We start from the raw sequence: 72089 nt of genomic DNA, 5'->3' as shown, positions 1-72089 counted from the left end.
CCTGTCTCCTTATCTATCTTGGTGGAGAAGAACCTCTGCCTGGACTCCACTGCCTCTCCAGAGCTGATGAGGATCAACAACAGGAGTGGGAAGAGTTGGGGTCAGAGCTGTGGGACAAGGCTGAGTAACAGCACTGCAGGGGTCAGGGCTGTGTCAAGGTGCTTCTGATTGGTGCTGATGGCCAATTACTAAGGTGCAAATCCACCCATCATGGCAGTGTCATGGTGGCAACACATGTACAGGACAATGGCAGTGCTCACCAGGCTGTGCAGAGTTCAGAGCTTGTGTTGCTTCACTTTTATTAGTGCCATGATTCACACTGTAGCCTCGAGCATTACTCAGGTGTCTGTCTCACCCTAAGTTGGGATTGGAAAGAGCAGCCCCTGCTGGTTTCTTGATGCCCTTTTTATAGGAGAGATAAGGTGTTCACAGGGGTGAGAGAGACGGCTGTTATACCTTGTTAGAAAAATACAATGAAAGGCAAGAACAAGGGTAAGGATATACATCGTGTGAATGTCGTTGCAAGTTTAGTGCAGGTTGAAAACCATGTTTTGTAATTTACGTCAGATCTAAGAAACAGGAACTTATTCTTTAACTGCAAACAGAAACCCTGGAAACTTTAACTTGCAGGGACTTAACATGGGACAAACAGGAACCTACTGTTTAACTTCAAATAGAAACCTTAACCTGGAAAAGGACAAATAGGAAGATATTCATAACTGTCTTAACTGTGAACAGAACCCTTAACCTGTAAGATATATTATTCCTGTTTTGGTCTCACATTCCCCATCGCAGTGGAACGAGAAAACTCTCCAAATTCTTGTTCGGGTCCAAATATATCAAGGTCTGGAGCATGTTCTCTTGAATTTGCTGTTATTCTGACTTGGTTGCCTTTCTGTAGAATTCCAATAGTAACCTCTTGCCCACAGGATCTAACAGAAGGGAGGGAACGTTTTGTCTGTTTCATGTGTCTAGAGAGGCCTGCATTTTCTGATGCGACAGTAAGTTTTGTTGCAAACATGGAGCCGAGGCAGCAATGGGTCAGGCTGAGCCGAATGTGTGATGACAGCATACTCTGGTTCAGACAGGTCTCCTTGGAGTGCGCGAACTTTCACTGCTACCGCGGCTGCTTTGACATCTGGGGCTCAGAGTTTATCTTTGAGTTTTCTAGCCACCGGGTCCAATTTCATAAAGATTCAAATGTCTTTTGGGTGTGGATAATAAAGTTGTTTTGTGCTGTTCTACTTTATTGAAAAGCTGGCTCTAGAATTGGGTTATGGCTCTCCCCCTTTCAGACCCAGGCATGCTTTTAAAGTCTTCATGTCTTGGGTCTGGAGAACCATCTGATGCTGTGACTGGGAGAGGAGAGAGTAAAGCAGAACAGCTAAAAAAAAAAAAAAAAAAGATTGGTTCCATTCAATTGCCTAAAGCTTTTGCTAAGATATAAACCTTATCTCAAGATTTTTAAGTTTATTGGGTATGGTTAAAAATCTACAATATCCATAACAAAAAATTAACTTAAAACTCATAAGACAAGGCTGATAGTTAAAAATCCATGCATAGGTAATCTTGAAGGAACTATGTGGTGTGACACCATCTTGGAATATAAGCAACATGTGACTTCACCACCATCTTTAGGCAGCCATGGGGCTGGCAACCATCTTTGCTAGGGTTGGAGAAGATGTCATGTGACTTCACCACAATATTGGTTAAAGGTTACTACGAAGTGTGGGCCAACTAAGGAGGCAGCAACAGGTTTCCAAGATATTTTGGATTAGGATGGATTTTTGTATGCTAATTCCTGTCCTGAAAACTAGGTTTATGACAGACAGGGTTTAAAAAACAATGTTTGTTTAATAAGATACTTAAAGCTGTACCTCCATGAGTTCATATACAAGAATGTGCCTTGCACTGGCCCCCAAGCTTTATAGCATGAGAGTCACCCGGGTGGTATTTGTTTTGAAGGCGTAAAGAGGTCATGGAGAGCAGCTGAGGCTTGCCAATGTGTGGCAGATCTGGGGTTCCTGAAGAGAGCCCAGGTGCGGTGGGGAACCCCAGCAGTTTCGGCAATGCCAGTGATATGAGAGTTACCAGAAACATCAGCCACAGTGAAATGGAGCTGGCTGGGACCTCGAAGGCAGGCTGTGTATGTTGCTGAGGGTGGTGCCAGAGAGGTGATCTGAGCCCCTTGGGAAAGCCCAGAGATTATGAATGAATCCCAGATATTGAGTATTGAATTGTTTGCAATGTCAGAGCATGGTTTTGCCCTGTGCACTGTATCTTCCCTCTTGAAGTAAAAGAGGTACTTACTTTTTTTGTTTGTTTGTGCTTTTGTTTTTTGAGACAGAGTTTCTCTGTGCAACAGTCTTGGCTGTCCTGGAACTCGCTGTGTAGATCAGGCTGGCCTCAAAATCAGAGAGATCCACTTGCCTCTGCCTCCCAAGTGTTGGGATTAAAGGCATGGGCCACCACCGCCCAGTTTTTTTTTTTTTTTCTGGCACTCTACTTTGTTTGATGTTTTGATATTGCAGGAACACAGAGAGATTTTAAATTATTTTAAGAGGAAATTTTGGAGTTCTACAGAAAATTTAAATAAAAAACTCTGATATATTTTGCCTTTAAAATATTTAAATTTATAAGGCCATGAGATATTTTAAGTTTATAGAAATGTTTTGTATTATTAAATATATAATCTTAAAAAATAACTAAAAGGTTAAAGAGTTGGGGGCCACAGCCCTGAGCAGCAAACATTAAACACCAGAAACTGGAATATTCTTATCTTATGATGCAGCAAGACAATGACCTAAGCAATCTGGCGAAGAGCACCTCCTTACCTAAGGTCTGTTCTAGCTAATGGAGACTGACTGAAGAGTGTATGTTTAGGCTCCTTGTCTTTGCTAACTTTGTTAAGCTTTAGGAATTTTGATAAGCTTTAAGGACCAGGAAAACATAAAGTTGACAGTCTCCCTATGGACTATATTCATGATTTGAAATTTTATTTTGATACTAAAAGGAGCTTTGATTCAGTAATTGGAGGCTCAAATTTAACAGAGATAAAAGTGTAAAACCCTAATCTTATAAAAGCTAATAACTTACTGTAAACTGTTAAAGATAATTAAGACATTCAAGTTAGTGGTCAGTCGCCTCACAAAGGATCAAACTCTTTAATGTGTTCAGAACTATATTTGTAGTCATACTAAGTACTAGGGTAATTAATCATAGAAATAAGCCTTATTTAGCCTCCTGTATGTGTTTTTAAGGTTAAGCCTAAAGCAAATAAAAACAAGCAAAGTTTGTTTAGCTCAGATATACTTAATAGACAATGGTCATCAAACTTGTCAGAGATCTGCTAAGTAGGGCATTTAAAATGTTTAATGGAAAAAGCTTGCTATGACAGAGAGACTCTAGCTCCTAGTGGTGATAAGTCACAGTAACTCCACCTGGATTGTGGCAATACTAACCACTGGGAAAAACTTCCCCAATGCCTCGCCTGCTGCCAGGGCCCAGCACAAACTGTGGACAAGCAGGGCACTGGAGAGTTGATTGCCTTACTTTGACTAGTCAAAGTAAAGTCAGTCTCCCAAGTTCCTCCTCTACACAAAAATTTCAGAAAAATCTCTCAGACTCGGGTCTGGGGGCTGATGATTAATTCTGCCCTGGGACCTCTGTCCCTAAGGAAGTCATTGAGACCACAGAAACCTGGGGTGACCATCTAGATAATGGGTAAGTTTCTGTCATTTTAATGGATACATAGGTCATTTGGATTATACTTCCTGCTATAATTTATCTTTCTCAGATCTCTGATGGCATTGATGGCATTGATGGCTAGGCCAACAGTATCTTTGTCAGCTTAACAGCAGCAGGTAACCAGCTCCTTCCCCCAAGGTTGTAGCTGCCTTGCTAGCTCATTTCATATGTAAAAATCAGATATGGTTTTTATGGAGCTGCTAGATCTCCTACTGAGAAAGGCAGACAGGTTTGCTTCACTAACAGGCTTCATATTAAAGGATATACAGGTTTCAGATGTAACTTTTTACTATTTCTTTATTTAAAGAACTTGCTTTACAATGACTGTTCTCAGTAGTAACTACTCATGTCTCTGATAAATGATTAGATGGAAAGAGGTTTAAAGTCTATACAACTTCTGAAAGTCTAAGAAAATGGTCTATGTCTCAAAAAACCAGAAAAAAAATGGTCTAAGGTGTATAAAGGCATGAGGATATAAAAGCTTACATAAGTTCTGAGGATATAAGAAAGTGATTAAGATATGTGAAAAAAGGGAGACGTTTCTGATTTCTTTCCTCCTTCTATGCTATTGTTTTACAGAGATTTCTTACGGACAATTGTTAGCTGCTTTGTCTACAATGTGGATTTTGTACAGACTACAAACAGTAGTAATATATCCAAAACTTCCTTCTCTTTTTGTAAACTAAAAAATTCATGAAAGCTTCAGGGAATTAAGGATCCATCTCTCACAGGTCAAATGAGCTCCAGATAAGTACAGCCTAAGTTTCCCTACCTTCCTATTCCTGAGGATGTGATCTCTCTCTCTCCCCCCCCACTGGTCTGGGGACTCCTCTCCTCCCCCAACTACTATGTCAGGACCATGGGCCTGAAACTTCTAAATAGAAGATTTTCCTTTAAGTTTCTAAACTTTAACTTCTGTTTCTAGTCCATATCTGTCTCAGTAGATTTCAGCTTGGGTGACAGACACCATCTCGGAGTCAGCTGTGGACTACAAACTGCTCTAAACTGTTGTGAGCCCTGGACTTGCAGAAAGTTGATGTGAACCAGTCCACCCTATGTTATTGCTCCCTGTCTCTTTAGCTGGGTCAGCTAACCAGATGCTTCTGAAGAATGCCCCACTGCCTGAATCCCCTTCAAGTCTTTGAATAGCATTCCAGCTTTCCTGGGCCCTGACAATGAAGTCCTAGTTAGAGCAGGAGGTAGTCACAGAAGAGAGTCCATCACCCCTTGTCATCAACAGGCTGGAATATTGGGTCAAAAGGAAACTCCCTGGTGTGTAAAATGAATGAAAATATTTTCTTAATTTAAAAAAAAAGCAAACTCCCTGGCTTAGAGGACAAAATGGCTACCTATGGTGCCTATTGCCATAATAAAAAAAGTACCTGTTAAAACCAAATAGGCCCAGATCTATTAATAGGTAGATTCATTAGCTGAAGCAGTTCTATGGTATGATGGGGTACTCAACCTGCTCTGTGTAGAACAAGGAGGTATTATATGGCTTTAAGAGGAAATCATTGTCTCTATACAAACCACTCAGGAATCATTAGAGATAATCAGGCTGTACTCAAACATTGCAAAATGGAGACCCGAGATGAAATAAATGACGTGCCCATTCTCACATTTGGGCTCCTCCTAGATAGTAGTTGATGTTAGCCATCACAGGGTCTTTGACCTTTCTGTTTCTTCTAATAACAGTTGGCCCTTGCATCTTTAACGCCTTAATTAGACAGATAAATTCCCATCTTGGTGCCATTAAGTTGATGATGGTTATTAGATCTCAGTATAACCAGATACCCACTACAGAGTCAAGGATTGGACTCAGGCTACAGCTCAAGGGGGGGAAAGTGAGACGAAAATAGGAACAATATGCTTTGCAGGTTAAGGTTTCTGTTTGCAGTTAAGACGGTTAAGAATAAGTTCCTGTTTGTACTGTGTTAAGTCCTTGCAAGTTAAGGTTTCTAAGGGTTCTATTTGTAATTAAAGAATAAATTCCTGTTTCTTAAATCTGATATAAACTGCAAAACATGTTTTTCAACCTACACTAAAATTTCGACACTATTCACATGTTGTATATCTTTACCCTTTTCCTTCCCTTTTGTTGTGTTTTTCTAACAGTGTACAGCGGCCAATTTTCTTACCCCTGTGAACACTTTATCTCTCCTATAAAAGGCCTTCAAGAGGCCAGCAGGGGCTTCCCTCTCCAACCAACTTAGGGTGAGACAGTCAGCTGGCGAGTCCAGGGTGCACCTCAATATACATCTTGCTTTAACTGGATAATTGTGGATTTGGTCTTTAATCCTCACAATTCTCAGGTTTAAAAGGATGTCACTGTTGACTTCCATGTTGGAATGTCATGGTTGACTCTTTTTCATTTGTTTTTGTTTATGTGCATGGGTATTTTGCCTGCATGTATGTATGTGTACAACATGCATGCCTGGTCTTAGCGGGAGTCAGAAGAGAGTGCTGGCAATCAAATTGGGTCTTCTGCAAGGACAGCAAATCTTGTGTTTCCCAGAGCTAACCCTCCTGCCCCCATTACTGACGACCATCACATCAAAGGTTCTGGCTGACTTGCTCAGGCATTACATAGTAAAGAAGGGAGGACTGTGATTGCCCCAAGGTGGTTGAGGAAGGAAGAGGAGTGTGACTCAAGCATGGTCTCATGAGTGTCAGGGCTCAGGGTTTGGGCAGTAAAAGAGGAATCAGCATGAGAACTCAAGTCCCTGACCTGTGTCTCAGGTGACCAGGTCCCACCTCCTCTTCTCTGAGCTGCTCTTATTCCCCAATTAGTCTAGAGAAGGGAACAGATCACCATTCCTCCTCCTGTGGGTTGTTTCCTCCTGCTCTGCCCTCAAGGGTCTCACTGAAGTGCTCTTGTTGACATTATCCAGGGATCATCTTAGCATCCCTACTGGGAACAGAAATGGTCCTTTCCCAGCTCTCTGGGGAGGCTCAGAGAGGAGGCAGGGTCATAAAACCTCAGCATCTGATCCCACTGGGAAGAGGTGAAGATGTCTGAGCTGGCCTTTGTTAAGCAGGGTTTAATAGGTGCCATCTTCAGGAGTCAGGGCTGGCCTTCTTGCAGAGGAAGCAAGAGATTCAGTCCTCAAACTCTACAGCACCTTGGAATTTTTTTGGAGCAGCCTAGAATCCTGAGTCTTTTGACTCAGTTGCTTTAGGGGGGCTTCCCCTTTAGTCTCTTTCCCATGAGAGGAAGAAGTAGCCACTCAGTTAAACATTTCTTGGATATACTAGTGGTGAGATGGTCATTGGTGTTTGGTTTTTGGGTGGGGTTCAGGCATCTATGGGACTGGAGATAAGAAATAGCCAAGTCCCCCAACTTCTGGTACTTGGTGCATACATTTCAAACTCCTCAGATCTCTTCCCTCATTATCTGTTCCATGGAACTACACCTCAAATCCTCTCTCCTTCGATCCCTTTATTTTCAGTACACCCCAGGGCCTCCCACATTCAGACAGGAGGGGAAATCTCATCAGGAGAGCTGATGGCTAGCTATCCAGCTCTGTCCCAGGAGGGCTCTGGCCTGTGCTCTCAACTAAATGGACAATGTGAAGACTTTGCCTTCTTCTCCTCCCCACTTCAGAGCCTGTGTGCCAGAAGCAGAGAAGGTGACTGAGAGCCAGGCTCTGAGGGCACACCACCTAAACCTCCACTTCTCCCATGCCCTGCAATCTGGAACAAACCACCCTCTCCAGGGCCTCAATGTTCACCCATAACACACAGGTAAAAATACTCCCTTCAGTGAATCATTGTTATTTCAAACTAAAGTTAGTGGAACAATTGTTAGAATATACAATTAACCCAATAAATATCAGTTGGTTTTATTATTACAAAGGTTAGGAAATCACCCACACAGCCATGATGTCAGAGATATTTCTTTCTTAGTTGTGTGGGGTTAGTTAACAAGAGAGTAATAGAGAGTATGTCCAACTTGTTTGGTGTCAAAATTGGTATCAGACCCCTCTAGGATTCTTCAGATTGTAAGCAGCCAGTGAACAAAAAATGCAGTAATTATCCTGTCTGGGTTAGTACAAGTCAGGGAGGAGTTCCTGGCTGATCTGAGTCCTGATGTGGCCACATTGTGGGCACCAAGGTGCAGGTGGTGGTCCCCCCTCCATGACGAGAAACTAGGCAAATGCCTTAGGTTGTGAGAGAGCGGAGACAGGCAGAATAGTGGAAGTGCTTGCATGGAGATTTGTGCATGGAGAAAGAGGAGACAATTGTGTGCCAGGCTGAAGTCTCCAGTGAGCAGAACATTTGGATCTGTTGTCTTTCCTCTGGTAGGTGAGAGGGAGCCACAGGGATGAGAGGAGCAGGGTGTGGGTGTTTGAAAGGCTTTAAACAGGGGCCGATAGGACGAGTGTGAAATTTTTCAAAAACCACTGTAGCAGACACATGAAGTGTTGATGCAGACAACTGCCCAGAACTGAGAAGGGGAAGTGGACACGAAGTCGTGCCCTAAACAAGAACCTCTTTGCAATTGATCCCTATTTAGAAAAGGGAAATCAGTGTCTTCCAATGGAGTGTCACTGAGTATATTCAGTAACACTGCGTGGCAAGCCACATGCCCCGGGGTAGCTGACCAACAAAAAACTGACCCCATGTTTGTTTTTGTGGTTTTTTGTTTAAATTTTATTTCTTGTAGCTTATCTTTTTCATTTTTGTTGTTTGTTTTGTTTTGTCTCAAAAGTGAGAGAGGGAGGAGAAAGAACATGAGTGCAGGGAGGGGAAAGAATGTAATCAAACTATATTAATAAAATATTAAAAATTAAAATAAAAAGACTATATTGAAGGAGGAACATTTAGAGGCAAGGGGCACCTGAGGACGCTGATGCAGAACTGCTGGGAGAGATGATGGGCTCCTGACCTGGGTTGAAAGGAAGGTCAGCTGTGAGGGTCCTGAGCAGTAGACTGGTCAGGAGAGGGCACGGGGACAGGGGAAGAGAAGACAGGATGTCTAGAAGTTTTTTTTACATTTCTACCTCCATCAAAGCCAATTCCTGCTTTAACCATTGTTTTGCTGTTTAACGTGAGTGGTGCCTTAGTTCAGACTATTTTAAGTAGAGTTAGGAAATTTCCTTTACATGTCTTTCCCTGAGCATGTGTTTCTATGTGCCTTTGTGTTATACACATTGTTTCAGAACTGTAGTTGACATTTGTATTTCTGGGCAATGCATTAAGTGTGTTCAACGTTAGGGAACACAGCCAAGCACACACTAAGGGGATCGTTTTAATTTGCTCTCCCATCGGATCCAGTTACTCTCGTCAACACTAGATCTCTGTTACTGCGGTCATGCTGGTAGGTGTGTGGGGATGTGAGATGGAGAAGAGGAGGGTGGCGTTGGCACTGTGGTGTTCTCCTGCACTTTCCAGATGAGTAATGGTGCTGAGGACCTGAGCCTCATCCGTGCTCACTAGACAGCTGCCTGTGAAATGATCTTTAAATACTGTTCACTGTTCCATCGGAGCATCTGTTGTTATGTTTGTGCTTTTCTAATCCTTTGTACAAGTATTTTGAGCACTTCTTTTTTGCTTATTCTAGATTACCATTATTTTTCCTCTGTATGAAAATTACGTTTTTGTGCTCTTTTAGAAAAATTTTTCTTACCCCAAAAGGATAAAGATATTTATCTGGTTTGATTCTAAAAATCTGGTTGCTTTAGATTTGCCACTTAAAGCTATGGTACACCTGGAATTGATGTTTTGTGTGTCCATGGATGTAGGAGTGAAAAAGGAAGACTATTCCTTCGTTCATATCCACACATTCACCAGCGTTCCCTGGGAAGGCAATGTCTCCAGCGCACTGCACACGTGGACTTCTGTCCTTTTTCATTTGACTGGATGTGTGTGGGCATGCGTTCGGTTTGTCATCTTCATCTGTTTGTTTACTCTCTCACTCTCTTTTTCTGTCTGTCTGTGCTGCATGGTGTGTGTGTTCAGAGACTGACATGGGATCCTTTTCAATGTCAATCCTCTCTTACTGGGGGCAGGGCCTCTCAGTTGACACCAGTGCTAATCATTTCAGTTGGTGTAGCTAGAAGCCTTCTTACTGTGGGGATCTGGAATGGGAGTGTGAGACTGCATGTGATGTGTCATGTGTTAGATGGTGTTTCCAAGAGTTATATGAGATGCCTTAGATACTCATCATAGTCCTGAGACAGGAGTGTCATCAGCCTCATTTGATAGATGAAGAGACTGAGGCATTTGTATTCAAATGGTTCAGCAACTTGAGAAGCGTGCACGGAAACTGAACAGTGTGCTCGAACCCAGACCCCAGCCTTTCTTTTAAAAATTATAATGTATTTTTATGTATATGTTTTTATATACCTGAAAATATATATAGGTTTTTGCCTACATGCATATCTATGCACTATGTGTGTGTCTTGCCTGTGGAGGCCAGAAGAGGTAGTCAGATCTCCTTGAACTGGAGTCACAGACAGCTCTGAGCTATCTGATCCCATGGAATAGCTGTCAGTGTTCTTAACCTTTGAGGTGTCTCACCAGGCTCTATCTCCCCTTTCTGTCTCAATAGCTACCATGTGTCAGATGACACATATAAGAATGTGATTCTTTTACAGGCCCCACCATGTGGATGGTTCCAGGGCAGAACCAAAGCTGGGTTTCTGAGTTTATCCTGCTTGGCTTCTCCAGTGACCCCACGACCAACAGCATCCTCTTCATTGTGTTCCTTCTCATCTACTTATGCTCAGTCCTGGGCAATGGGCTCATCATCATGCTGATCTGCCTGGACACACAGCTGCACACTCCCATGTACTTCTTCCTCTGTATACTTGCCCTGTTGGATATGTGCTATGTCACCACCACCATGCCCCAGATGTTGGTGCATCTTCTTGCTCACTCTCAGACCATCTCCTTTGCTGGCTGCTGGCTGCAGATGTATGTATTTGGTGCCCTGGCTATGACTGAGTGTACCTTGTTTGTTGTTATGGCTTATGACAGATATGTGGCCATTTGCTACCCACTGCGTTATACTGTCATCCTCAACTGGGGACTGTGCGTATGGTTGGCTGCTGGGACATGGATCTGCGGTTTCTTCTTTTCTGTGCTGCATACTTTCTTCACCATGAGTCTGCCATATTGTGGGCCCAACAAGGTCAACCACTATTTCTGTGAAGGTCCTTCAGTGCGTAGCCTGGCTTGTATGGATACCCACATCATTGAGATGGTGGACCTGGTCTTGAGTGTTTTTGTGGTTGTTACTCCCATTTCCCTCATTGTGGCCTCCTACATTGGTATTGCTATGACAATTCTCAAGATCAAGTCCACCCGGGGCCGCTGCAAGGCTTTCTCTACCTGTGCCTCCCACCTGACTGTGGTCACATTCTTCTATGGTCCATGCACTTACATCTACATGAGACCCAATTCCAGCTACTCCCCTGAGCGAGACAAGCAGATCTCACTCTTTTACAATGTCTTTACAGCCTTGCTCAATCCCGTGGTCTACAGTCTTCGGAACAAAGACATCAAGAGGGCATTTCTCAAGGTGATGGGGCATGGTAGGGTGGACTAGAGAACCAGGATCTAGGAGAAGCTCGATTGAAGTATTTAGTATTTAAGGAAGGCAGAGTGTCTGTATTGAATGCAACTGACCTTTGCAAATGAACTAGTATTGTACTTGGGACAAACCACTGTGAAACCAATGTGGCTGTCTTGATTGACAGACTATAATAAGGTACAAGTCCAAGCACTTCAGTAATCTTACTGGATCATAGCTGCAAAGATTCATCTGTTGCTCATTTTGTAGCTGTAGGTTGGATGACCTTCTATTGTCTCATGTCCATCCTGAAGGAGGAACCTTATATCCAACATGTCATCTGTGGGGGACCAGCTTCCACACTTATTTATCCAGGGACTCTTGAGGATTGAGGGATAAGAGACTTAGTTAGAAATAGAGAGTGGAGAGAAACGAAGAGAAAACACAGGATAGACTCGAGTGGGCCTGGATCCTTATCCACCACCCCAGAACTTTATTCCAAAGGTCTATTTATAACATTGCCAAGGGTGGAGCAAAGGACCTCCCCCTTGCTAGTTACGGTCACCTGGTACCGAGGCCCGTGGTCCAATCAATCTTCCATGCAGTCCTGCTGGGTACAGCCACTAGGAAACCTAGTGGGCTCCAACAGGTCCCTCTTCTTTATATTTTAAAAGAAAAAACTCTTGATGCAACCACATCAACCTTAAAGACAAACAGGTTAACATAATTCTAATATAAATATTGCTATGCATATTTATAATTTTTCAATCTTACATCTTAAAGCAAATTCTTAGTATTTCTTGTTAACAAAATATAGGATAAACTTATGATGTATACATCTTAAACTTAAATACTTTCTTAACTTCACCAAACCATGGTGCATCAATATAAATAGGTTAACATAATAATTTCTACAAGCCTACTCTCAACCTGCAAACCTACTCTCAACCTACAAGCCTACTCTCAACCTACAATTTGGAACTATACAAAACATAACATTAATTCACTCAAGTACCACGAAAATATTTTTAAAATTAAATATACTGAGGAATATTACCTCTCCCCCTTTTCTTAAAAAAAAAAACTTCTCTATTTAACCAGTTCCATTTTTACAAAAACAGTTCTATAAGTAGTTCATAAGTCATCCCTGTTGATAGAGTCTATATGCATAAGCAAATTCAAACTGTTGCATTGTAATGAAATCATTATTGTCCATTTTATTTTTTAAGCTCAAAAGTTCAAAAAGAGTTTTGGTACCATTCCTGAATGTTCCTTTGAGCGCTTGTAGACAGGGCCTGGCCTGTCAGCTGCCCTTACATCTGTGTATAGCTGTCAGAGTCGTAATGACTCTGAAGCAAACAGTTCCAAATAGAAGTCCCACAACCAAAACTTCTCAGTTCAAAGCAAGAGTCTCTGAAACCTCCACGTTCAGCTACGGCTGCGCTTTACAGTCTGTAGCTTTCCGTAACCAGTCCCGGACCAGGCTAGACAGCTTCACCTCAATAGCCACGCGGGCTCAAGGCTCCTTCAGTTGCCAGGAGCTGAGAAACTGTGGCTTCCCACGGCAACCCAGGCTTTGGGAGGAAAACCCATTCATTACCTGTACCGTTGACGGTCCAAGTGCTCAGCAAACCTGGTCTCCAGAGTCCTCCATGTGCTGTCCTGCTGCATGGCTGCCTGGCTGCTGGGAGCTCAGGCTGCAGTCAGTCTTAGCAGTTCCCACAGAGTTTCAGGCTGGCTGTTCACCCTGGAGTACGGTTCTCACCTCCACAGCTTCCTGCTTTGCCCCGCGTCTCAGCTGCTTGTCCGGCACTGACGCCATTCTCCGGTCCTGAAGAAGTCTGATCTCTGCCATCTCCCTTGTTCACTGCTGCTCTGCTCGCTGTCCGTCTTTCCGATGCAATGCAAACCGCTGGGCTTTCTCCACCATTTGCCTTTCTCACTGTGTAGTGTCTCCAAGGTTGCAGAATCTTGCTGTTCACCTTTCCTGCAGCGCGGCATCTCTGCAGGGCTTTCCAAACTGCTGCTTGTCATTAGCCTCTCTCGTGGCTTAGCGTGTTCATTTTTCACCGTGGCTTTCTTTGGGTAGAAAGCTTGTAGACCCTCACACATCTGCCACCTGCACGGTGTTGATGCCTTGAAGGTTTCAGCTTCTGAGACCCTCTGGCTGTTATTTTCTGAAGCTGGCAGTCTTTGGAGCTGTTTCTTGTTATTGGTGGCTTTCTGGAACTGCCAAGTCCGCAATCCACCATGGACATTGCTCTCCGAGTCCAAGGTTGGGAAAACCTACACTGAATTACTTTTTTTCACCATATCCTTAAACCTAAAGCCTATATATTCTAAACTTACATTTCTCTGACTCACTTTATACTGAATATATGACCTATTTAAACCTACATTCTATTATTCAAGTCTACATAATAAACTTACACTCTATAGGACTACTCTAGTACTTTTTCTAACTTAGCAAACACCTAAAAGAGATATATTACTTCTTACTCTTAACTAACTTAAACTAGGAAGAATCTCTTAGCAAACTCTCTATAGGGCTACCGTAAACCTATATTTATAAACCTTACCTAAGTCTCACTTAAACCTAAACCTCACCTAAGTCTTAGTTACATTCAATAGGTCCTGCTCTATATTGCTACACTCTACCTTCCTTATTTTTTTAATAGATAGAACAAAGAGAGAGAAGAGAGAGAAAGAGAGATCCTAAAGCTGCAATCTCATGGCATTTCCTTCACTGCCTAGCCTATACACCCGAGAATAAAATACCGTTGCCTTCATTTTTCAATTCCTTATCGGCATGCTTACACTCACAACGCCCCCTGCAATCCTTTCGAAAGCCCTAGGGATTTTTTTAAAAAACTTTTTCTTTGTCTCTGTTCAGGCACCTTCTGTAAAGGACCAGTCCCCACACTTATTTACCCCAGGAACTCTTGAGGATTGAGGGATACGAAACTTAGTTGGAAATAAGGAGAGAGAAACAGAGAGAAAACACAGGATAGACTTGAAGGGGCCTAGATCCTTATCCACTAGCCCAGAACTTTATTCCAAATGTTTATTTATAACAATGCCAAGGGATGGAGCAAAAGACACCCCCTCCCCTTGCTAGTTAGACCCCTACAAACACCTAGACCTGGTACCCAGACCCGTAGGTCCAATCAATCTCCCGTGCAGTCCTGCTGGGTACAGCCACTAGGAAACTTAGTGGGCTCCACCAGTCATTCTAGAAGAGAAGGAAAGGAACTGTAGAGAAACTCACAGTGATTCAGCTTCTCAAGAGTGACCTGCTTCTCAAGAGTGACCTGCTTCTCTGTCCACTTTCTGTTGGCAAATAAGTAGTGTGGTCAAGCCTGAGAGCAGGAGGTGGGAAAGTGTTTTGTCTAGACAGAAATAATACAAGTTCTATGGCCATGGCGTGATATGTTGGTGCCTCTACCTAGAAGGCAGCATGTAATGTGTATTATGTAACCTGGTATAGCTCCCAGAACACAACAGCATACCTATAAACCAACACAAAACATGCTAACTATGGATAACATGATAGTAGAGAAAGCAGAAAGATGAGACCTATAAGCTCAGTAGCACAGCACATGTTGTTAGGACAGAAGTAAGCTGACCGATTGTGGAACAGAAACAGTACAGCTCAGAGAACTAACTTCACAGATAAACTCGGTGTGGTCTATGGGGAAACATGATGACCTCTTCTGTCAATGATGCAATGCTGGAGGTGAAGGGAGCTGGGGTCTCATCAGAAACTCTCAACTTCTGCTCCAATTTCAGGTACCATGCAAGGGCACTTCCCAGTGTTGACTTCTGACTTCTGTCTCCCTTGCATGGTGGTGGGCATGGATTGCCTCTCATCTTCAGAGGAGCTCTTACCTGACCAATCAGCAAGTTCCTCTCTGATTCAGCCCCCTGAACTATTATTTCCTAAAAAGGCTTCAGACTCCAATTTTATTCTGTGGCCAGGTATTTTTGGATAATAGGTTCACTCTATTCAAGTTAATACTCATTACAATTTTTTAAAATTAAATTTATTAATTATTTCCAGTCCAGTTACAGTTTCCCTTTTTCCCATCCTCTCCTCCAAGTCCCTCCCCTAAACCTCTCTTCTTCCCCCACCCCACAATCAACTTCTCCTCATTTCTCTTCAGAAAAGGGCAGGTCTCCCATATATATCAGGCAACCACTGTGTATCTAGTTGTAGTAAGACCAGAAATCTCCTTTCCTATTTGGGCTAGAGAAGACAACCCAGTAGGAGGAAAGGGTCCCCAAAACAGGTAACAGACTCAGAGACAGCCCCTCTCCCACTGTTAGGAGACCCACAAGAAGACCTAGCTACACCTGGAACATATATGCAGAGGGTCCAGGTCAGTTCCATTCAGGTTCCCTGGTAAGTGGTTTAGTCTCTGTGAGCTCCTATGAGCCCAGGATAGTTGATTTTGTGGTTTTCTTGTGGTGTCCTTGACCTCTTTAGCTCCCATAATCCTTTTTCTCCCTATTTCATTTTTCACACACACATACACACACACACACACACACACGAATTCTCTCACATTCTCTAGGCTAACCTGGAACTTACCGCATTCCTGAAGATAACCTTGAATTTTTGATCTTCCTGCCTCCCTCTCCCCAGTGCTGGGATGATAGGCTTGTGGCATCACAGTTCAGGACATTTTTGCTTCTTTGATGATGTTCATTGTATTATAAATGTTTTCAATTCGGTAAAATACAATTCATGTACTTTTTTTTTGTGGGGTGGGTGGGGATAGATTCTCCCTATGGTGACACTCATGTCACTGGAGCAGTAGCTGAGAGCTACATCCTGATCCACAGACAGAGAGACCCAGGACTTGGCATGAAACCTCAAAGCCCACATCCAGTGACATACTTCCTCCAGCAATGCCCTACCTCCTGTCTTTTCTTTCTTTCTTTCTTTCTTTCTTTCTTTCTTTCTTTCTTTCTTTCTTTCTTTCTTTCTTTCTTTCTTTCTTTTGCAATACAATTCAGTTCTACATATCAGCCACGGATTCCCTTGTTCTCCCCCCTCCTGCCCCCTCACCTTCCCCCCAGCCCACCCCCCATTCCCACCTCCTCCAGGGCAAAGCCTTCCCCTCGGACTGAGATCAACCTGGTAGACTCAGTCCAGGTACCTACCTCCTGTCTTAATTAGTGCTTCTATTGAAGTGAAGAGGCACCGTGACCACAGCAACTCTTACAAAGAAAAACATTTGGTTGAGGCTAGCTTACAGTTCAGAGGTTCAGTCCATTATCATCATGGCAAGTGGCATGCAGGCAGACATATTCCTGGAGAAGGATCTGAGAGTTCTACTACTTGATCCACAGGCAACAGGAAGTGAACCATAACACTGGGAGCAGCTTAAGCATAGGAGACCTCAAAGCCCACTCCCACAGTGACACACTTCCTCCAACAAGGACACACCTACTCCAACAAGGTCACACCTCCTAATAGTGCCAGTCCCTATGAGATTATGGAGACCAATTACATTCAAACTGCCATATTCCACTTCCTGGCCCCCATAAGCTTGTAATAAAGGCAAAAAGCATTTAGTCCAATTTCAAAAGTCCCCCATAGTCTATCACAATCTCAGCAATGTTTAAAAGTCCAAAGTTCAAAGTCTCCTCTGAGATTCATGCAATCTTTTAACTGTAAATCCCTATATAATCAGGATAAAAAAACAGATCACATACTTCCAACATATAATGGCACAGGTTATACATTATCATTCCTAAACCTAGGAAGGGAGCATAGTGAGGAAATACTGGACTAAAGCAAGACCAAAAACCAGCAGGGAAAAATTCAAACTCTGCATCTCCATATCTCATGCCAAAGCGCTCTTCAGATCTCCAACTCCTTTCAGCTTTGTTGACTGCAACACACTTCTTTTTCTTGGGCTGGTTCCACTCCCCGTTAGCAGTTTTCCTTGGAAGGTATCCCATGACTCTGGCATCTCTATTATCTGGGGATCTCCAAGGCAATCCACAGCTTCACACAATGTCCTCTCTAGGCCTCCATTCAGGCACACCCCGACACATGCTTTGCCTCAGCGATTTTCCTAAGATGTGAAGGCAAATTCCATAACCCATTTCTTCTATCCTTAACTCTAAAGCCAGAACCACATGGCCAAAGCTGCCAAGCTCTGTTCCTTGCTAGGGCTGTGACTTGGCCCCCATGTGCTTTTACATCCTCACCAGCTTTCTGTTTCTGATTGTTACCTTCACTGCCTAAGCTTGGCTGTCCTGGAACTTGCTCTGTAGACCAGGCTGGCCTCAAACTCAGAGATCTGCCAGCCTTTGCTTTCTCAGTGCTTGGATTAAAGGTGTGTACCAACACACTTGGCTCTAAGCTTTTCTTTAATTCATTTTCTTTTTTTTTTTTTAAGATTTATTTATTGTGTATACAGTATTTTGCCTACATATATGCCTGAACGCCAGAAGAGGGCACAAGATCGAATTACAGATGGTTGTAAGCCACCATGTGATTGCTGGGAATTGAACTCAGGACCTCTGGAAGAGCAACCAGTGCTTTTAACCTCTGAGCCATCTCTCCAGCCCTCTTGAACTCATTTTCACAAGTTGGAAACTTAGCTGCCTGAGATCTTGCCCTGAGGTCACCACTCCTATTTCTTGATCTGCTTATCTCCTTGAACACAGGATTTAGCTCCATTTCATTTTCTGGTGATCCTTTTCTCCTCAAATTGTCCTATATCTTGTATTTTTATTTGATCAGCTTGCTCTTTTTCACTATAAACCTTCATTAGAATTAACGTCAATAACCACATGACAGAGTCTACAGTAGACTGTTTTGCAATTTCCTCTGCCAACAGAATTAATCCAAAACTCTTCACTTTAGCCTCAGGCAGACTCTTTGGACAAGGACAAAAAGCAGCCACATTCTTCAACAAAATATCACAAGAACTATCTCTAGGCAACATACTAAAGTTCTTCTTCTCTGAAACCTCTTAAGCCAGGCACCCACAGTTCATGAAATCACACTCAGCATTGTAGCATGAATCTTAATTGGTCTTATTAATAAAAACCCAAAGTCAGATAGCAGGGTGAAAGCTGAAAGATCAGAGAAGCAGGGCAGAAAGCCATTAGTTCTTACCTCTATAAAATCATCAGCTGAAAGAGACTGAGCTCCTGTCTTATATTCCTCTCTCCACCCAGCCACATCACTTCCTGTCTCCACCTCCCTAGTGCTGGGATTAAAGGTCTGAGATCCCAAGCGATGGGATCAAAGATGTGTGCCACCACCGCCTGGCTCTGTTTCTCTTTTAGACTGGATCAATCTTGTGTAGCCCAGGGTGGTCTTGAACTCACAGAGATCCATCTGCCTCTGTCTCCTGAGTGCTGGGATTAAAGGTGTGTGCCATCACTTTCTGGCCTCTATGGCTAACTAGTGGTTTAGCTCTGAACTCTGATCTTCAGGCAAGCTTTATTTGTTAGATCACAAACAAAATATCACCACATTTCCCCTTTTTTGTCTAAAATGAAAAAGTAGGTTATAACTAATATAGAAAATTATATACAATAAGTACAATAACTATGTACAATATATACAGGCAATAAATACATCAACAATGCCTAGTGCTTTGCATTTGACAGATTTAGAGAAAATACTCCATTATCTATTGTATCTTGGTGAGTTCAAAGCCTTATACCTAATTCACTTTCTATCCTAACTTGCATTACCATCTAAAACTATCTTTTGATGTCTTTCAACCTTATACACTTTACATCGCTTTAGTGAGTTTCTTTTCTGAATCTGGACAAGAAAAACTATAACTATCTAGTCTTCAGCTGGGCAGTGGTGGTGCATGCCTTTAATCCCAGCACTTGGTAGGCAGAGGCAGGTGGATCTCTGTGAGTTCGAGGCCAGCCTGGTCTACAGAGTGAGTTCCAGGAAAGGCACAAAGCTACAAAGAGACACTCTGTCTTGAAAAACTAAAACAAAACAAAACAAAAAACAACAAAAAAGCAAAAACAAAACAAAAACCTATCTAGTTTTCAAGTCCCTCAGAGACCCAACAAGGAAATAATATTAACTGAGCAAGCAGGAAGTGCAAACAAGTGACTTCCAAAAAATGTGAGAAATGGCAGAAACAGCTGCCATTGTCCATTTGGACAGCATACTGTCAGCAGTTGAGGCAAGAGCACTTTTTTGCCCAGTGGCTAACTTTTGCCACAAAGAAAGTAAACTCCATATGGAGTTTCTTCGATGCCCATCATCTTCTCTACAGAAGATTGGTGCTGCCAGGAGCAGACATATCTCATTGTCATAAAAAAAGAATCTATGCTATTAAAACATCTTAAATGCCATAGTCTGTAGATCTCTGAAGTGTTTGAAGATGGCCTGTCTATCTAAAATATATCTCTGGCCTTGAAAACATACCTAATATAACTACAAGTTCGATTGTAATAAGTAACTAATTACTAACCTGCATTTCTTTATTATCCTAAGTAGTTTGTAATAATAACTTTCAAGGACTAGCAATCTGAATTACATTGTTAATGAGATGTATAGTAAAATATCTTGAATAAGATTAGAAATGTATGTACAGTATGTTCTAACAAAAATAATCTCAACTTTGTATCAATATACAAAGATCCATATCAATGTAAAAGATTTAAAACAAGTAGTTGCTTTTTAAAAGTAGATTCAATAATCTACCCTTTTATCCTATCATATCTATATCCCCCTTTTTCTTTTCAGAGTAGATTCAGTAATCTATCTTTTATCTTGTCATTTCTATATCCCTTTTTTTCTTTTTCAAAACAAGAACCCTGAGTCTAATCTCCTTCGTTCAGCTTTTTTCCTGACCATTACCAATAACAACTTGTCACCAACCACCCTAAATGATGACAAATATCCATAACCTACTGAAAGACCAAAAACTACCTACCCTACCTCTTGGGAATGTGGGTGTCATATTTTTAAGTTTACTTCCTGCTGTCTGGGGGTGATGGCATCTTTAGGGGATCTTGAAAAGAGAAATTTGGGATAATTGTCAAGTCCTGGGAGAGGTAGCTGTATCATTTGTTGTCCAGTCTCTGTGTAATGGGAAAGTACAGGGCTTGTCTCAAGTTCTGGTTAGAGTAGTCTGTGAGGCTGGGCCATCTCAGCTAGCCACCTCAAAACTGTTCTGAGCAGTTTGTAATTCAAAGCCGACCTTTAGGTGGTGTTTGTCAGCTTATCAACATTGTCATAGTCCATGTGGAATCACCATTGTGGGATCCCATCATCTTTTTGGAGACTTCAGAGATCAAATTAGGTCAGATTATTCCTTTTCTTGGTAATTTTTTCAGGGTAATTCCCCCCCTCCCCTTTTGGATGCTTTTTTTTTGTCCCAAAGGTATTTAAACTCCTCAAGATGGTTGTTGTTATTTTCCTGGAAAGACAAAAGCAAAACCATTCCCCAACCCTAACTTAGGGAGTTTCCCTTATGGCAAGTTATATCTGATCAAATGAAAAGTATTCGTTAGTCTTATAAGTCAGTTTAGATTGAATAATCATGCTGGTTAATGAACTATCACTCTTCTAATCAAGAAGTCTCTCTTGTTCAAATCTAATCTTTATAATATTGGCATTATGGTTTCGGCTGAAATTTTTGTTTTGTCTTTTAAAGCTCTTCTATCACTCAGAGCAGGTTGGTATTTTTTTGTTTTTTGTTTTTTTTTTTTTTACAATAGATTGAAACACGAATTGCTAAATGGTCTTTTAATAAAAATCCTGGAGCCAGATATTGGGGTACATGCTGAAAGATCAGAGAGACAAAGAAACAAGCTATTGCTGTGTCTCGCCTTGCCTACTCCACAAATCCTCTGACTGAATGCCTCTGGAATTGCCTTCCAGCTGAAAGCTCTCCAGCCAAAAAGCCTTTTGTTCCTGTCTCCTAACACTTTATATACCTTTCTCTGCCCAGCCTTCTTAGTGCTGGGATTAAAGGCATGTATGCTTCCCATAATACTGGTAGCAAAGGCATGAGATCTCAAGTGCTGGGATTAAAGTCATGTGACTCCCAAGTACTGGGATTAAAGGTGTGTGCCACCACTGCCTAGCTCTGTTTCTGTCCTAGACTGAATCAATCTCATGTAGTCCAAGGTGGCTTTGAACTCACAGAGATCCAGACAGATCTCTGCTTCCTGAGTGCTAAGATTAAAGGTGTGTGCCACCACTGCCTGGCCTCTTTGTTTAATCTAGTGGCTTGTTCTGTTCTCTGATCTTCAGGCAAATTCTATTAGGGTACATAATATATCACCACAATAGGCATTAAGTTCTTTAATTGCTCTGAGAAGGAGTTTCCTCCAATGATGACAGGAAACAACTGAACCAAACTTCACATGGAGGCCTGAGAGAGGCCCCTTAAGGTATTTCCCAATGACAAAGGGTTACCATGACTGCCCTTTGTTGATCTACATTCATTAGTCCAATGCCTGCCTTTGCCACACCTTCTACATAATCTAGAAAGGAGGGGTGTTCTGTTGGGATTATTCCTTGAAAATTCCTTGTTTCTAGGAATGCTCTGTTTACAATCCTTTTTTATGTACTTTTTTATTTTATAATTTAATTTAATTTTACATATCAGCCACGGATTCCCCTGTCCTCCCTCCTCCTGCCCCCCCTTGCTCCCCCCAACCCACCCCCCATTCCCATCTCCTCCAGGGCAAGGACTCCTCTGGGGATTCAGCTCAACCTGGTAGATTCAATCCATGCAGGTCCAGTCCACTCCTCCTAGGCTGAGCAAAGTGTCCCAGCATAGGCCCCCAGGTTCCAAACAGCCAGCTCATGCACTAAGGACAGGTCCCACTGCCTGGGTGCCTCCCAAACAATCCAAGCTAATCAACTGTCTCACTTATCCAGAGGGCCTGATCCAGTTGGGGGCTCCTCAGCTATTGGTTCATAGTTCATGGGTTTCCATTAGTTTGGCTATTTGTCCCTGTCCTTTTTCCAATCATGGTCTCAACAATTCTCAATCATACAATCCCTCCTCTTTCTGGCCGATTGGACTCCTGGAGCTCCACCTGGGGCCTGGCCATGGATCTCTGCATCTGCTTCCATCAGTCATTGGATGAGAGTTCTAGCATGACAGTTAGGGTGTTTGGCCATCCTATCACCAGAGTAGGTCAGTTCAGGCTGTCTCTCGACCATTCCCAGTAGGGCAAGGATTGAGGGAAAGAAAGTTTAGGGGAGTGGGAGATACCAGCTGGATCAAGAACAGAGAGGGAGAACAAGGAAAAAGAGACCATGGTAAATGAAGACCCCACAGGAATAAGAAGAAGGAAAGTGCTAGAGAGGTCCCCAGAAATCCACAAAGATACCTCTACAATCCTGTTTTAGATGACCTTGTTTACTGCAATTGAAACACTTAACATTTTGATTTTTTTTCAAACTTCTGGAAATCACCTCTCCTATCCAAGCCTCATCATGGTTATGAGATTCAATATTGATTGTATCTTGGATTCATTCCTCTAAGGGTGCTGATCCTGCTTTTAACAGACTAGTTTCCCTTTTGCATTGTGCTTTAGCATTTTCACAAGCCAGAGATTCAATTATTATTTCTCTAGCTTCTGAATTTCATATCATTCTATTTACTGCTGAAGTTAATCTTTGTAAGAAATCAGTGAAGATTTCTTTTGGACCCTGCATAACTTTAGTAAATGACTCAGTTTCCTTTCCTACTTCTTCAATTCCATCCCAAGCATTCAAGGCTGCAGTATGGCATAAAGCCAGGGTGTGATCATCATATAGAGATTGCCTTTCTACATTGACATAATCTCCAAGAAGTTAGTCTTGGGAGATTTCCATACCTCTAGCCCTACTTCATTTTTCAATGGTCTTAGCCTCATCTTTCCACCAGGTCCTCCATTGTAATTGAGGACCAGGCCCCAAGACACTTGTAGCCAAATCTCTCCAGTCTTGAGGGATAATTCAATTATAAGTTGAACACGAAGTTAACATCTGCTTCACCAAAGGTGAATGCATGGCATATGAGACTATTGCTTCCTTAAATCTCTTCAAATCTAACATTTGCACAAGAGTCCATTCAGCTCTTACACAGCCTTGAGGATACCTATCACTTGGAAGTTCCTGTAAGTTTACTGGATAAATTAAGGTTGGCTATTTGAAAACCTCGGCCTGTTCCTTTGTAACCTTAAATGCAATGCTGAGATTGGTTCTCTTCTAAATTCTTCTGTCTGGGTCTGAATATCTCTATGATCTGTTTTAATAAATTTTTCTAAAATTTTTATTTTGGCACTCACATTAACCAACTTTGTTAATGATAAAACAAAAATGATCAAACAGGTAATATTTATAATTGACATTATGTAAATTCCATCTAAATTAATTATCCTCTCATCTAATTGTTCCATTTTCAAACCATGCATCATGTAATCATACAGAGACCTAACTCTCTCCATCGTAATAGTGTTTCTCTCTCTCTCTTTTTTTTTTTTTTTTGGTTTTTTTGAGACAGGGTTTCTCTGTGTAGCTTTGCGCCTTTCCTGGAACTCGCTTTGTAGACCAGGCTGGCCTCAAACTCACAGAGATCCACCTGGCTCTGCCTCCCAAGTGCTGGGATTAAAGGCGTGTGCCACCACCGCCCGGCTGTGTTTCTCATTTTTTAACCTGGGAAAAAACTCTCTCTTTTAACTAATTCTTCCCTTTAAGAATTCCTAATTGTCTCATCAAGTCTGTGAACAATGACAATTCAGATATGAGCTGACTGCTTTTGTGTAGAACAGTAGAAGCCCAAGTGGGTTTCAAGGCAGGTACCTAGTATGGCAGCAGTCCGAGGATGGGGTCCAGGGAGAGCCCACAACCTACTAGGAGAGAAGAAGCCAAAGAGCCAGCTGTCTGTATGAGGGAACATGCAAAAGTGGATAACTCCTGTGTCATTTGGGCTCCACTCCTGTGGAGTTTGTTGCAGAGAGGTTGCAACAAAAAGTTGGCCAGTGGGATAGTGGCTCCAGCCATGTGCAGCTCTGGCCAATGCCAGTGACTGCAAAGCCACAGGCAAGCAGCTTTTTCATGAATTTGTGCCCCAAAAGTTGGGCACCAGATATAGCATGAAAATTGTAATTGGTCTTAATAATAAATAATAAATAAAAACCCAGAGTCAGAGCAGGGTGAAAGTGGAAAGATGAGAGAAGCAGAGCAGCCAGGCACTAGAGTTCTTACCTCTACAAAATCATCAGTTGAAAGAGACTGAGTTTCTGTCTTCTTCCACCTTATATTCCTCTCTCCATCCAGCCATATCACTTCCTGTCTCCACCTCCCTAGTGCTAGTATTAAAAGTCTGAGATCCCAAGTGCTGGGATTAAAGGTGTGTGCCACCACCGCCTGGCTCTGTTTCTCTTTTAGACTGGATCCATCTTGTATAGCCCAGGGTGGCCTTGAACTCACAGAGATCCATCTGCCTCTGTCTCCTGAGTGCTGGGATTAAAGGTGTGTGCCACCACTGCCTGGCCTTTATGGCTAACTAGTGGCTTAGCTCTGAACTCTGATCTTCAGGCAAGCTTTATTTGCTAGAACCCAAACAAAATATCACCACACAGTGCTGCTGTGGAATAATTCTTTTGTACACTGTAAAGATTTATCACTTGAATTGGTTTAATAGAAAGCTGAGTAGCTGGTAGCTAGGCAGGAAATATAGGCAGAACAACCAAACTAAGGATGGTAGGATGAAGAAGGACAGAGTCAGAGGAGACGCCAGCAGGCACAGAGGGAACAAGCCATGCTGGAGGACAGGTAAAGCTACGAGCCATGTAGCAGCACATCAATTAATAGAAATGGGTTAATTTCAGTTGTAAGAGTTAGCTAGTAACAAGCCTGAGCTATTAGCAAAGGATTTACAATTAATGTTAAGACTCTGAGTGGTTATTTGAGAGAGGGCACTTGGGACAGGCAAACTCTGCCTACACAGCACCACTGTCTTCCACACTTCTACTAGTATGGCCCATTAAGCAGCACTTAAAGCGTTCAACAGATTTTCTAATCCACAGTCCCAAAGTCCATGTTCCTTCAGACATTGGTGCCTGGTACCAACTTCTGTCTTAGTTAGGGTTTCTATTGCTGTGAAGAGATACCACAACCATGGCAACTCTTATAAAGGAAGAATTTAATTAGGCTAACTCACAATGTAGAGGTTTAGCCCATTATCATCATGGCGGGTGGCATCCAGCCAGGCCTGGTGTTAGAGAAGGAGCTGAGCAGCAAGTGAATTGTAACACTGGGCATAGATTAAGCATAGAAGACCTCAAAGTCCACCCCCATAGGGACACACTTCCTAAAACAAGGCCACACCCACTAAAGGCTACCTCCTAATAGAAGCACTCCCTTTGCTGGTCATTTTCTTTCAAACCACCATACCTTCTAATCCTTCTAATCCTTCCAAAGTGTTCTACACCCTGGTGACTAAGCATTTAAATATATGAGCCTACAGGGCCATTCTTATTCAAACCACCACAGGCCTCTTCTGAGTCCCTTATACGTCCCATTGAACTTTAGGATCCACTTGGCAATTTCAAAAGACTGACAGCTAGGATTATGATAGAGGTTCACTGAATTTGTATGTCTGCTTAGGATGTGCAGATATCCTAACAGCATAGTCTTTTGATATAATAACCACAGCTTTCAAATGACCATGTGAACTCAGTGTTTGTATATATATGGCACTGTTACAGATATTATATATTTAAATACATATATAAATCACACCTTAATGGATGAAAATGCTTTTGTTTCCTTTTATCATTTTTTTCATTGATGCCCATAATTAACAGGGCTCCCATGTACTGGGTCACAAAGCTGGCATCATCAAATGTCTTTGTACACCCACAGAAATCTCTAGTAGTCTATGAAAGCACAAGTAGGCAACATGAGAAAGTGATCCAAGTGATCTACTCCTGCTACATCCCTTGCACAGTTTGATCCTGTGTCCCCATGGGCAGTTCCTTACAGTAAGTTGAGCAGGAGGAGCAAACCCATGCTGGTTACACATGGTTCTGAATGACATGCCTGCCCTACCTGATAATGGACAGCAGAGCACTGTGTCTTATTTCTGGGATGTGCCTGAAGACAACAGTGAGGAGAAATCCATTCAGGGGACAGAACACTGTCCATGGCATTTGGTTTAGAAGAAGAAATGTCTTCCAGGTAAGAGTCTATATTGATGAATACATTGTGGCATGTGGGCTGGTTACATGGTCCTGAACATCCATGGAATGTAATTGTAAAATTGGAGACAGCGAGTGTGGAGAGAACTGTGCATAGCCTTCATAGAAATGGAAAGAACGGTAAGATGTTTCTGTCTCATCTGAATCTGCATCAGAGATGTCCCCAATAGGAAAGGATACAGGAGTTAAATGGATGGGATGCCATTCTCTGCAGATGCCTCTCATCCCCTTCCATGGCCATCCTCTCACTGCTTGTCATGGTCATATCCACTGTCATCTCTTCTGGATTTAGACCCACCATGGATCACCCCTCTTGGATGTTATGAGTGTGTTTCCAGAAAGTTTTAACTGATGTGGGGTGCTCCACCTTGATTGTGGGCATCACTTTTCCAGGGTCTGGGTCCTACAAAGTGTAAAAGAGAGAATGGTCTGAACAGACATCTACCTGTCTGCTTCCTGACTGGAAAAACAACATGACCCTGAATCTGCTCCTACTTCCATGACTTCCCTGGCATTACTGACTGTTCCCTCAGATCCCCAGTTTAATGAGCACTTCCTCAAGTGGCTTGTGTTAGGTATTTTATCATAGCAACAAGGAACATAACTAATAACTTGCCCAGTGAACTGATGAACACCAAGCTCAGGTGTCAGGGATGGAGGCTATGTGTGGACTCAGCAGCACGGCTGCCTACTGGCTTAGAAGCAGGCCAGGCTTCACCCTCCTTTGCTTCTGTTCTTATGGAGAGTTGCTTGCTAAACATTTAGCATCCCGCATCAAGTGTAACATCTTACTATGCAAGGTTCTGATGTAGACTCTAGTATGTCACCAACTCTATAGTTCAGTTTCCTGAGCCAGAAATCAAGATTAACACTACATTTCATATGGATGTTTTAGCCGTGAAATGACTTATTTCAAGTTAACACTGACAAAAGTAACAGTCTTAGTTATCACTGTTACTATGATCATCACCGTCATCCTTACAGACTATTTGTTGTTTTCTGTTGACACCATCAACATTCTATTCATCATCCTCTTGCTTGCCAAATCTGTGTGTCCATATGTTCTCTCACACAGGACTCAGAGCCCTGAAATTCCAAACACAAGACCCTGGATGCTGAGAACATGTGCATGCTGGTCTTGTGACAGGTTAATTGTCACTGGGCGGCAGCAGGACAGGTCTTCCTTCAAATTGCAAGACAAGAAACAGAGAGGATCTTGGGATCTTGGTGTAACAGTTAGGGCTCACAGTCTGGAGGGGGGATCCTGGGATGATGGATAGGTCCCACAGCCAGGAGGGGGGATCCTTAGATGATTGACCGGACCTACAGCTGAGAGGCCACACCTGAAGGTTCCAGGCTCCCACAGATTATCTCATCTGCTTGAGAATCACTTTTATTTGGGGGACTTAGATTTCATAGCTCTAAAAGAATAAGGAGCTGGCTATGTTGGTCTTACATGCACTTTCTGATTCAGAGAACACCAAAATGCCTTAACCCCTCATCAGTAACGAAGTAGGCTTTGGCCATGGCAAAGGCTCAGTGTCTGTCATCACGTTCACCACATCTGTGAAATGGGGACCTTACGCCTACCTTCTAGGCCTGTTGTGAAGATCTGATGAGAAACTAGCTTTGAGATTCAGTGTGATGTTCCAAGGGACCATTTTAATGGTCTCACTGTTAGGTAACAGTGCAACATCTTGCTATTCCCCTCAGGGTCCTCCAAACATGAAACCAGAAAACTTTTTGAAGTTTTTTTTATCAAATGAGCCAATTCTCACATGGTCCATTAATGAGGCGCTGCCATCTGGGGGCCAATTAAGGAGTCCCTGGATGTAAAAACTGTGGATCTGCTGGCTTCTCCTTTCTCAAAGCTCTCCATCTTCTCCTTCATGCCTATGGGTCCACCTGGTTCAGAATGAAACTTCTAGAGTTTGACTTTACTTTCTTTTTTTTCTTTTTCTTTCTTTTTCTTTTTTCTTTTTCTTTTTTCTTTTTTTTGGTGTTTTTGAGACAGAGTTTCTCTGTGTAGCTTTGCGCCTTTCCTGGAACTCACTTGGTAGCCCACGCTGGCCTCGAACTCACAGAGATCTGCCTGGCTCTGCTTCCCGAGTGCTGGAATTAAAGGCGTGTGCCACCACCGCCCAGAGAGTTTGACTTTTCTTTTCTTTCTTTTTTTTAAAATATTTATTTATTTATTTATTATGTATACAGCATGTATGACCAGAAGAGGGCACCAGATCTCATGATAGATGGTTGTGAGCCACCATGTGGTTGCTGGGAATTGAACTCAGGACCTTTGGAAGAGTAGCCAGTCCTCTTAACCTCTGAGCCATCTCTCCAGCCCGAGTTTGACTTTTCTTAATGCTGACCTCTGGGTGACCCCATGACCACTGAATAGCAGGAGCATTTTTGGTCAGAGCCCAGGTATAGCCATTAGGTTGAACTCACACATCAGGTATCTGATAGGACAGATTTAGTGTCACCCCGGAGACAAGTGGCCAAGCCCTGGAATTGGTTCTATCATTCACTAGTTGGGTGACCTTTGCCAAATTGCTCATGTTTTCTGGGTCACTGTTCCTTTATCTGTGCAATGGGCATGTAGAATTATTTTTGGGAATCTCAAAGTGCTGCAGTCATTTAAAAATACAGCAGTCCCTTGGGGTAGCCAGGAGGATCTGTAATGTCTACCTACCTTTTCAAGTCCTGATTTCCAACATGTGGTTGTTTTTCTGCCATGTTGATGGCATCCATGTCTAACTCAAATGGTGGGTGTATGTCTCTCTCCTTCTTGAGCCTCTCCCTATGAATCTATAATAAAATATCCAGGACTAAACCCAACAGAGCCAGGGTGGCTGTGTCATTCAATACGTGACACTCAGTGGGTTCTGTCTGTTTCTCTCTGAACATGTCTCCTTGTCTATCCCTGTGGAGAAGAACCTCTGCCTGGACTCCACTGCCTCTCCAGAGCTGATGAGGACCAACAACAGGAGTGGGAAGAGTTGGGGTCAGAGCTGTGGGACAAGGCTGAGTAACAGCACTGCAGGGGTCAGGGCTGTGTCAAGGTGCTTCTGATTGGTGCAGATGGCCAATTACTAAGGTGCAAATCCACCCATCATGCCAGTGTCATGGTGGCAACACAGGTCTCTGAACAGCAGTTGAGATCACGTGTCATTGTTCAGTGTTTCAAGCAGCAAAGGTGCCACAGTAAACAGCTGCTGGAGCACAGGGCACAGGACAGTGGCGGTGCTCACCAGGCTGTGCAGAGTTCAGAGCCTGTGTTGCTTCACTTTTATTAGTGCCATGACTCACACTCTAGCCTCGAGCATTCTATTTACTCGGTTGCTATACAGCTGAGCCACATTGCTAGACACTCTGCCTTTGTTTCCTGTACAATTTATTTAGTTGTCATTTTAAAATTAACTGTTACTGTTGGCTGTGTTTACAGGCAGCTCACAGACTCCAATCCCTTATCATCAATCATTCTCAGCAGGAAGACTTTATAGTCCTGTCTTCTTCAGAATCCTTAGGAAACAAAGACATAGACAGAAGGCGGGGATAGAGAATGGAGGTCATGGAACACTGGCCAGAACATGTGGTAGGGTGCTGACATCATCACATTTATCCTCTAGCCATCCTAGAAGGGAAGAGTTACTATTGGAATTCTACCGAAGATGCGACTGATGCAGAAAAATAGCAAGTTCAAGAGAACATGCTCCAAAGCTATATATATTTGGACCCAAATTCTTATTTACGTCTGAGAGACATGAGCTGTATGAGTGTTTTCTCACTCCACTGGCATGAGATGTCACTGCTGATTCTATGTTGGTATGTCATGTTGTGGGATATTTGTACACTGTGAAAAGGTATTGATGTGTTCAACACAACAAAAAGCTGACTGCCTGTAGCTAGGCAGGAGCTATAGGTAGGTCTTCCCAGCAGAGAGACGAAGTGGATAATTGAGGCACTCAATTATCAGGAGAGGCCAAAGAGACCTGGAGAGTTAGACAGAATGAAAGAAAGGTAAAAAGCCACATGGTAGAATGTAGATTAATATAAGCTGGTTAATTTTAGTTATAAGAGCTAGTGAGACAAGCCTAAACTAAAGCCAAGCTTTCATAATTAATAATAATTCTCCATGTTGTTATTTGTGAGCTCTCAGCCCCAAGAAATATCGGGCTACAATGTCATGGTTGACACCTTTTTATTTATTTTTGTTTGTTTTTTTGTTTATGTGTATGAGTGTTTTGCCTGCACCTATGTGTGTATTCCACATGCATGTCTGGTTCCTGGGAGATCAAATGGGTACTAGATCCTCTAGAACTGGGGATAGAGGTGGTTGTGAGCTGCCATGTGTGTGCTGGCAATCAAATTGGGTCTTCTGCAAGCCCAGCAAGTTCTCCTTTTCCCAGAGCTAACCCTCCAGCCTCCACCGTAGATGACTCTTTATTACATCAGAGGTTCTGGGTGACTTGCTCAGATATTACACAGTAAATAAGGGAGGACTGTGATTGCCCCAAGGTAGTTGAGGAAGGAAGAGGAGTGTGACTCAAACATGGTCTCATCAGTGTCAGGGCTCAGGGTTTGTGCTGTAAAAGAGGAATCAGCATGAGAACTCAAGTCCCTGACCTGTGTCTCAGGGGACCAGGTCCCACCTCCTCTTCTCTGAGCTGCTCTTATTCCCCAATTAGTCTAGAGAAGGGAACAGGTCACCACTCCTCCTTCTGTGGGTTGTTTCCTTCTGCTCTGCCCCCAAGGGTCTCACTGAAGTGATTTTGTTGACATCATCCAGGGATCATCTTAGCATTCCTACTGGGAACAGAAATGGTCCTTTCCCAGCTCTCCTGGGGAGGCTCAGAGAGGAGGCAGGTCATAAAACCTCAGCCTCTGGTCCCACTGGGAAGAGGTGAAGATGTCTGAGCTTGCCTTTGTTAGGCAGGATTTTATAGATGCCATTTTCAGTGGTCACAGCTGGCCTACTTGCAGAGGAAGCAGGAGATTCAGTCCTCAAACTCTACAGCACCTTGGAATTTTTCTGAAGATTGAACTGCCTAGAATCCTAACTCCCTGGACTCAGTTGCTTTATGAGACTTCCTCATAATAGCCACTCAGTGACACATTCCCTGGATTTACAAGTGGTAAGATGGTCATTGGTGTTTGACTTGTGGGTGGGGTTCAGGCAAGTGGGTCTAGAGATAATGATTAGTCAAGCCCTCCATCTCAGGTCCTCTGTGCTACATCTCAAACTCCACAGATCTCTTCCCTCATTGCCTGCTCTTCTTGCCTTCCTTTCTCAACATTGTTTCCTTACTTCTTTCTTCATTTCTCCCTTTATTAATTTAGTAAACATTTACAGATTGTTGTCTCTTTCAAATCATATTGAGACGTAAAGAATATGTAGTCCTGAGCTCGAAGATCTGAAGTGAAGCAGAAAGCCATGTCCATGAAGGGGCAGTGATGGTCCATGTCTTTAAAGGAGACACCACACTACAGAGACACAATTGATACTTGTGGGCAGAGCAATCATGCTTTTTTTGGGTGGGGGGGGGATGTGAGTATGCCTTAGCCTAGCCTGGCCCCAAATTTGCTATATAGTCGAGTATTTTCTTGGAATCCTGATCCTAAACCTTCCAGATACTGGCTTTGTAGTTTGGAGATAGCATGTGTAGCATTTTCCTGCCTGGAAATCAATCATGATATCTTCTTCTGTGAGCATGAGCTCACAAACTTGGGGAGCAGTGCTGGTGAGTACATTGTAAGCTAAGTCTGAGGCCACTGGGCAGGGAAACTACAAAATACTGTGGATCACTAAATGGTGTCCCATGCTGTGAAAAATCACACTTCAAATCTTCTTTCCATGGATTCTTCTAATTTAAATACACCGAGGGCCTCCCACATTCAGACAGGAGGGGAAATCTCACCAGGAGAGCTGGTCTGTGGCTAGTCATCCAGCTCTGTCCTAGGAGGGCTCTGGCCTGTGCTGAGTCTCAATAAGCTCAACTGGATGGACAATGTGTAGACTTTGCCTTCCTCTCCTCCCCACTTCAGAACCTGTGTGCTAGAAGCAGAGAAGGTGACTGAGAGCCAGGCTCTGAGGACACACCACCTAAACTCCCACTTCTCCTATGCTAAGCTTGCAATCTGAAACAAACCTCTCTCCAGGCCTTAGGTGTTCACCTATAACACACAGGTAAGAATACTTCCTTCTGGGAACTGTTGTGATGTTAAACTAAAGTTAGTGCAACATTGACTGGAATATGTAGCAGGAATCTTAAAGAGTCTTATAATAAAATCAAACCCGAGGCCAATTATTGGAGTCAATGCTGGTAGATCAGAGAGACAGAACAAGCCACAGCTATCTCACCTTGCCAATTCCTCAGCTGGTCTTCTTTCCTCAGACTGGAAGCTTCTGTGTCCTCATCCCAGTGGCTCTCAGCTGAACTGCTGCTAGAAGCCTGAATGCTTAACCAGCCAAATGCTTAACCACGCAAATGCTTCTAGTTTCTGGTCCTCACGCCTTATAAACCTTTCTGCTTTCTACCACCACTCCCTGGGATTAAAGGCTGCTTTCTGGGATTAAAGGCATGAGTCACCATGCCTGGCTGTTTCCAATGCAGCCTTGAACTCACAGAGATCCAGAGGGATTTCTGTCTCTGGAATGCTGGGATTAAAGGCATGTGCTACCACTGCCTAACCTTTATGTTTAATATTGTGGCTTTTCTGTTCTCTGACCCCAGATAAGTTTATTAGGATACACAATATTTTGGGGAACACAATACCACCACAGGAATATGTAAATGATCCAAGTAAATATTAGTTCTTTTCTACTGTTGCAAAAGTTAGGAAGTCATCCATACAGCCATACTCCTTTAGAGATAATTTTTCATTAATTGTCTGGGGTTTCAGTTAACAAGAGAGTAAAAGGGTTTATCCAAGTTGCTTGGTGTCAAAATTGATATTAGACCCCTCTAGGACTCTTCAGATTGTAACCAGCCAATGAACAAGAAATGCAAGCTGTATCCTACCTGGGTTAGAGGTGGGAGCTGGTAGCATAACAGGAAAGGTTTCCTGGCCAAGCTAAGTCCTAGTGTGGCTCCAGTGTGGGCAACATGATGCGTGAGATGGTCCTCACTCCATAAGGAGAATCTAGGCACATGACTTAAGGTGTGAGAGAGGCATGCAGGATACTCATAGTGCTTGCATGGAGATTTGTGCATGGAGAGATTGCAGAGGAGACATTTGTGCACTGAGTCTGAGTCTTCACAGGCGGGCAGGTTAGGAATAACTTATGCATCTGACTCAAATAATAGTTCATTGAAGCTCTTAAAAGGATTTTAACAGGGGCCAGATAGCAGCAATGTGATTTCTTTAAAAAAACTGAGGTAGCAGTCACATGGAGAATGTGTTGATGCAGACAAATGGCCAGCAGTGAGAAGAAGTGGACTCCAAGTCCTGCCCCTAAACAAGAAGCTATTGCAGTTGATACCTGCTAGGAAAGGTAAAATCTGTTTGTTTGTTTGTTTTTTTCCAGCAGAGTGTCACTGAGCATATCAGTTATACTCCAGGGCAGCCCTCATGCCTGGGAGGAGTTGGCCAATAGGAAACTGATTCCATGGTTTGGTTTGGTTTTTCCTTTGGTATTTTTTGTTTTATTTTTTCTTTAATTTTTATAAAAATGTTGTTTTTTGTCCTGAAAGAGAGAATGGGAGGATAAAGAACATAAAGTTGGGTGGGAAGGATCTGGAAGAAGTTGGAGGAGGGAAAGAATATGATCTAAGTATATTGACTGGAATATCTTTAAAAATTAAAATTAAAAAAGACTGTATTGAAAGAGGAAAATTAAGAGGCAAGGGGCACGTGGAGATGCTGATGCAGAACTGCTGCGAGAGATGACGGGCTCCTGACCTGGGTTGAAAGGAAGGTCAGCGGTGAGGGTCCTGAGCAGTAGACTGGTCAGGAGAGGGCATGGGGACAGGGGAAGAGAAGACAGGATGTCTAGAAATCTCTTTCATATTTCTACTCCCATGAAAACCAATTCCTGCCTTATCCACTGTCTTGTTAACTAGCATGGTTGGTGCCCTAGTTCAGCCTATTTTAAATAGTGTCTTCATATTTCATTCATATGTCTTTCCCTGAGCATGTGTTTCTATGTGCCTTTGTGTTTACACATTGTTTCAGAACTGTAGTTGACATTTGCATTGCTGGGCAATGCATTAAGTGTGTTCAACGTTAGGGAACACAGCCAGGCACACACTAAAGGGATCATTTTAATTTGCTCTCCATCGGATCCAGTTACTCTCGTCAACACTAGATCTCTGTTACTGCGGTCATGCTGGTAGGTGTGTGGGGATGTGAGATGGAGAAGAGGAGGGTGGCGTTGGCACTGTGGTGTTCTCCTGCACTTTCCAGATGAGTAATGGTGCTGAGGACCTGAGCCTCATCTGTGCTCGATAGACAGCTGCCTGTGAAATGATCTTTAAATACTGTTCACTCTTCCGTCGGAGCATCTGTTGTTATGTTTGTGTTTTTCTAATTCTTTGTATAAGTATTTTGAATACTTCTTTTTCCCTTATTCTAGATTACCATTATGTTCTTTAAAAAAATCTTACTTTTGCTTCCTGGTAAAATGATAAATATAGTTATCAGGTTTGATTAAAAAAAAAATGGTTGCTTTAGATTTACTACCCAAACCTACAATACACACCAGAATTGACTGTTTGTGTGCAAGGGAGACAGGATTAAGAAAGGAAGAAATGATTTTCCTGCTCCCGTATCCACAGGGTCCATCAGCATTCTCTGTGAAGATTCCAGTGTATTCAGGAAGAATTAGTGCATTGCACACGAGAACTTCTGTCATTACTCATGGGACTGTATGTGTGAGGGCCTGTGTCTGAATGACATGTGTTCTGTCTTCATCTACTTGTTTATTCTCCTCTGCATATGTCTGTGGTGTGTGTGTGTGTGTGTGTGTGTGTGTGTGTGTGTGTGTGTGTGTTCAGAGACTGATAGGGGATCCTCCCTCAATTGCTCTCACCTTATTCATTGAGACAGTTGGCCACAGTGCTCATCATTTCAGTTGATGTAGCTAGAAGCCTCTTACTGTGAGGATCCTCTGTCTCTTCCTTCCCAAGGATGGAATGAGAATGTGAGACTGCATGTGACATGTCATGTGTTACATGGTGTTTCCAGGATTTCTGTGAGATGGTTTAGATATTCATCATAGTCCTGAGACATGAGTGTCATCAGCCTCATTTGATAGATGAAGAGACTGGGGTTCAGTAACTTGAGACGTGTGCATGGAAACTGAACAGTGTGCTCAGAACCCACACATTAGCCTTTCTTTTTTTAATTAAAAAGTATTATTTTTATTTATTTTAAGTAATGGGGTTTTGCCTACCTGCATGCTTGTGCACCATGTGTATCTCTTGCCTGTGGAGGTCACAGGAGGGAGTCAGAACCCCTGGGACTGGAGGTACAAACAGCTCTGAACTAGCTGGTCCCTGAAACAGCAGTCAGTGCTCTTAACCTCTGAGGTGTCTCACCAGCCTGTATCTTCCCTTTCTGCATTTATAGCTACCATGTGTCAGATGACACAAAGATGAATGTGATTTTCTTACAGCCTCCACCATGTGGATGATTCCAGGGCAGAACCAAACCTGGGTTTCTGAATTTATCCTGCTTGGCTTCTCCAGTGACCCCACGACCAACAGCATCCTCTTCATTGTGTTCCTTCTCATCTACTTATGCTCAGTCCTGGGCAATGGGCTCATCATCATGCTGATCTGCCTGGACACACAGCTGCACACTCCCATGTACTTCTTCCTCTGTATACTTGCCCTGTTGGATATGTGCTATGTCACCACCACCATGCCCCAGATGTTGGTGCATCTTCTTGCTCACTCTCAGACCATCTCCTTTGCTGGCTGCTGGCTGCAGATGTATATGTTTAGTGCCCTGGGTATGACTGAGTGCACCTTCTTTGTTGTTATGGCTTATGACAGATATGTGGCCATTTGCTACCCACTGCGTTATACTGTCATCCTCAACTGGAGACTGTGCGTATGGTTGGCTGCTGGCACATGGATCTGCGGTTTCTTCTTTTCTGTGCTACATACTTTCTTCACCATGAGTCTGCCATATTGTGGGCCCAACAAGGTCAACCACTATTTCTGTGAAGGTCCTTCAGTGCGTAGCCTGGCTTGCATGGATACCCACATCATTGAGATGGTGGACCTGGTCTTGAGTGTTTTTGTGGTTGTTTCTCCCATTTCCCTCATTGTGGCCTCCTATGTTCGTATTGTCAAGGCTATTCTCAAGATCAAGTCCACCCAGGGCCGCTGCAAGGCTTTCTCTACCTGTGCCTCCCACCTGACTGTGGTCACATTCTTCTATGGTCCATGCAGTTACATCTACATGAGGCCCAATTCCAGCTACTCATCTGAGCGAGACAAGCAGATCTCACTCTTTTATAATACCTTTACAGCCTTGCTCAATCCCGTGGTGTACAGTCTGCGGAATAAAGACATCAAGAGGGCATTTCTTAAGGTGGTGGGCCATAGTAGGGTAGACTGCTGAGCCAGAATCCAGGACAAGCTGAGTTAGAGTATTCAATGTTTAAGAAAGGGACAGTGTCTTTATTGTATCTAACTGACTAATTTGTTTGAACCCACATAGTAACTGGTAATTGGGACAAACCCTGTGAAACCATGGTGGCTGTTTTGATTGACAGGCTACACTAAGGTATAATTCAAAACATCTTAGTAATCTTACTGGATAACACCTGCAGAAATTTATTCTCTTTAAACATTTTTTATTTGTTCTTTGGGAATTGCTCATTATGTACCCCAATCACCTTATTCCCAGTCCTTCCATATCTGCCCTCCACCCTTATAATTTCCCCCCAAAAGAAAATAAAAAATTGAAATACAAAACCAACATGTTGCTGTCCCCTCTGTATAATGACCTGTTTCTCTATCAGTTCCAGCCTTCTCTCATCCCAGTCACAGTTGTTGCATCTCCTGTTCTGTGGTGGTGATACTCTTTAAGCAGAATCTCGTGGATTTCTCAAATACGTTGTGAGCTGCCATGTGTGTGCTGGGAACCAAACTGGGTCTTCTGCAAGGACAGCAAATCTTGTGTTTCCCAGAGCTAACCCTCCCATTACTGATGACTCCTTATTAATTCAGAGGTTCTGGGTGACTTGCTCAGGCATTACACAGTAAAGAAGAAAGGACTGTGATTGCCTCAAGGTAGTTGAGGAAGGAAGAGGAGTGTGACTCAAACATGGTCTCATGAGTGTCAGAGCTCAGGGTTTGGGCAGTAAAAGAGGAATCAGAAGGAGAACTCAAGTCCCTGACCTGTGTCTCAGGGGACCAGGTCCCACCTCCTCTTCTCTGAGCTGCTCTTATTCCCCAATTAGTCTAGAGAAGGGAACAGGTCACCACTCCTCCTTCTGTGGGTTGTTTCCTCCTGCTCTGCCCCCAAGGGTCTCACTGAAGTGCTCTTGTTGACAGCATCCAGGAATCATCTTAGCATCCCTACTGGGAACAGAAATGGTCCTTTCCCAGCTCTCTGGGGGAGGCTCAGAGAGGAGGCAGGTCATAAAACCTCAGCCTCTGGTCCCACTGGGAAGAGGTGAAGATGTCTGAGCTTGCCTTTGTTAAGCAGGGTTTTATAGGTGCCATTTTCAAGAGTCACGGCTGGCCTACTTGCAGAAGAAGCAAGATATTCAGTCCCTCAAACTCTACAGCATCTTGGAATTTTTCTGGAGATTGAGCTGCCTAGAATCCCAGGTCTCTGGACTCAATCGTTTTATGGGGCTTCCTCATACGAGCAAGAAATAGCCACTCAGTGACACATTCTCTGGACTTAGAAGTGGTAAGATGGTCACTGGTGTTTGACTTGTGGGTGGGGTTCAGGCAAGTGGGTCTAGAGGTAATGATTAGTCAAGCCCTCCATCTCAGGTCCTCTGTGCTACATCTCAAACTCTCCAGATCTCTTCCCTCATTGCCTGCTCTTCTTTCCTCTCTTTCTCCACCTTGTGTTCTTACTTCCTTCTTCCTTTGTTCATTTATTAATTTAATAAATATTTACAGAGAGTTTTTTTTGTTGCAAATCAAGTTGAGACATAAAGAATATGGAGTTCTAAACTAAAAGATCTCAAGTGAAGCAGAAAGCCGTGTGCCTGAGAGAGCAGTGATGGTCAATGTCTTTGTAGGAGTCTTCCTACACCACAGAGTCACAGCTTGATGCACTGTGTGGGCAGAGCAATCATGATTGTTTTGTTTTGTTTTCTTTTGGGTGCGGGTGGTTAGTCTGCCGTAGCCTAGCTTGGCCTTAATCTTGCTATACAGTGGAATATATCCTAGAACCCCTGATTTGAAACCTTCTAGATCTGGGCTTTTTAGGTTGGGGCTAACACATGTAGCTTTTTCTGGCCAGCAACTCAATTCTGATGTCTTTATTGGTGAGTCCTGGTCTCAGAATTGGGTCACCGTCCTGTTGGGACAGTGTAGATGAAATCAGAGACCACTGGGCTGGGAAAACATGACAGGCTGTGGATCACCAAATGTTGTCCCAATGCCATAGAAATCACACCTCAAATCCTCTCTCCTTGGATCCTTCTACTATCAGTAAACCCCAGGGCCTCCCACATTCAGACAGGAGGGGAAATCTCACCAGGAGAGCTGGTCTGTGGCTAGTCATCCAGCTCCATCCTAGGAGGGCTCTGGCCTGTGCTGAGTCTCAATAAGCTCAAGTAGATGGACAATGTGAAGACTTTGCCTTCCTCTCCTCCCCACTTCAGAACCTGTGTGCCAGAAGCAGAGAAGGTGACTGAGAACCAGGCTCTGAGGACACACCACCTAAACCCCACTTCTCCCATGCTGAGCTTGCAATCTGAAACAAACCTCTCTCCAGGCCTTAGGTGTTCACCTGTAACACACAGGTAAGAATACTTCCTTCAGTGAACTGTTAAACTAAATTTAGTGCAAAAATAGCTGGCATATGTAAATTATCCAAAATAAATTAGTTGCTTTTTATTATTACAGCCATACTCCTTCAGAGATAATTCTTCCTTAGTTGTGTGGGGTTTCAGTTAACAAGAGAGAAACAAAGGGTTTGTCCAAGTGTTTTTGATATCAAAATTGATATCAGACACCCTAGGATTCCTCAGATTGCAACCAGTCAGTGAACAAAAAATGCAGGGTGTGTCCTACAAGTGTTAGCGAGGGAGGTTGTAGCACAACAGGGAAGGCTTCCTGGTCTATCTGAGTCCTGCTGTGGCCACCATTGGGCAACACAGTGAACATGGTGGTCCCCCTCCATGATGAGAAGCTAGGAATTTCCTAATATGAGAGAGGCAGAGGCATGCAGAATACTGGGAGTAAGCATGGGGATTTTGTTCATACAGGAGATGGAGGAGACAGCTGTGTGCTGAGGCTTAGTCTCAACAGAGCAGGAGGTTTAGGAATGACCTGTGAACCTGCCTCAAATGACAGGGTTTAGAAGGCTTCCAGCAGGGACCAGACAGGAACAATATGAAGACTTTGAAAAAACCACTACAGGGGGCACATGAAGAACATGTTGAGGAAGACAAATGCCCAGCACTGAGAAAGGGAAGTGGACACAAAGTTCTACCCCTAAACAAGAACTTATTCCCAATTGATCCCTATCAGGGAAGATAAAATTAGTTCTCTTCAATAGAGTGTCACTGCGCATATCAGGTACACTCTATGGCTGGCCACATGCTTGGGAGCAGTTGGCCAACAGGAGACTGACTCCATGGATTTGGTTTTGGTTTGGTATTTTTTTGTCTGTTTGTTTGATTTTCTTTCTCTTAGGTTTTTTTTCCCCTGTAGTTTCTTTTGCTTTGTTTTGTCTTGAAAGAAAGTGTGGGAGGGAAAAGAACATGAGATTGGGTGGAGAGGGTCTGGGAGAAGTTGGAGAAAGGAGAGACATGTTCAATGTATAGTATATAAAAATAATTTTTTAAAATTAAAGAAAAAGAAAAGACTGTATTGAGGAGGAAAACAGAGGCAAAGGGTAGGTGGAGATGCTGATGCAGAACTGCTGTGAGAGATGATGGGCTCCTGACCTGGGTTGAAAGGAAGGACAGCTGTGAGTGTCATGAGCAGTAGACTGGTCAGGAGAGGGGATGGGGACAGGGGAAGAGAAGACTGAGGATGTCTAGAAGTCTCTTTCATATTTCTACTGCCATGAAAACCAATTCCCACCTTAACCATTGTTTTGGTGGTTAGTGTATGAGTGGTGCCTTAATTCGGACTATTGTGAATAGTGTTTGGACATTTCCTTTACATGTCTTTCCCTGAGCATGTGTTTCTATGTGCCTTTGTGTTTAACACATTGTTTCAGAACTGTAGTTGACATTTGCATTGCTGGGCAATGCATTAAGTGTGTTCAACGTTAGGGAACACAGCCAGGCACACACTAAGGGGATTGTTTTAATTTGCTCTCCATCGGATCCAGTTACTCTCGTCAACACTAGATCTCTGTTACTGCGGTCATGCTGGTAGGTGTGTGGGGATGTGAGATGGAGAAGAGTAGGGTGGCGTTGGCACTGTGGTGTTCTCCTGCACTTTCCAGATGAGTAATGGTGCTGAGGACCTGAGCCTCATCCGTGCTCACTAGACAGCTGCCTGTGAAATGATCTTTAAATACTGTTCACTCTTCCATCGGAGCATCTGTTGTTATGTTTGTGTTTTTCTAATTCTTTGTACAAGTATTTTGAGTACTCACTTTGCTTATGCTAGATTATTATTTTTCCCTATAATGAAAGTGCTCTTTTAAAGAAGTCTTACTTTTGTTTCCCTTAAAATGGTAAATATATTTATCAATTTGATTCCAAAAATCGTTTGCTTTAGATTAAACTCAAACCCTCAGTATACCCAGAATTGATTGTCTGTGTGCAGAGGGAGGTAGGAGTAAAAAAGAAAGAAATGACTTTCCTGCTCCCGTATCCACATGGTCCATCAGCATTCCCTGGGAAGACTCCAGTGTCTCCAGTGCGCTGCACACGTGAACTTCTGTCATTACTCATGGGACAGTATGTGTGAGGGCCTGTGTCTGAATGACATGTGTTCTGTCTTCTCCATTTACTGTTTACTCTCTCTCTCTCTCTCTCTCTCTCTCTCTCTCTCTCTCTCTCTCTCTATCTCTCTCTCTCTCTCTTTCTCTCTCTCTTGGTTTTTCGAGACAGGGTTTTCCCGTGTAGCTTTGCACCTTTCCTAGATCTCGCTCTGTAGACCAGGCTAGCCTCAAACTCAAAAAGATCCGCCTGCCTCTGCCTCCTGAGTGCTGGGATTAAAGGCATGCACCACCACCACCCGGCCTAATGTTTACTCTCTTTTGCATATGTCTGTGGTGTGTGTTCAAAGACTGACAGGGGAACCTTCCTCAATTGCTCTCACCTTATTCATTGAGATTGGATCTCTTAGTTGACCCCAGTGCTTGTCATTTCAGTTGGTGTAGCTAGAAGCCTCTTACTGTGAAGATCCCCTGTCTCTTCCTTCCCAGGGATGGAGTGAGATGGTGAGACTGCATACGACATGTCATGTGTTACATGGTGTTTCCAGGAGTTCTGTGAGATGCTTTAGATATTCATCACAATCCTGAGACATGAGTGTCATCAGCCTCATTTGATAGATGAAGAGACTGGGGTTCAGTAACTTGAGAAGTGTGCAAGGAATCTGAACAGTGTGCTCAGAACCCACACCCATCCTTTCTTTTTTTTTTTTTAATTAAAAAAGATTTTTTTTTTTATTTTATGTGTATGGGTTTTTGCCTACACACGTTTGTGCACCATGTGTATCTCTTGCCTGTGGAGATGAGATAGTCAGATGCCCTGGAACTGGAGGCACAGACAGCTCTGAACTAGCTGGTTTCCTGGAACAGCAGTCAGTGCTCTTAACCTTGGAACCATCTCACCAGCCGGTATCTCCCCTTTCTCCCTCTATAGCTGCCATGTGTCAGATGACACATAGATGAATGTGATTCTCTTACAGGCCCCACCATGTGGATGATTCCAGGGCAGAACCAAAGCTGGGTTTCTGAGTTTATCCTGCTTGGCTTTTCCAGTGACCCCACGACCAACAGCATCCTCTTCATTGTGTTCCTTCTCATCTACCTATGCTCAGTCCTGGGCAATGGGCTCATCATCATGCTGATCTGCCTGGACACACAGCTGCACACTCCCATGTACTTCTTCCTCTGTATACTTGCCCTGTTGGATATGTGCTATGTCACCACCACCATGCCCCAGATGTTGGTGCATCTTCTTGCTCATTCTCAGACCATCTCCTTTGCTGGATGCTGGCTGCAGATGTATGTGTTTGGTTCTTTGGCTGCTACTGAATGCACCTTATTTGTTGCTATGGCTTATGACAGATATGTGGCCATTTGCTACCCACTGCGTCATACTGTCATCCTCAACTGGAGACTGTGCATATGGTTGGCAGCTGGGTCTTGTGTCTGTGGTTTTCTCTCTGTTTTGTTACATACTTTCTTCACCATGAGTCTACCATATTGTGGGCCCAACAAAGTCAACCACTACTTCTGTGAAGGACCTGCAGTGCGTAGCCTGGCTTGTATGGATACCAACATCATTGAGATGGTAGACCAGCTCTTGACTGTTTTTATGGGTATTATTCCAATTTCCCTTATTGTGGCCTCCTACGTTCATATTGCCATGGCAATTATGAAGATCAAGTCCACCCAGGGCCGCTGCAAGGCTTTTTCTACCTGTGCCTCCCACCTGACTGTGGTCACACTCTTCTATATTCCAGCCACTTACATCTACATGAGACCCAACTCCAGCTATTCCCCTGAGCAAGACAAGCAGATCTCACTCTTTTACAATGCCTTCACAGCCTTGCTCAACCCCATGGTCTACAGTCTGAGAAACAAAGACATCAAGAGGGCATTTCTCAAGGTGATAGGGCATGTTAGGGTGGATTAGTTAACCACAATCCAGGGAAAGTTGGAGTGATTATCACTTTTTGGTAAAGGGACAACGTCTTTACTTTATTTAGCTGTCCTGTGCATTTGACCAACATAGCACTTGATAACTAGGACAATCCACTGTGAAACCAATGTGGCTATCTTGATTGACAGGCTATACTAAGGTACAATTCCAAATACCTCAGTAATCTTACTCGATCATAGCTACAAAGACCCATTTTTTGCTCTATCTTAGCTGTAGGTTGGAAATGATCTTCTGACCTCTCACATCCATCCTGAAGTAGAAAGCTTATATCCAACATGTCATCCTAGAACAGAAGGAAAGGAACAGTGGACAAACTCACAATGTCTCAGCTTCTCAAGAGTGACCTGCTTCTCTCTCCACATGTTCTTTTGGCCAAAGCAAGTAGTATGGTCTATCCTGACAGCAGCAGGCAGAAAGTTTTTTGTCTAGACAGAAGTAATACAAGTTCTGTGGTCGTGGTCTGATATGTTGGCTGCTCTACTTAGAAGGCAGCAAGTAGTATGCATTATGTAGCCTGCTGTATTTCCTAGAAAATAACAGCATACCTATAAACCAACACAAAACATGCTAACTGTGCATACTGTGCATAGCAATATATATATATATCTATATCTCTCTTTCTATATATATATCTATATCTATCTATCTATATATATATATCTCGAGAATTCTCCCATTTCCTAGGCTATCCAGGAACTTTTCACATTCCTGAAGATAGCCTTTAACTTTCAATCTTTCTTCATTCTTTTTCGCAGTGCTGTGATTATAGGATGGGACACCATACAGAGGAGAATTTTTGCTTTTTTGATGATGTCCTTTGTGTCATAAAAGTTTTTACTTTGATATAATACAATTCATATACTTTTTTAAAGATATAAAGATGGATTTTTCTTAGGTAGCCCCATCTCTTCTGGAAGTCACTATGTAGACCAGGCTGGCATCAAACTCAGAGATCCTCCAATCTCTGACCTAGGAGTGCTAGAATTAAAGGCATACTTCACACCACCTGACCAAGCACTTTTGTCTCTTGTCATTTTGCAGTAGACCTAAAAATTATTTCTTGATCCAATATCATGAAAATTTATTCCCATGGTGTTTTTTTTAAGTTACTTTTAGATTTTGATCCTTTCTGAATGAATTATTTTGTATGACATGTTGCAAGGGCCCATTTACATTTGTTTTTATGTGGATATCTATGTATGTAGTCAGACTTCCTCTTTAGACTTTCTTGGATCGCCAGCCCTCAAACAATGACATGGAGCCTTATTATTGATTATGAAAGCTTGGCCTTTATCTTGGGTTTGTTCCTAACTAGCTCTTATAGCTTAAATTAACAGATTCTATTAATGTAAACTCTGCCATGTGAGATTTTACCTCTCTTGCTTTTGGTGTGTCTGACTTGCTCCACATCTTGCTGGCATCACCCTCATGAGCCTAGATTCATCCCAAGTTCCTCTCTTTCCCCGGAAGTCCTGCCAATTCTCCCCTGACAAGCTATTGGCCATTCAGCTCTTTATTAAGCCAATCAGAAGGTACCTCCCACATAAGGCGATCAAATATCCCACATTTGCCCCTTTTTGTCTAAATAAAAAGGAAAGGGTTTAACTCTAACACAATAAAGCTTTATACAATAAGAACAATTGTTAAATAAAATTACATTTACAATGTCTAGTCCATTAGTATTTGGCAAATTCAGAGAAATTATTATCTATCCTATCTTGAGGAGTCTAAAGTTTTATACCTAAACTACTTTCTATCATAACCTGAATTACCTAAAAATATCTTTTAGACCTTAAAACATTTTCTTAGAAAAACAACATGAGCTTTTAAGTCTCTCAACCTCATAAACTTTGCATCTCTTTTCTAAGTTTCTTTTCTGAATATAGTAACAAAGAAAACATGGGTATAACTACCTAGTAATAAAAAGGTATAACTATCTAGTCTTCAACCCTCACCAGAGACCCAAGGGAGATAAAATTTTATCTGATAATCAGAAAATGAAGAGCAAACAATATCTAAAACTATAGAAATGACAAGGACAACTGGCTGTCTGGAGAGTCACCCAAGGTTCCTCTGCAACCTTGGGGCATCCATTTTTGGCCTACAGGCCTAGACTATCTGACAAACTTTTCTGTGAAGCAGGAATTTTTGAAGGACTGTCCTATCTTGTCTTGGCAAAGTTTGGTAGTCATGTTCTTTTGTGTCCTGCTTGTCCAATTTGGACAGCATACTGTGAGCAGTTAAGGCAAGGAAAGTTTCTTGCTGAGTGGCTAAATTTGCCACAGTGAAAGCAAACTCCATATGGAGGTTCTTCAATGCCCATTATCCATTTTGAAGTAGATTGGTGCTGCCAGGAACAGACATATCTCATTGTCATAAAAAGCCTTATGCTATGAAAACATTTAAAATGCCAAATTAAGTAGGTCTTTGAAGTGTTTGAAGACCACCTACGTATCTAAAATATACCTCTGTTTGACCTTGAAAACATACCTAACATGACTACAAGTTTGATTGTTATAGATGACTAACCACTAACCTGCATTGAATTAGTATCTTAAATAGTTTATAATAACTTTCAAGGACTAGAACTATACATTACATTTTTTAATGAGCTGCATAGCTACAATACCTTAAACAATGGTAGATACATACAGTATGTTAAAACAAAATAACCTTAAATTTGTTTCAATATACAAAAATCTCTTCAACAAGAGTAGAAACGTATATGCAGTATGTTCTAACTTTAAATTTACATTAATATACAAAAATCCATACCAATGTAAAATATCTGTGATTAATAGTTGCTTTCTAGTTTAAAAGTAGATTCAGTAATCCACCTTTTTATTCTACCATTCCTATGTCCCCCTTTTTTATCTTTTCAGAAGGAGATCCCTGAATCTAATTTTGGTTTTTTAGTTTTTATCCTAACCATGACCAATAACAACTTGCAATCAACTCCCCTAAACAATGATTAACATCCACAACCCATCAAATGACAAAAACTATAGTTGGTTGTTTTTGCTTTTTTCTTTTGGCTCTTTGTTCTTTGGTCTCTGAGGGCCCTCAACCCAGCTTTCAAATAAATACAGAGTCTTGTTATTACTAATAAATGCCCGGCCTTAGCGTGGCTTATTTCTAGTCAACTTTTCTTAACTTAAATTATTCCATCTATCTTTTACCTCTGGGCTTTTCCCTTTTCTTACTTCTGTATATCTTACTTTCACTCTTACTCCATGGCTGGCTGTGTGGCTGGGTGGCTGACCCCCTAGCTTCCTCTCCTCCTATTCTCACTCCTTCTTATTCTCCCAGATTTCTCCTTCTATTTATCCTCTCTGTCTGCCAGCCCCATCTATTTCTCTCTCCTGCATCGCTATTGGCCATTCATCTCTTTATTAGACCACCAGGTGTTTTAGAAAGGCACAGTAACACAGTTTCACAGAGTTAAACAAATGCAACATAAACAAAAGTAACAACCTTTCTTGCGGGCCGCAAGAACATATCATAGAGATTCAGCTGTGTATTAAAGCTGAACTTTGACCGGCCAAGGTCTGTCAAAAGGCAAAGCCATTTATTATGAGTATTTGGTGTTACCCAGCCTTTAATATTTCAGCTGTCTTCTGCTATGAAATCCTTGTGTGCCCAGACCTAACAGTTCAGCTCCCCAGACCTGCTGAACCTACTAAGTTACTAACTGCCCTGCTGAGCTTAGGAGACAAGTGTTGGGAGATGCATAGATTTGTTTCCTGTGCTAGTGAAGCTCAGACCATCCTCTAGCCTTGAGGAGGCCTAGTGGTTCTCTAGAGCATTTTGACTAAAAACAAAAGAGGTTTTTACATATCAAGGTGAGAGATAAAATAGCATTCCTGAGGAGGCAGGGAACAAGGTGCCCAGGGAAAGAAAAGGCAAGCATTTTCTGTAGACAGAGAGAGAACAGCATGGCAAGAGAGAAGAAAGGATGAAGAGGTTCCATAGAGGGTAAGCAGATCTCAAGTAGAGTTTTCTGAGTGCCAGGAGTAGAGAGTAGCTTAGATGGAGAAAGAGGATACAGAGGATGAAGATGAGGCTGAAAGCATAGGAATTTAGTCGTTAGCTGGACTATGAGCTAGGGAACTGGACAGAACTGTAGTTATGGAGACAAGATTTCATTCCAGAGAAATAAAGTAGACGGATATAGAGCTTGGTAGGTCTAGAGTTATTCCTGCCTTGAATGCCTGGTGGAACTATAGCTGAATTGATGTAATTTTTTCTCAGAGGAATAAAGTTAACAGACATAAGAACATAGTGTATGTAGACTGTTTTCCCTAATATCCCATGCCGGACATAGCAAAGTCCCCTTGGACCCTGGAAAATCGAAAAACCTTAAAATAATATTCTACAACAAAAACCCTGCCCCTCACTCTTGGGAATGTGGGCATCATGTTCTCTAGACTGCTTCATGTTGGCTAGGGGCGACAACAATTTTAGGGGTCCCTGAGAAAATTGAGATAATGGTCAACTCCTGGGAGAACTAACTGTTTTATTTGTTGTTTAGTCTTTGTGTGATGGGGAAAGAGTACAGAGCTGAGCTGAAGTCCTCATTGGAGTAGTCTGTGAGGCTGGACCACTCAGCTAGCAGCTTTGAAGTTATTCTGGATGCATATTTTTGAAGAAATTGCAACAGAGGCATTATGAGAGGGTGGATCACCTGGGCTACTTGTCTTCTTCATTGGCATCTGGTCTGGTCCTTTTGTTGTGAAAACACATAAACTTTTAAAGGTAATATACATATCTACATTAATACAGGTATGGAATGTGTGGTATGCACAAGTCAGCTAAAGGTGATTTTTTTTTTCTATGTTTGAGCAGGGAAAAGACATCTGTCAACTTTATATGTCTGTTTGGACTATATAACCAAATTGTAATATAAATGTCCATCAATGTCATGTGAAAGGATTGCATCTAATAATAAATCATGAGGGCTCTTTCACTAAAAAGATTTATCATACCTCATCCATTCTGAGCTGTTCCCATGTCGAGAGATAAGCTTATACATCACCTGACTTATACTTTTTCTTGGTTTCTTACTTCATGTCTGCAGCCAAGATATTTCAGGACATGTCTCCTAGTCAAATCAGGTCTTTATTACTTTTTTTCTAAGATTTACTTGTTTATTTAAAGTTTTTTTCATTTTACATACTGCCCACTGTTCCCCCTCACTCCCCTTCTTCAGCTCCCCACCTACCTGCCCCATCCCACCCCCACTCACTCCTCATAGGGGGTAAGGCCTCCCTTGGGTATTCAACACAGGCTGGCATAGCAAGTTGGGGCAGGCCCAAATGGACTGGACATTGTAAATGCAATTTTAACTGATAATTGTTCTTCTTGTATATACTTTTACTATGTCAAAGTTAAAGTCTTTCCTTTTTATTTAGACAAAAAGGGGGAAATGGTTCAGGATATTTGATCATATTGTATGAAAATGTGTCACTGTTTTATTCTTATTGGTATAATAAAGAGCTGAATGAGCAATAGCTAGGCAGGAGAGGGTATGTGGGACTTCCAGGCAGATATAGGAAGTCTGGATTAGAATCTGGCATGGGGGATTCACCAGTGAAACAATGAAGGAGACAGACATATGGTACTGAGAAGAGGTAACAAGCCATATGGCAAAACAGATGAACAGAAATGGGTTAATTTAAGTTATAAGAGCTAGTTTGAAATAAACCTAAGCTAAGTCCAAGCTTTCATAATTAATAAGAAGTCTCCATGTCATTATTTGGGAGCTGGTAGTCCCAAAAGGAATTCCAACTAGAAAGACTAACAACACTCATGGGAACTGGAGTAGTATGATTGCTACATCTTGATCCACAGGCAAAGAGACACTGGTCTTGACATGGAATTTTGAAACCTCAAAGCCCACCTCCAGTGACACACTTCCTCTAACAAGGCCACACCTCCTAATCCTTCTAATCCTTCCGAAGAGTTCCACTATCTGATGACTAAGTGTTCAAATATATGAGCCTATGGGGCCATTCATATTCAAACCACCACAGGCCTCTTCTGGTACCCCTGCACTTTCCATTGAACTTTAGGATCCATTTGGCAGTTTCAAAAGTATGACTGCTAGGATCATGCTAGAGGTACATTGAAACTATGTATTTGTTTGGAATGTATTGACATCTTAGCAATATAGTCTTCTATTATGTAAACCACAAGCCTTTAAATGATCATGCGAACTCAGGACCATTTGTGTGTGTGTGTGTGTGTGTGTGTGTGTGTGTGTGTGTATGTATAAACAATATATTTTAATGGATGAAAATTCTTCTGTGGAAGCAGAGCTTTTCGTTGGGATCAACGGTCAGCTCTGTCCACCAGCTGGCTCCCAAGTAACCACAGAGATTTATTATTAATTATAAATGATTGGCAAATAGCTTAGGCTTGTTACTAACTAGCTCTTACATATTAAATTAACCCATGTTCTTATCTATGTTTTACCATGAGGCTCAGTACCTTATCCCAGTATGGATTTCCTGTTACCTCTGCATCTCCATGAGACTCCTGAGACTCCTGGGACTCTTCTCTTTCTCTTCTCAGAATCCTCTCTCCCCCAAAATCTAGCCTAAGTATTGGCCATCAGCTCTTTATTAGGCAATGAGATTAATAAATATTCATAGTATAAAAAAGATTGTTCCACAACACTTCTGTTTCATTTTATCATTTTTTTCCCATCTGTACCCATAATTAACTGAGCACCCAATTACTGGGTCTCAAAGCTGGCATAATCAAATGTCAGTGTGTACCCACAGATATCTCTAGTAGTCCACAAAGGCACAAATAGCCTATACAAGCAAACGGCTCTTGTGGTTTACTGTGGCTACATCCTTTCCACAGCCTGAGTCTGTGGTCCCCAAGGGCAGTTCTCTATGTTGTATTGAGGAAGAGGAACAAACTCATGCTATGAAAGTGGACAGTAGAGCACTGTATGCTGTGTCTGGGATGTGCTGAAAACAGTGGTGAGGAGAAATCAATCCAGGGAAGAGAACACTGTGCAGGACATTTGGTTATCCCTTTTCTTGGAAGGAGAAATGTCTTCCAGATAAGAGTCTATATTCATGAGTGCATTGTGGCCTATGGGTTGGTTACATGGTTGTGAATACCCATGGAATATAATTGTAAAATTGGAGAGAATAAGTGTGGAGAGATCTGTGGGTAACCTTAGGAATTGGAAAAAATGTGAAAATGTTTTTATCCCATGTGAATTCTCATAAAAGGTGTCATCAAGAGGACAGGCTACGAAGAAGTGAATGGATGTGATGGCATTCTCTGAAGACACCCTGTCCACCCTTTCCTGGCCATCCTCTTACTGATTGTCATGGTCATCTTCACTTCCTTCTCTGGATATAAACCAGAAAACCATGTGAACTACGCATTTTACCAAATGATCCAGTTCTCACATGGTCCATTAATGAAGCATTGCCTATGGGGGACCAATTAAGGAGTCCTTGGATGTAAGAGCTGTGGATCTGCTTCTACTTCCTCCAAGCTTGCCATCTTCTCCTTTAGGCCTGTGGGTTCACCTGGTGCAGATGGAAACCTCTAAACTTTGACTTTTCCTTCATGTTGACCTCTAGGGTGGTCTCATGACCACCATGGAGTAGGCCCAGCTCTGAAGAGCAGGAGTGGTTTTTTTAGACCACAAGTACTGTCATTAGCTTGAACTCAAACAGTCAAGCATGTTATAGACATGGCAGATTCAGCCTCACTCAAAGGGTATGTGGCCAGGTCCTGGAGTTGGTTCTACCATTCACTAGATGGGTGATCATTGCCAAATCACTAAGATTTTTCTGGGTCATTGTACATTATCAAGGCAATGGACAGGTAGGGCCATGTTTGAAAAACATCTTGGTACTGCAGTCTCTTAGGGCAGCAATGAGGCTCTGTTAAGTCTGCTTATCATTTTAGTCTTCACCTAAAGGGTGTAATATCCTCCCTGCCCCTAGGTTTTTTGTTTTTTGTTTTCACTCTTCTGTCTTTTTCTTTTGCCAGATATCAAATATACTTTTTGTGGGACTTTGGAATTCTTCAATTTTTCCAAATTCTGTCCCCATCCTGTGACTGCTTTTCGGCCATGTTACTGACATCCATATCTAATTTAATGTGTGTTTGTGTGTGTGTGTGTGTGTGTGTGTGTGTGTGTGTGTGTGTGTGTCTCCCTTGAGCTCCTCGCTATGAATCTATAATAAAAAATCCAAGACTAAACCCAACAGAGAAAGGTGGCTGTTTCTATATGTGACACTCAGTGGGTTCTGTCTGCTTCTCTCTGAACCTGTCTCCTTGTCTATCCCTGTGGAGAAGAACCTCTGCCTGGACTCCACTGCCTCTCCAGAGCTGATGAGGACCAACAACAGGACTGGGAAGAGTTGGGGTCAGAGCTGTGGGACAAGGCTGAGTAACAGCACTGCAGGGGTCAGGGCTGTGTCAAGGCGCTTCTGATTGGTGCTGATGGCCAATTACTAAGGTGCAAATCCACCCATCATGGCAGTGTCATGGTGGCAACACATGCCTCTGAACAGCAGTTGAGATCACGTGTCATTGTTCAGTGTTTCAAGCAGCAAAGGCGCCACAGTAAACAGCTGCTGGAGCACAGGGCACAGGACAGTGGCGGTGCTCACCAGGCTGTGCAGAGTTCAGAGCCTGTGTTGCTTCACTTTTATTAGTGCCATGACTCACACTCTAGCCTCGAGCATTCTATTTACTCAGGTGCTATACAGCTGAGCCACATTGCTAGACACTCTGCCTTTGTTTCCTGTACAATTTATTTAGTTGTCGTTTTAAAATTAACTGTTACTGTTGGCTGTGTTTAAGGAGCAGCTCACAGGAATTCTAAACCCTTGTCAATCAATCACTCTCTACAGGAAGACTTTATAGTCCTGTCTTCTCCTTCTGAATCCTTAGGAAACAAAGACAGACAGAAGGCGGGGATAGAGATTCCAGGTCATGGAACACTGGCCATAACATGTGGCAGGGTGCTGACATCATCACATTTATCCACTAGCCATCATAGAAGGGAAGAGGCTACTATTGGAATTCTACAGAAGACGAAACTGAGGCAGAAAAACAAATAACAGCAAGTTAGACAGAACATGCTCCAGAACTTGATATATTTGGACCCAAATCCTTATTTGTATCTAAGAGACATGAGCCGTATGAGTGTTTTCTCACCCCACTAGCATGCAGATGTTACTGCTGACTTCCATGTAGCTATGGTTGACTCCTTTTGTTTGCTTGTTTATTTATATGACCGTTTCCCGCATGTATGTATGAACAGCACATGCATGCCTGGTCCCTGAGTCAGACGAGGGTACCAGATCCTTTAGAACTGAAGATATACATTGTTGTGAGCTGACACATGTGTGCTTAGAAACAAACTGGGTGTTCCGCAAAAGCAGCACATCCACTTTTTCTCATACCCACCCTCCAGACCCGATAGTTGTTGACTCTTCATTAGCACCAGAGTGGCTGATCAACTTGTTCAGGTATTGCACAGCAGAAGAGAGGACCGTGATTGCCCCAAGGTGGTTGAGGAAGAAAGGAGTGTGAGTCAAGCATAATCTCATTGAGTGTCAGGCTCAGGGTTTGTGCTATAAAAGAAGAATCAGCATGAGAACTCAAGTCCCTGACCTGTGTCTCAGGTGACCAGGTCCTACTTCCTCTTCTCTGAGCTGCTCTTATTCCCCAATTAGTCTAGAGAAGGGAACAGGTCACCACTCCTCCTCCTGTGGGTTGTTTCCTCCTGCTCTGCCCCCCAAGGGTCTCACTGAAGTGCTCTTGTTGACAGCATCCAGGGATCATCTTAGCATCCCTACTGGGAACAGAAATGGTCCTTTCCCAGCTCTCTGGGGGAGGCTCAGAGAGGAGTCAGCATCTGGTCCCACTGGGAAGAGGTGAAGATGTCTGAGCTTGCCTTTGTTAAGCAGGGTTTTATAGGGACCATCTTCAGTGATCCCAGCTGGCCTATTTGCAGAGGAAATGAGATATTCAGTCTCTCAAACTCTACAGCACCTTGGAATTTTTCTGGGATGAGCTGCCTAGAATCCCAACTCTCTGGACTCAGTTGCTTTATGTAAGTACCTCATACAGGCAAAAAACTGCCACTCAGGGACACATTCCCTGGATTTACAAGTGGTAAGATGGTCACTGGTGCTTGGCTTGTGGGTGGGGTTCAGGCAAGTGGGTCTAGAGGTAATAATTAGTCAAGCCCTCCATCTCAGGTCCTCTGTGTTACATCTCAAATTCCCCAGATCTCTTCCCTCATTGCCTGCTCTTCTTTCCTCTCTTTCTCCACCTTGTGTTCTTACTTCCTTCTTCCTTTGTCCATTTGTTAATTTAATAAATATTTACAGAGAGTTTTTTTGTTGCAAATCAAGTTGAGACATAAAGAATATGGAGTCCTAAGCTAAAAGATCCCAAGTGAGGCAGAAAGTGATGGCCAGTGTCTTTGACCACACCACAGAGTCACAGCTTGATGCACTTTGTGGGCAGAGCAATCATGATTTTTTTTCCTTTGGTTTGTCCGCTGTAGCCAACCTGGCCTTAATCTTGCTATATAGTTGTGTATATCCTAGGACTCCTGATCTTAAACCTTCCAGATTTGGATTTTGTAGGCTGAGGCTAATACATGTAGCTTTTTCTGGCTTGCCACTAAATCCTGATGTCTTTATTAGTCCTTGGCTCATAGAATTGAGCTGCTCTCCTACTTAGACACTGTAAGCAAAGTAAACCATACCATGCTGTGGATCACTAAATGTCCTATGCCATAGAAATCATACTTCAAATCCTCTCTCCTTGGATCCTTCTACTTTCAGTACATCTCAGGGTCTCCACATTCAGACAGGAGGGGAAATCTCATCAGGAGAGCTAGTCTGTGGCTAGCCATCCAGCTCTGTTCTAGGAGGGCTCTGGCCTGTGCTGAGTCTCAATAAGCTCAAGTAGATGGACAATGTGAAGACTTTGCCTTCCTCAACTCCCCACTTCAGAGCCTGTGCGCCAGAAGCAGAGAAGGTAATTGAGAACCAGGCTCTGAGGACACACCACCTAAACCCCCACTTCTCCCATGCTGAGCTTACAATCTGAAACAAACCTCTCTCCAGGCCTTAGGTGTTCACCTACAACACACAGGTAAAAATACTTCCTTCTGTGAACTGTTGTGATGTTAAACTAAAGTTAGTGCAACATTTCCTGGAATATATAAATGATCCAAGTAAATATTAGTTCTTTTCTACTGTTGCAAAAGTTAGGAAATCACCCATACAGCTATACTCCTTCAGACACAATTCTTCATTAGTTGTCGGGGGTTTCAGTTAATAAAAGAGTAACAAAGAACTTGTCCAAGTCGTTTGGTATCAAAATTGATATCAGACCCCTCTAGGATTCTTCAGATTGTAACTAATCAATGAACAAGAAATTCAGGATGAACCAGAGTTAGTGGTGGGAGGTGGTAGCATAGCAGGCAAGGTTTCTGGCTAAGCTGAGTCCTGCTGTGGCAACAGTGTGGGCAACACAGTGCAGGTGGTTTTCCCTCCGTGATGAAAGCTAGGCAGTTTCTTAAGGTGGGAGATGCAGAGGCATGTGGGACAGTGGGAGCGCTTGCATGGAGATTTGTGTGTGGAGAGAGCAGAGATGGAGGAGACTGTTGTGTGCTGAGGCTTAGTCTCCACAGAGCAGGAGGTTTAGGAATGACCTGTGCACCCACTTCAAATGATAGGGCATGGGAATTTGTAAAATGCTTTCATATTGGAGCAATATGAAGATTTTGAAAAACCATTCCGGCAGTTACATGAAGAATATGTTGAGGAAGACAAATGTCCAGCACTGAGAAAGGGTAGTGGACACAAAATCCTGCTCCTAAACAAGAACTTATTTCCAACTGATCCCTATCAGGAAAGGGAAAATCAGTTCTCTTCAATAGAGTGTCACTGTGCATATCAGGTACACTCTATGGCTGGCCACATGCTCAGGAGCAGTTGGCCAACAGATTTTTTTTCTTGGATTTGTTTTTGTTTTGATTGTCTTTCTTTTAGTTTATGTTTTCGATTTCTGTTGTTTGTTTTGTTTTGTCTTGAAAGAGAGAGTGGGATGAAAGAATATGAAGTTGGGTGGAGAGTTTCTGGGAGAAGTTGGTGTAGGGGAGGGATATGATCAAAATATATTATATAAATATAATTTTAAATAATTAAATAAAAAGAAAAGATTGTACTGAAGGAGGAAAACATAGAGGCAAGGGGCACATGGAGATGTTGATGCGGAATTGCCAGGAGAGAAGATGGGCTCCTGACCTGGGTTGAAAGGAAGGACAGCTGTGAGTTTTATGAGCAGTAGACTAGTTAGGAGAGGAGATGGGGGCAGGGAAAAAGAAGACTGAGGATGTCTAGAAGTCTCTTTCATATTTCTACTGCCATCAAAGTCAATTCCCACCTGAACCGTTGTCTTGCTTATTTAGCATATTAGTGGTGCCCTAGTTCAGACTATTTTGAGTAGGATTTAGAAATTTCCTTCACATGTCTTTCCTAGAATGTATCTGTGTGTGTGTGTGTGTGTATGTGTTTACTTATTCTTTCAGAAATATAGTTAATATTTGTATTCTGGACAATGCGTTAAGTGTGTTCAACGTTAGGGAACACAGCCAGGCACACACTAAAGGGATCATTTTAATTTGCTCTCCCATCGGATCCAGTTACTCTCGTCAACACTAGATCTCTGTTACTGTGGCCATGCTGGTAGGTGTGTGGGGATGTGAGATGGAGAAGAGGAGGGTGGTGTTGGCACTGTGGTGTTCTCCTGAACTTTCCAGATGAGTAATGGTGCTGAGGACCTGAGCCTCATCCGTGCTCACTAGACAGCTGCCTGTGAAATGATCTTTAAATACTGTTCACTCTTCCGTCGGAGCATCTGTTGTTATGTTTGTGCTTTTCTAATTCTTTGTACAAATACTTTGAGCACTTCTATTTTGCTTAATCTAGATTACCATTATTTTCCCTCTCTACGAAATGTACTTTTTTGTGCTCTTTAGAGAAATTTTTGCCTACCCCAAAAAGGATAAAGATATTTATCTGGGTTGATTCTAAAAATTTGATTGTTTTAGATTTGCCACTTAAAGCTATGGTACGCCTGGAATTGATGTTTTGTGTGTCCATGGAGGTAGGAGTGAAAAAGGAAGAAATGACTTTCCTGCTCCCGTATCCACATGGTCCATCAGCATTCCCTGGGAAGACTCCAGTGTCTCCAGTGCACTGCACACGTGAACTTCTGTCATTACTCATGGGATTATGACTGTGAGGATCCCCTGTCTCTGCCTTCCCAGGGATGGGATGAGAGTGTGAGACTCTACACGACATGTCATGTATTACATGGTGTTTCCAGGAATTCTGTGAGATGCTTTAGATATTCATCATAGTCCTGAGACATGAATGTCACCAGCCTCATTTGATAGATGAAGAGACTGAGGCATTGCGCTGTTCAGCAACTTGCGAAATGTGCACAAAAACTGAACAGTGTGCTCGAACCCAGACCCCAGCCTTTCTTTTCTTAATTAAAAAGTATGACTTTTATTTTATGTGTATGGGTTTTTGTCTACATACATGTTTGTACACTATGTGTGTCTTGCCTGTGGAGGTGACAGGAGAGAGTCAGATCCCCTGGGACTGGAGGCACAGACAGCTCTGAACTAGCTGGTCCCTGGAACAGCAGTCAGTGCTCATAACCTTGGAGCCATTCTCTAGCCTGTATCTTCCCTTTCTGCATTTATAGCAGGCATGTGTCAGGTGACACAAAGATGAATGTGATTCTCTTATAGGCCCCACCATGTGGATGATTCCAGGGCAGAACCAAAGCTGGGTTTCTGAGTTTATCCTGCTTGGCTTCTCCAGTGACCCCACGACCAACAGCATCCTCTTCATTGTGTTCCTTCTCATCTACCTATGCTCAGTCCTGGGCAATGGGCTCATCATCATGCTGATCTGCCTGGACACACAGCTGCACACTCCCATGTACTTCTTCCTCTGTATACTTGCCCTGTTGGATATGGGCAATGTCACCACCACCATGCCCCAGATGTTGATGCATCTTCTTGCTCACTCTCAGACCATCTCCTTTGCTGGCTGCTGGCTGCAGATGTTTGTGTTTGGTGGCCTGGGTATAACTGAGTGCACCTTCTTTGTTGTTATGGCTTATGACAGATATGTGGCCATTTGCTACCCACTGCGTTATACTGTCATTCTCAACTGCGGACTGTGCATACGGTTGTCAGCTGGGTCTTGTGTCTGTGGTTTTCTCTCTGCCTTGTTACATACTTTCTTCACCATGAGTCTGCCATATTGTGGGCCCAACAAGATCAGCCACTACTTCTGTGAAGGTCCTTCAGTGCGTAGCCTGGCTTGTATGGATACCCATATCATTGAGATGGTGGACCAACTCTTGAGTATTTTTATGGGTCTTATTCCAATTTCTCTCATTGTGACCTCCTACATTCATATTGCCATGGCAGTTATGAAGATCAAGTCCACCCAGGGCCGTTGCAAGGCTTTCTCTACCTGTGCCTCCCACCTGACTGTGGTCACACTCTTCTATGTTCCAGCCACTTACATCTACATGAGACCCAACTCCAGCTATTCCCCTGATCGAGACAAGCAGATCTCACTCTTTTACAATGCCTTCACAGCCTTGCTCAACCCTGTGGTCTACAGTCTTCGGAACAAAGACATCAAGAGGGCATTTCTCAAGGTGATGGGGCATGGTAGGGTGGACTAGAGAACCAGGAGCTAGGAGAAGCTCGATTGAAGTATTGAGTATTTAAGGAAGGCAGAGTGTCTTTATAAATTGTAACTGACCTTTGCAAATGAACTAGTGTTGTACTTGGAACAAGAAACAGTGAAACCAATGTGGCTATATTGATTGACAGGCTACACTAAGGTACAATTCCAAACACCTCAGTAATCTTACTTGATCATAGCTACAATGACCCATTTTTTGTTCTATCTTAGCTGTAGGTTGGAAATGATCTTCTGACCTCTCACATCCATCCTGAAGTAGAAATCTTACATCCAACATGTCATCCTAGAACAGAAGGAAAGAAACAGTGGACAAACTCACAATGTCTCAGCTTCTCAAGAGTGACCTGCTTCTCTCTCCACATATTCTTTTGGCTAAAGCAAGTAGTATGGTCTAGCCTGACAGCAGGAGGTAGAAAGTTTTTGTTTGGAGATAAGAAATACCCACTCTGTAGCCATTGTCTGATATGTTGGCTGCTCTACTTAGAAGACAGCAAGTAGTATGCAATATGTAACCTGCTATATTTCCTAGAAAATAACAGTGTAGCTATAAACCAACACAAAACATGCTAACTGTGGATAACATGATAGTAGAGACAGCAGAAGGCTGAGTCCTATATGCTAACACAGTGTGTGTTTTCATGCCAGAAGTAAGCTGATAGATTGTGGAACAGCAGTAATATAACTCAGAGAACAAACTTCACACATAAATTCAGTGTAGTCGATGAGAAACATGATGACATCATCTCTCCAATGACCACTCTGGAATGAAGAAAGCTGGATTCTCCTCAGAGCCTTCCCAAATTTTCTCCTCAAAAGCAGAAGCCAAGGGCATGTCCAACTGTTGACTGCTGACTGCTGGCTCCTTTCTACCATTTCCTGGTGGTGGGTATGGATTGCCTCTCATCTTCACAGTAGCTCTTACCTGACCAATAGAAGATTCTTCTCTGATTTAGTGCCTGAACTATTCTTTCCTAAGGAGGCCTCAGGCCCTCCAGTTTTATTCTGGGGTCACATATTTTTGAATAATGGGTACCTTTCATTTATAGTTAATCCTCATTATTATTGTTTATTTATATATATATTTTTGAGAATTCTCCCATTTCCTAGGCTATCCTGTCTTTCCACATTCCTGAAGACAGCCTTTAACTTTTGATCTTTCTTCATTCTCCTCCGCAGTGCTGTGATTATAGGATGGGACACCATACAGAGGAGAATTTTTGCTTCTTCGATGATGTCCTTTGTGTTATAAAAGTTTTTACTTTGATATAATACAATTCATATATTTTTTAAAAAAAATAAAGACGGATTTTTCTTAGGTAGCCTCATCTCTTCTGGAAGTCACTATGCAGACCAGGCTGGCATCAAACTCAGAGATCCTCCAATCTCTGGCCTAGGAGTGCTAGAATTAAAGGCATACTTCATACCACCTGACCAAGCACTTTTGTCTCTTGTCATTTTGCAGTAGACCTAAGAAGTAGTTTCTTGATCCAATATCATGAAAATTTACTCTCATGATGTTTTTTTAAGTTACTTTTAGATTTTGATCCTTTCTGAATTCTTTTGTATTATATATTGCAAGGGCCCATTTACATTCATTTTTATGTGGATATTTGTGTATGTAGTCAGACTTCCTCTTCAGACTTTCTTGGATCGCCAGCCCTCAAACAATGACATAGAGCCTTATTATTGATTATGAAAGCTTGGCCTTTATCTTGGGTTTGTTCCTAACTAGCTCTTATAGCTTAAATTAACTGATTCTATTAATGTAAACTCTGCCATGTAAGATTTTTACCTCTCTTGCATTTGGTGTGTCTGACTTGTTGCACATCTTGCTGGCATCACCCTCATGAGCCTAGATTCATCCCAAGTTCCTCTCTTTTCCCGGAAGTCCTGCCAATTCTCCCCTGACAAGCTATTGGCCATTCAGCTCTTTATTAAGCCAATCAGAAGTCACTTCCCACATAAGGTGATCAAATAGCCCACAACATTTGCCCCTTTTTGTCTAAATGAAAAGGAAAGGGTTTAACTCTAACACAATAAAGCTTTATACAATAAGAACAATTGTTAAATAAAATTACATTTACAATGTCCAGTCCATTAGTATTTGGCAAATTCAGAGAAATTATTATCTATCCTATCTTGAGGAGTCCAAAGTTTTATACCTAAACTACTTTCTATCATAACCTGAATTACCTAAAAATACCTTTTAGACCTTAAAAATTTTCTTAGAAAAACAATATGAGCTTTTAAGTCTCTCAACCTCATAAACTTTGCATCTCTTTTCTAAGTTTCTTTTCTGAATATAGTAACAAAGAAAACATAGGTATAACTACCTAGTAATAAAAAGGTATAATTATCTAGTCTTCAACCCTCATCAGAGACCCAAGGGAGATAAAATTTTATCTGATAATCAGAAAATGAAGAGCAAACAATATCTAAAACTATAGGAATGACAAGGACAACTGGCTGTCTGGAGAGTCACCCAAGGTTCCTCTGCAACCTTGGGGCATCCATTTTTGGCCTACAGGACTAGACTATCTGACAAACTTTTCTGTGAAGCAGGATTTTGAAGGACTGTCCTATCTTGTCTTGGCAAAGTTTGGTAGTCATGTTCTTTTGTGTCCTGCTTGTCCAATTTGGACAGCATACTGTGAGCAGTTAAGGCAAGGAAAGTTTCTTGCTGAATGGCTAAATTTGCCACAATGAAAGCAAACTCCATATGGAGGTTCTTCAGTGCCCATTATCCATTTTGAAGTAGATTGGTGCTGCCAGGAACAGACATATCTCATTGTCGTAAAAAGCCTTTTGTTATGAAAACATTTGAAATGCCAAATTGAGTAGGTCTCTGAAGTGTTCGAAGACCACCTACCTATCTAAAATATATTTCTGTTTGATCTTAAAAACATATCTAACATGACAAGTTTGATTGTTATAGATGACTAACCACTGACCTGCATTAATTAGTATACTAAATAGTTAATCATAACTTTTAAGGACTAGAACTACACATTACATTTTTTAATGAGCTGCATTAAGTACAATACCTTAAAAATGGTATGTTAAAACAATACCTTAAATAATACAGTATGTTAAAACAAAATAATCTTAAATTTGTTTCAATATACAAAATCCCTTAAACAAGAGTAGAAACATATATGCAGTATGTTCTAACTTTAAACTTACATCAATATACAAAAATCAATGCCAATGTAAAATATAGAGATTAATAGCTGCTTCCTAGTTTAAAAGTAGATTCAGTAATCCACCTTTTTATCCTACCATTGCTGTGTCCCCACCCCCCCCCCTTTTAATCTTGTCAGAAAGGATCCCTGAATCTAATTTGGTTTTTTAGTTTTTATCCTAACCATGGCCAATAGCAACTTGCAAACAACTCCCCTAAACAATGATAAACATCCATAATCCATCAAATGACCAAAAACTGTAGTTGGTTGTTTTGCTCTTTTCTCTTTTGGCTCTTTGTTCTTGTTCTTTGAGGGCTCTCCACCCAGCTTTCAAATAAATACACAGAGTCTTATTATTACTTACAAATGCCTGGACTTAGCTTGGCTTTATTCTAGCCAGCTTTTCTTTTTTATTTTGCAATACAATTAAGTTCTACATACAGGCACAGATTCCCTTGTTCTCCCCCCTCCCGCCCCCCTCAACTTCCCCCCAGCCCGCCCCCCATTCCAATCTCCTTCAGGGCAAAGCCTTCCCCACAGACTGAGATCAACCTGGTGGACTCAGTCCAGGTAGGTCCAGTCCCCTCCTCCCAGGCCGAGCCAAGGGACCCTGCATAGGCCCCAGGTTTCAAACAGCCGACTCATGCAATGAGCACAGGACCCGGTGCCACTGTCTGGATGCCTCCCAAACAGATCAGGCCAATCAACTGTCTCACCCACTCAGAGGGCCTGATCCAGTTGGTGACCCCTCAGCCATTGGTTCATATTTCATGTGTTTCGGTTCGTTTGGCTATTTGTCTCTGTGCTTTATCCGACCTTGGTCTCAACAATTCTCTCTCATATAAACCCTCCTCATTCTCGCTAGCTTTTCTTAACTTAAATTATCCCATCTACCTTTTGCCTCTGGACTTTTTCCTTTTCTTACTTCTGTATATCTTACTTTCACTCTTACTCCATGGCTGGCTGTATGGCTGGGTGGCTGACCCCCTAGCTTCCTCTCCTCCTTTTCTCACTCCTTCTTATTCTCCCAGATTTCTCCTTCTATTTATCCTCTCTGTTTGCCAGCCCCATCTGTTTCTCTCTCCTGCCTTGCTATTGGCCATTCAGCTCTTTATTAGACCATCAGATGTTTTAGACAGGCAGAGTAACACAGTTTCACAGAGTTAAACAATGCAACATAAACAAAAGTAACAGCATTAAAATAACATTCTACAACAAAAACCACCCACCTCACTCTTGGGAATGTGGGCATCACGTTCTCTAGACTGCTTCATGTTGTCTGAGGGTGACAACATTTTTTAGGGGACCCTGAGAAAATTGATATAATGGTCAACTCCTGGGAGAGCTAGCTGTTTTATTTGTTGTTCAGCCTCTGTGTGATGGGGAAAGAGTGCAGAGCTGAGCTGAAGTCCTTATTGGAGTAGTCTGTGAGGCTGGACCATCTCAGCTAGCAGCTTTGAAGCTATTCTGGATGCATATTTTTGATGAAACTGCAACAGAGGCATTATGAGAGGGTGGATCACCTGGGCTACTTGTCTTCTTCATTGGTATCTGATCTGGTCATTTTGTTCATATGAAAACATAAACTTTTATAGGTAATATACATATCTGCATTAACACAGGTATGGAATGTGTGGTGTGCACAAGTCAGCTAAAGGTGATTTTTGTTCTCTGTTTGAGCAGGTAAAATACATCTGTTAACTTTATATGTCTGTTTGGACTGTATAACAAACTGTAATGTAAATCTCCATCAATGTCATATGAAAGGATTGCATCTAATAATAAATCATTAGGAATGTTTTGCTAACAAGATTTATCATGTCTCATCCATTCTGATCTGTTTCCATGTTGAGAGATAAGCTTATACATTACCTGTTTTATACTTTTTCTTTGTTTCTTACTTCATGTCTGCAGCCAAGATTTTTCAGGACATGTCCCCCATCAAATCAGGTCTTTATTAATTTTTTTAAGGTTTACTTGTTTATTTAAAGTTTTTTCATTTTATGTACTACCAACTGTTCCCCTCCATCCCTTTCTTCTGCTCCCTCCTACCTACCCCATCCCGCTGCCATCCACTCCTCATAGGAGGTAAGGCCTCCCTTGGGTATTCAACACAGGCTGGCATAGCAAGTTAGGACAAGCCCAATTGGACTAGACATTTTAAATTCAATTTTTACTGATAATTGTTCTTATTGTATATAGTTTTACTATATCAGAGTTAAAATCTTTCCTTTTCATTTAGACAAAGGGGAGAAATGGTTCAGGATATTTGATCATATTATGTGAAAATGTGTCACTGTTTTATTCTTATTGGTATAATAAAGAGCTGAATGAGCAATAGCTAGGCAGAAGAAGGTATGTGGGACTTCTAGCCAGAGACAGGAACTCTGGGTTAGAATCTGGTATGGTGGATTCACCAGTAAGACAATGAAGGAGACAGACATACAGTACTGAGAAGTAACAAGCCACATGACAAAACAGATGAATAGAAATGGGTTAATTTAAGTTTTAAGAGCTAGTTGGAAATAAGCCTAAGCTAAGGCCAAGCTTTCATAATTAATAAGAAGTCTCCATGTCATTATTTGGGAGCTGGCAGTCCCAAAAGAAATTCCAACTAGAAAGACTGACAACACTCATGGGAACTGGAGTAGTATGAGAGCTACATCTTGATCCACAGGCAGAGAGACACTGGTATTGACATGGAATTTTGAAACCTCAAAGCACACCTCCAGTGACACACTTCCTCCAACAAGTCCATACCTCCTAATCCTTCTACTCCTTCCAAAGAGTTCCACTATCTGATGACTAAGTGTTCAAATATATGAGCCTATGGGGCCATTCTTATTCAAACCACCACAGCCCTCCTCTGGTATTCTTGCACTTTCCATTGAACTTTAGGATCCATGTGACAATTTCAAAAGAGTGACTGCTAGGATCATGCTAGAGGCACATTCAATCTATGTATTTGTTTGGGATGTACTGACATCTTAGCAATATAGTCTTTTGTTATGTGAACCACAAGCCTTCAAATGATCATGTGAACTCAGGCCCATTTGTGTGTGTGTGTGTGTGTGTGTGTGTGTGTGTGTGTGTGTGTGTATGTGTGTATAAACAATATACTTTAATGGATGAAAATGCTTCTGTGTAAGCAGAGTTTTTCATTGGGACCACCAGTCAACTCTGTCCACCAGCTGGCTCCCAAGTAACCACAGAGACTTATTATTAATTAGAAATGCTCAGCCAATAGCTTAGGCTTGTTACTAACTAGCTCTTACATATTAAATTAACCCATGTTCTTATCTAAGTTTTACCATTTGGCTCAGTACCTTATCCCAGTATGGATCTCCTGTTACCTCTGCATCTCCTTGAGACCCCTGAGACTCCTAGGACTCTTTCCTTTTTCTTCTCAGAGTCTTCGCTTCCCCAAAATCCAGCCTAGATATTGGCCATCAGCTCTTTATTAGCCAGTGAGAGTAATACATATTCATAGTATAAAAGAGATTGTTCCATTACTCTTCTGTTTCATTTTATCATTCTTTTTTCCATCTGTACCCATAATTAGCTGAGCACCCAATTACTGGGTCTCAAAGCTCACATCATGAAATGTACCCACAGATATCTCTAGTATTCCACAAAGGCGAAGTAGATTAAATAAGCAAATGCTTTTGTGGTCTACTGTGGCTACATCCTTTCCACAGCCTAAGTCTGTAGTTCCCAAGGGCACTGTGTGCTGTGTCTGGGATGTGCTGAAAACAGTGACGAGGAGAAATCAATCCAGGGAAGAGAACACTGTGCAGGACATTTGGTTATCCCTTTTCTTGGAAGGAAAAATGTCTTCCAGATAAGAGTCTATATTGATGTGTGCATTGTGGCCCATGGGTTGGTTACATGGTCATGAACATCCATGCAATATAATTGTAAAATTGCAGAGAATAAGTGTGGAGAGATCTGTGGGCAACCTTCATAGGAATTGGAAAGAATGTGAAGATGTTTCAGTCCCATATGAATTCTCATGAAAGGTGTCATCAAGAGGAGAGGCTATGAAGAGTGAGTGGATAGGATGCATTCTCTGAAGATACCCTGTCAACCCCTCCCTGTCCATCCTCTCACTGATTGTCATTGTCATCTTCACTTCCTTCTCCAGATACAAAACCAGAAAACCTGTTGAACTACTCATTTCACCAAATGATGGAGTTCTCACATGCTCGATTAATGAGGCATTGCCTACTGGGGGGTGGGGGCAATTAAGGAGTCCTTGGATGTAAGAGCTGTGGATCTGCTTCTACTTCCTCCAAGCTTGCCATCTTTTCCTTTAGGCCTGTGGGTTCACCTGGTGCAGATGGAAACCTCTAAAGTTTAACTTTCCCTTCATGTTGACCTCTGGGGTGGTCCCATGATCACTATGGAGTAGGCCCAGTTCTTAAGAGCAGGAGTGACTTTTTTAGACCACAAGTACTGTCATTAGCTTGAACTCAAACAATCAAGCATGTTATAGACATGGCAGATTCAGCCTCACTCAAAGGGTATGTGGCCAGGCCCTGGAGTTGGTTCTACCATTCACTAGATGGATGATCATTGCCAAATCACTAAGATTTTTCTGGGTCATTGTATATTATCTAGGCAATGGACAGGTAGGGCCATGTTTGAAAAACATCTTGGTACTGCAGTCATTAAAAAAAAACAGTGTGTGCAGTCCCTCAGGGCAGCAAGGAGGCTCTGTTAGGTCTGCTTATCATTTAGTCTTCACCTAAAAGGTGTAACATCCTCCTTGCCCCTAGGTTTTTTGTTTTTTGTTTTCACTCTTCTGTCTTTTTTTTTTTTGCCAGATATCAAATATGTTTCTGTGGGACTTTGGGATTTTTCAATTTTTCCAAATTCTGTTTCCATCCTGTGACTGCTTTTCGGCTATGTTACTGACATCCATATCTAATTTAATGTGTGTGTGTGTGTGTGTGTGTGTGTGTGTGTGTGTGTGTGTGTGTGTGTATCTCCCTTGAGCTCCTCCCTATGAATCTATAATAAAAATTCCAAGACTAAACCCAACAAGAAAGATGGCTATTTCAATACGTGACACTCAGTGGGTTCTGTCTGTTTCTCTCTGAACCTGTCTCCTTGTCTATCCCTGTGGAGAAGAACCTCTGCCTGGACTCCACTGCCTCTCCAGAGATGATGAGGACCAACAACAGGACTGGGAAGAGTTGAGGTCAGGGCTGTGGGACAAGGCTGAGTAACAGCACTGCAGGGGTCAGGGCTGTGTCAAGGTGCTTCTGATTGGTGCTGATGGCCAATTACTAAGGTGCAAATCCACCCATCATGGCAGTGTCATGGTGGCAACACAGGCCTCTGAACAGCAGTGGAGATCACGTGTCATTGTTCAGTGTTTCAAGCAGCAAAGGCGCCACAGTAAACAGCTGCTGGAGCACAGGGCACAGGACAGTGGCGGTGCTCACCAGGCTGTGCAGAGTTCAGAGCCTGTGTTGCTTCACTTTTATTAGTGCCGTGACTCACACTCTAGCCTCGAGCATTCTATTTACTCGGGTGCTGTACAGCTGAGCCACATTCCTAGACACTCTGCCTTTGTTTCCTGTACAATTTATTTAGTTGTCATTTTATAATTAACTGTCACTAGTGGCTGTGTTTACAGGCAGCTCACAGACTCCAACCCCTTATCATCAATCACTCTCTGCAGGAAGACTTTATAGTCCAGTCTTCTTTGAATCATTAGGAAACTAAGACATAAAAGGCAGGGTGGAGATTCGAGATCATGGAACACTGGCCAGAACATGTGGCAGGGTGCTGACATCATCACATTTATCCTCTAGCCAGCCTAGAAGGGAAGAGTTACTATTGGAATTCTACAGAAGAGGCAACTGAGGCAGAAAAAACAGCAAGTTCAAGAGAGCACGCTCCAGAGCTTGATATTTGGACCCAAAGTCCAAGAGACATGAGCCCCTCAGAGAGTTTTCTCACTCCACTGTCATGGGATGTCACTGCTGACTTCCCTGTTGGTATGTAATGCTTGACTCTTTTTGTTTGTTTTTTTATGTGCATCAACATTTTGTCTATACATATATATCTATTTACAACCCATGCATGCCTTGTCCCTGGGGAGGCCAGCAGAGGTCACCAGATCCTCTAGAACTGGAGATAGAGATGGTTGTGAGCTGCCATGTTAGGTGCTGGGAACCACACTGGGTGTTCTGCAAGCGCAGCAAACCCACTTTTGCTCACAGCCACCTCCCAGCCCCCATTGTTGTTGACTCTTCCTTAGCTCCAGAGTGTCCGGGTAACTGTTACAACTCTTTCTCTATCCTGCCAGCCAGCTCCCAAGTCACGGCACGGAGGCTCTTCATTAATGATGAAAGCTTGGCCAATACCTAGGCTTAGGCTTGTTTCTACCTAGCTCTTATACCTTAAATTAACCCATGTCTTCTCACCTACGTGCTGCCAAGTGAGTCCTGGCTGTTACCTCCCCTCCCGCATATTTTGCTTGTCCTCCACGTCTTGGCATCTCCATCCTTCTTCTTCCTAGTGCCCTCTCTGCCCTGAAAATCCTATCTAGCTATGGCCATTTAGCTTTTCATTACCTCAGTCTGAGTGACACATCTTCACAGTGTACAAAAAGATTACTCCACAAGACCTAACTTGTTCAGTTGTTAGACTGTAGTGAAGAGAGGACTGTGATCTACCCCAAGGTAGTTGAGGAAGAAAGAGGAGTGTGACTCAAGCATGGTCTCATGAGTGTCAGGGCTCAGGGTTTGGGCTGTAAAGGAGGAAACAGAATGAGAACTCAAGTGCCTGACCTGTGTCTCAGGTGACCAGGTCCCACCTCCTCTTCTCTGAGCTGCTCTTATTCCCCAATTAGTCTAGAGAAGGGAACAGGTCACCACTCCTCCTTCTGTGGGTTGTTTCCTCCTGCTCTGCCCCCAAGGGTCTCACTGAAGTGATTTTGTTGACATCATCCAGGGATCATCTTAGCATCTCTACTGGGAACAGAAATGGTCCTTTCCCAGCTCTCCTGGGGAGGCTCAGAGAGGAGGCAGGGCCATAAAACCTCAGCCTCTGATCCCACTGGGAAGATGTGAAGATGTCTGAGCTTGCCTTTGTTAAGCAGGGTTTTATAGATGCCATCTTCAGGAGTCACGGCTGGCCTACTTGCAGAAGAAGCAGGAGATTCAGTCCTCAAACTCTACAGTACCTTGGAATTTTTCTGGAGATTGAGCTGCCTAGAATCCCAACTCCCTGGACTCAGTTGCTTTATGGGACTTCCTCATAATAGCCACTCAGTGACACATTCCCTGGATTTACAGGTAGTAAGATGGTCACTGGTGCTTGGCTTATGGGTGGGGTTCAGGCAAGTGGGTCTAGAGGTAATAATTAGTCAAGCCCTCCATCTCAGGTCCTCTGTGCTACATCTCAAACTTCCCAGATCTCTTCCCTCATTGCCTGCTCTTTTTTCTTTTCTTCTCAACTCCTTTTTCCTTTCTCTATTTATTAATTTAATAAATATTTACAGAGAGTTTGTTTCTTTCTAACATGTTTAAAAATAAAGGATATGGAGTCCTGAGCTGAAAAGTCTCAAGTGAAGCAGAAAGCCATATCCCTGAGAGAGCAGTTAATGTCTTTGAAGGAGTCTTCCCACCCCATGGAGACACAGCTTGATGCACTTCATGGGCAGAGCAATTATGGTTTTGTTTTTTATTTTTACCTTTGGGGGGTGTAAGTCTGTTGTAGCCTAGTTTGGCTTTAAACTCACTATATAGTTGAGTATTTCCTTGGACTCCTCATCCTCAACCTTCCAGATGCTGGCTTCCTAGGTTGGGACTCCCATGTGTAGCCTTTTCTGGCTTGGAACTCAATCCTGATGTCTTTGTTTGTGATGTTGGGCTCACAGACTTGGGTGAGCGGGCCTGGAGGCACACTGTAAGCAAAGTCAGAGACCACTGGGCTGGGAGAAATGATAGGCTGTGGCGACTAAATGGTGTACCAGTGCCGTAGAAATCACCCCTCAAATCCTTTCTCCTTGGATCCTTCTACTTTCAGTAAACCCCAGGGCCTCCCACATTCAGACAGGAGGGGAAATCTCATCAGGAGAGCTGGTCTGTGGCTAGTCATCCAGCTCTGTCCTAGGAGGGCTCTGGCCTGTGCTGAGTCTCAATAAGCTCAACTGGATGGACAATGTGAAGACTTTGCCTTCCTCTCCTCCCCACTTCAGAGCCTGTGTGCCAGAAGCAGAGAAGGTGACTGAGAGCCAGGCTCTGAGGACACACCACCTAAACTCCCACTTCTCCCATGCCCTGTAATCTGAAACAAACCTCCCTCTCCAGGGCTTCAATGTTCACCCATAACACACAGGTAAAAATACTTCCTTCAGTGAACTATTGCAATATTAAGCTAAATTTAGGGGAACAATGGCTGGAATATACAAATGACTCAATAAATACCAGTTGTTTTTGTTATTTGCAAATGTTAGGAAATCACCCACACAGTCATACTCTGTCAGAGATAATTCTTTCTTAGTTCTATGGGAATTCAGTTAACAGAAGAAAAAGAAAAATTTGTCTATGTTGTTTGGTATCAAAATTGATATCAGACCCCTCTAGGATTCTTCAGATTATAACTGGCAATGAAAAAGAAATTCAGCATGTATCCTACCTTTGTTAGGTTGTAGCTTCCTGGCCAAGCTGAGTCCTGCTGCTGGCCACAGTGTGGGCAACACAGTGCAGGTGGTAGTCCTTCCTCCATGATGAGAAGCTAGGCGATTTCTTAAGGTGTGAGAGAGGCAGAGACATGCAGGATAGCAGGAGTGCTTGCGTGGAGATTTGTGAATGGAGGGAGAGGAGATGGAGGAGACAGCTGTGTGCTGAGGCTTAGTTTTCACAGAGCAGGAGGTTTAGGAATGACCTCTGCACCCACCTCAAATGACCGGGCATGGGAACTCATAAAAGGCTTTCAGCAGGGGCCAGATAGGAGTGGTATGAAAACTTTGAAAAACTATTTCAGCAGTCACATGAAGAACATGTTGATGCAGACAAGTGTCCAGTACTGAGAACGAGAAGTGGACAGACCTGCCCCTAAAGAAGAAACGGTTTGCAGTTGACACCTGCTATGAAAGAGAAAATCAGTTTTCTCCAATAGAATGTCACTGTATATATGAGTTACCCTCCAGGGTAAGCCACATGCCAGGAGTAGTTGGCCAACAGGAAACCGACTCCACATTTTTTGTTTTGTTTTAGTATTTCTATTTTGATTTTCTTTTTTAAAAAAACTTTTGTTGTTTGTTTTGTCTTGAGAGAGAGAGAAGGAGGAGAAAGAACATGAAGTTGGGTGGGGAGGATCTGAGAGAAGTTGAAGGAGGGGAAGAATATGATATTGTTCTATGTATATTGTATGAAAACAATACTTTAAAATTAACATAAATAAGGCTGTATTGAAGGAGGAAATTTTAGAGGCATAAGTGCATGGGGACCGTGATGCAGGATGCCAGGAGAGATGATGGGCTTCTGACCTGGGTTGAAAGGAAGGACAGCTGTGAGGGTCATGAGCAGTAGACTGGTCAGGAGAGGGGATGGGGACAGGGAAAGTGAAGACCAAGGATGTCTTGAAGTCTCATTCATATTTCCACTCCCACTAAAAGCAATTCCCACCTTAACCACTGTCTTGCTAATTAGCATGAGTGGTGCCTTAGTTCAGACTATTTTGAGCAGTGTTTGGAAATTTGCTTTACATGTCTTTCCTTAAATGTATGTGTCTATGTGGCTACATGTTTACACATTGTGTCAGAACTGTAGTTGACATTTGCATTGCTGGGCAATGCGTTAAGTGTGTTCAACGTTAGGGAACACAGCCAGGCGGCACACACTAAAGGGATCATTTTAATTTGCTCTCCCATCGGATCCAGTTACTCTCGTCAACACTAGATGTCTGTTACTGTGGCCATGCTGGTAGGTGTGTGGGGATGTGAGATGGAGAAGAGGAGGGTGGCGTTGGCACTGTGGTGTTCTCCTGCACTTTCCAGATGAGTAATGGTGCTGAGGACCTGAGCCTCATCCGTGCTCACTAGACAGCTGCCTGTGAAATGCCCTTTAAATACTGTTCACTCTTCCGTCGGAGCATCTGTTGTTATGTTTGTGTTTTTCTAATCCTTTGTACAAATATTTTGAGTGGTTCTTTTTCACCTTATTCTAATTTACCATTACTTTTTTCCTCCATGGAGAGTGCTCCTTTGAAAAAATTTTACCTTTGCTTACCCAAGAGGATAAATATTTTTATCAGGCTTGATGTTAAAAATTTGGTTGTAGACAGACAGTGGTGGCACAAGTCTGTAATCCCAACTCTCGGGAAGCAGAGGCAGGTGGATCTCTGTGAGTTCAAGGCCAAGCTGGCCTACAAAATGAGTTCCAGGACAGCTGGAGCTGTTGCACAGAGAAATCCTATCTCAAAAAACCAAAACAAAAAAATTGGTTGGTTTATATTTACCACTCAAACCTACAGTACACCCAGAATTGATTGTGTGCAGAGGGAGACAGGATTTAAAAAGGAAGAAACAATTTTCCTGCTCCCATATTTACAGGATCCATCAGCATTCCCTGGGAAGACTCCAGTGTCTCCAGTGCACTGCACACGTG

At 42.6% G+C, this 72089-nt stretch overlaps 1 protein-coding gene and 3 pseudogenes across 1 annotated transcript; all 4 read left to right on the top strand.

Moving 5' to 3' along the window:
• The first annotated feature begins 10305 nt into the window (after positions 1 to 10305).
• Positions 10306 to 11299, top strand: LOC131905124 (olfactory receptor 2A12-like). Its single transcript, XM_059256076.1, has one exon. It carries the CDS (start codon positions 10355 to 10357, stop codon positions 11297 to 11299), a length of 945 nt encoding a protein of 314 aa, XP_059112059.1. The 5' UTR covers positions 10306 to 10354.
• A 24749-nt stretch (positions 11300 to 36048) lies between these two features.
• On the top strand, positions 36049 to 37045 carry LOC131904875 (olfactory receptor 2A12-like; annotated as a pseudogene).
• Positions 37046 to 42451: 5406 nt separating this feature from the next.
• Positions 42452 to 43445, top strand: LOC131905123 (olfactory receptor 2A12-like; annotated as a pseudogene).
• Positions 43446 to 57262: 13817 nt separating this feature from the next.
• LOC131905122 (olfactory receptor 2A12-like) lies at positions 57263 to 58256 on the top strand (annotated as a pseudogene).
• Positions 58257 to 72089: the final 13833 nt, after the last annotated feature.

Source organism: Peromyscus eremicus, chromosome 2 (genome assembly GCF_949786415.1).
Source record: "Peromyscus eremicus chromosome 2, PerEre_H2_v1, whole genome shotgun sequence".
NCBI classification, from domain to species: Eukaryota; Metazoa; Chordata; class Mammalia; order Rodentia; family Cricetidae; genus Peromyscus; species Peromyscus eremicus.
The sequence above is the reverse complement of the archived record's forward strand: the minus strand, read 5'-3'. Positions and strand labels throughout refer to the sequence as shown.

Coding starts and splice junctions, on each gene's coding strand:
- LOC131905124 (XM_059256076.1), top strand. CDS start 10,355: ATGTGGATGGTTCCAGGGCAGAACCAAAGCTGGGTTTCTGAGTTTATC.